The sequence below is a fragment of the Impatiens glandulifera genome, chromosome 2 (assembly GCF_907164915.1).
Source record: "Impatiens glandulifera chromosome 2, dImpGla2.1, whole genome shotgun sequence".
NCBI lineage: Eukaryota > Viridiplantae > Streptophyta > Magnoliopsida > Ericales > Balsaminaceae > Impatiens > Impatiens glandulifera.
Window position 1 is genome coordinate 47,781,347 of NC_061863.1, and position 72,089 is coordinate 47,853,435.

The 72,089-nt window shown below is 30.8% G+C and overlaps 3 protein-coding genes across 5 annotated transcripts; 1 reads left to right on the top strand and 2 right to left on the bottom strand.

Annotated features, from left to right (window-relative positions):
* Nucleotides 1–22,894: 22,894 nt before the first annotated feature.
* Nucleotides 22,895–36,293, top strand: LOC124924021 (myosin-17-like). 3 transcript variants are annotated; one of them, XM_047464054.1, is made up of 39 exons: nt 22,895–23,189; nt 23,702–23,830; nt 24,157–24,300; nt 24,618–24,763; nt 25,232–25,388; nt 25,474–25,532; nt 25,727–25,883; nt 25,973–26,122; nt 26,192–26,328; nt 26,403–26,549; nt 26,638–26,739; nt 26,805–26,862; nt 26,950–27,051; nt 27,226–27,263; nt 27,426–27,552; nt 27,630–27,800; nt 27,942–28,073; nt 28,180–28,289; nt 28,431–28,491; nt 28,819–28,996; nt 29,958–30,163; nt 30,261–30,380; nt 30,485–30,583; nt 30,683–30,904; nt 31,385–31,524; nt 31,788–31,905; nt 31,987–32,037; nt 32,150–32,230; nt 32,562–32,732; nt 32,844–32,996; nt 33,078–33,284; nt 33,671–33,808; nt 33,886–33,956; nt 34,053–34,152; nt 34,224–34,280; nt 35,151–35,207; nt 35,296–35,376; nt 35,467–35,549; nt 35,641–36,293. In XM_047464054.1, the coding sequence occupies exons 1-39, from the start codon at nt 23,187–23,189 to the stop codon at nt 35,771–35,773; spliced, it is 4,596 nt and encodes a 1,531-aa protein (XP_047320010.1). In that variant the 5' UTR covers nt 22,895–23,186; the 3' UTR covers nt 35,774–36,293. The 3 variants fall into 3 exon arrangements, 2 of the variants coding, with proteins under 2 accessions (XP_047320010.1, XP_047320009.1); XM_047464053.1 differs by lacking the exon at nt 22,895–23,189 and having other exon boundaries at nt 23,696–23,830; XR_007098287.1 differs by lacking the exons at nt 22,895–23,189; nt 35,467–35,549; nt 35,641–36,293 and having other exon boundaries at nt 23,696–23,830; nt 34,231–34,280.
* A 602-nt stretch (nt 36,294–36,895) lies between these two features.
* Nucleotides 36,896–39,408, bottom strand: LOC124924767 (glycerophosphocholine acyltransferase 1-like). The gene is made up of 7 exons (XM_047464760.1): nt 39,325–39,408; nt 38,854–38,911; nt 38,645–38,745; nt 38,280–38,375; nt 38,105–38,198; nt 37,453–37,690; nt 36,896–37,283 (listed from the first exon to the last, which is right to left on the bottom strand). The coding sequence occupies exons 1-7, from the start codon at nt 39,406–39,408 to the stop codon at nt 36,896–36,898; spliced, it is 1,059 nt and encodes a 352-aa protein (XP_047320716.1).
* Nucleotides 39,409–55,285: 15,877 nt separating this feature from the next.
* LOC124927240 (PHD finger protein ALFIN-LIKE 5-like) lies at nt 55,286–57,721 on the bottom strand. The gene is made up of 5 exons (XM_047467626.1): nt 57,402–57,721; nt 57,258–57,290; nt 56,809–57,037; nt 56,240–56,375; nt 55,286–55,777 (listed from the first exon to the last, which is right to left on the bottom strand). The coding sequence occupies exons 1-5, from the start codon at nt 57,499–57,501 to the stop codon at nt 55,520–55,522; spliced, it is 756 nt and encodes a 251-aa protein (XP_047323582.1). The 5' UTR covers nt 57,502–57,721; the 3' UTR covers nt 55,286–55,519.
* Between the last annotated feature and the right edge of the window lie 14,368 nt (nt 57,722–72,089).

Consider the following 72,089-nt stretch of genomic DNA (forward strand, 5'->3'; position numbering starts at 1 on the left):
GCTACAAATTCAGTCTTCCGCTGCCTCCATCAATGGTTACCTTAGCCATTAATGGAGGGCTCTAATTATTATTATTATTATAACTATATTTTTTAATAATAATTTTTTCCTTTCAAATAATTATGTTGATGTTCTTCGACAATCATATTCTCTGAGTTTGTTTTCAATTGTTGTTTTATCCCAGTAGTTAATGCCATATTTTTGTTGGTGTTAATTCAATCATATGTGTGCTTATTTACTAGTTATTTAGTCAACACACTATCCTACTCTCATTAGAATGAGTTTTACAAGTGTTGTTTCACCCCAGCATTCTATTCCCATGGGATTCTACCTTCTTCGATGGTTTTCTTAATGCAACACAGTGTCATCCCATCGTTGGATGGATTTCGAGTCTCGCGAGTAACTTTAGAGTTCATTCGGTTGTTGTTTTACCCTAGTATTCAATGCCCATGGGATTCTACCTCTTTGCTGGTTTATCAGTCAACACACTGCCATCTTATTACTGGATGAAGCTCAAGAGTTTATGAAGCTTGAAGAATACACCATCAACATTTTAACATCTCGTCTTCAACCTCAAGTTGTTCAAGCATTTTCCATCTTGAGTTTCAGGAGGGATGTTAGAATATAAAATAATATATGTGTAAGATATTATCACAATATTATATAAATTGTGATAATATCATTAGTATATTATATTATATCATTATTATAGTATATTATATTAGTTTCCTTATAAGGTTAATGTAATGTCTATATAAGACATAATCTATGTAATTTAATATATAACATTCTAATACAATCTTCCTTCTCTTTATTCTAACAGTGAATTTGAAAACCAAACCGAATTCGAATAAATTTTAATAAACCAATATACCTCCACTAGAATTGTAGCCATCCCAGAATACACATCTATGGAGATTGTGACCTAGCCGAACTATCTTTAATTCATCCGTTAAAAGAGCTTGACCGCATTATCTTGAGATTTGACTCGTTTGCTTTGATCGTACGAAGTTTACCTTTCTTTAATTCCGATACAGCTACCACATCGGGATAAGTCACCAACATTTGAAACTCAAACGACTTTGAGTCCACATGAACCACCTTTGTCCAATTGACCCATACCATCCATTTGATAGAGCCCACAATTTCAGCATAAGATAGAACATTGACTACTTACAAGGAATCAAATGATTGAATCCAACAACATATGGCTGCCTTTGATGTGCCCAAACTGACGATCTCTCCTTTTTTGGTTGTGCAAACGACGGTCAACGAGTCGATCTCTATCCCAAGCCCTCCCTCTACCACCTTGATTAACCTTAGTGCAACAGTACACAAACTTCCAAGACACGAACACATGAGGCATCCTTGGGAGATTCTTTGAAAAACAATTGAAAATTGGCAGTCGATGAGACCTATCGTCTCCCCCCAACCCTCTCTTTTTATCATGCTCCGCTCGCTCACTGAAACTCACCTGCAACTTACCCCTCCACAATATGAATTGTCCATATGAATCGTCCATCACCTCTTTCCCACCTTCATCCATGTGCCACTTAGGCTGGAAGACCCCCTCAAAGCTTGAGGGGCCATGGAAAAACATGCTTGAAGACTCTTTAGCTCCTTCCCTATCTCTCATCTCGTTTTATAAGATAAAGAATAGATAATACAGGCCAATCAAGAAAGGTTTATAATATAAAGTTCAACTTTGGTTCCTCATCTCAAACAGATAGGATAACATCATATATATATATAAATAGTGTTTTTATCTACTTTTTGTGAGATTCGAGAGGAAAGTAAGCCACGGGGTTCTATAGCATAGATTTCGTAGAATTTTTCTTTCTAAAAAGTTCATGGGTCATGTTATTCAAGTCCTTTGTTGCGTCCCTCCGTGGGCGGAGCACTCAAAAGTATAGGTAAGACATGAAACCGACCAATTTTAGATCGTACAGACCGCTTTTAAAGATAGAGCATTTGAATGGATAAATCTACTTTTAGGAATAAATTCTTCATGCTCTAAAACAAAAGACGTTAGGAGAAGCCTAAAATTGGAAAACGCTAGGAGTGCCATCCCGCCGGAAAAAAAGAGAGAGGGGGATGAGACGAAATTAAAAAAAATGCGTACAATTACGTACTATTGGGCAAAATATACATAATACCTATTTTTGACTTGTTCTTGCACCTAAACACCACTTTTAATAAAATATCGGAATTCGGGAGACCTAATACGTTCAATTATCCGGTTGAAAAAATTATGAATTTTGAGTATAATATTTATGTTTGTAATTTTGTGTATATGACTTTCAAAAGGGAAAAATAGTCAAAATGAATCAAATGGAGGGGTACGTCATGATCATATGTTAATTTTTTTTTGAATTAAGGAGAACTAGTATGACACCCCGTTTCAACTCAAAGCACTTTTAGATAGAATCAAACCCGTGACCTCCTTGTCTCTTAAACTGAGTCTTACCATTGGGGCTACCTTGGTGGGTTATAGTTATATGTTAATAATAAAACATAAACAATAAATGTTGTTAAAATTTGTCCTTTTTAATAAAGTATGAGTGTTCCTATTAATTTTTTTTATTAAATATTTATTTAGTATATAAAGATATTATTTTATCTAAAACAAAAAAAATATATAATTGAATTTTGATAATAATTTTATTAAACAAAATTATATAACAAAGTTATTTTATTCATATAAAATAAATTCGAATAAAATTTAACTATCATTGTCATTCAATGATCATTATCATCCAACAATTTTCTCTTTAACCGATCTATTACAATTTCATTTTAGCCAATCAATATATAATAGAAAATATTTTTTGATTCGTTTTGCCTTATCCCATCTAGGAGTATTTCAGTGATAAGTTCTATAAAATTCTTAACCGACCTTTTACCATTTCATTTTAGTCAATCAACATCTCATAGAAAATATTTTTCGATCCCTAGCCTTATTCTCTATAGAGGTATTTTAGTGATATGTTCTATATGAACTAGATGATTATATTTAGTCAAATGTCTGGTCTTAACCATCCCATCCTTTATTGACCAACAAATCCCCTTGTTTCACTCGACCACCTCACCACTTTTGAGAGACCCTCAAATTTTTATTATTAATTATATATTATAAAATAGGGGTTGCAATTTAGGTAAGTTTTAGGTTGGCGAGTTCGGGTTGACAGGTTAACGGGTTCAACGATTTTAACCTAAACCTAACCTGTTTAACATCATAAATAAAAATAATATGATATTATATGATACAATATATAATTAATAATAAAAATTTGTAAACCTCTTAAAAGTGGAAGGCCCTGTGCAACTATTGGTTGTATTATCTTTTCTACCGGACTTCACTCCACTGTTAATCTACGGAGTTTGTAGGAATTTCCACAAAAGGAGAGATCAAGCTTCCCACTCTTTTAGCTTTGTGGAGCAAAAACCAAATACAATCAGTTTAATTGAGTTTCTCCTCATCATTAATTATGGTAAGTTTTCTTTATTTTTTATTTTTATTTATTTTTATTTTTGTTAAAATGGTTGTATTGAGACTTGGAGGAGAAAAGTTGTTCTTGTTCTTACCTAACTTCTTATCCTTCTTTATTTAATAAACGTTTAATTTAATCTTAAGGGTTCTCGATTTTGATTGTATTGATACAAAATAATTGTAATTCCCAAAACAAAGTTCATACTTATTTGGTTGTGGCCTAAACCTGTTAGCCTGCCTATGTATGTTTGTGATAATACATTTGATTCTATTGCAAAACAGTGATGGGATATGAATAAGATATTAATTTATTAAGTAAATTATTATTTTGTGTTCAAATTGTACAAAAACATAATTAAAAGAGTTTAGTTTTTAATCAGCGGTAATACAACAACATGTGAGGCCAGGAGGATAATAAGGGGCAGGGACACATAAGACAGCAGTTGGAGAATGACCCTTTGCTTTGCAAGGCTTTGCACAGTCTGCCTTTGTTTTGCATTTTCCCACAAAATCACAGTCACTGTCTAATCCAAACGTTCCTAAATCACAAATTAAGCCAATCATTAATTCATTACCATTAATATATACTTGCTCATAATTAAACCAAACATTAGAGTGTTTTACCAATTGAGTGAGCAAAGATAACCGATAGAATCAGAAAAGAAGCAATGAACAGCCTTATTGAACCCATTGTAGTTGATTTGTATGTATATGATATTCTACTTCTTCTAAAATGCTTACCCTTTTATAGATCACAAAAATTCTCTCTCATCATTTATTATATATATATATATAATATATAATATTTTCTCTCTTATTAATTAATTAATTAATTATTTATATATATAATATTATTAAAATTATTTCTAAAAAGTTGTGACATATCATTTCTTATAAATCTAAAAATTCTCTCAATGATTTTTCATCCTTATCATATTATTTCAGTTATCTTTCTTAGGAGATTTTTCATCAGTGTCATAATATTTAAGTTATTTTTCCACATATATATATATAAAATATATAGGTATATTTATACAATATCTCTTATAATTCATTTTGATATATATATATATATATATATATATACTTTTCTAGTGTTTATATATTAAATTTATAAATATATAATAACTTATTAAAATTAAATGAATAACTTAGTTGTCTATATTAATTTAAATATATATTTATAATTTATTTATCATATATATAAATATTATCTCGTCATAATTATATATATACATCATTTTATATATAATAAAATATATATATATATATTTATCAATTTATTTTTATGATATATATATTTCATATTTTTCCATATTTGATGTAACTAAAAAAAGGTTACAAAATATAATATAAATAATTTTTTTATCATACCTTGTTTGGAAATGGGGTAACTCAACTAGTTTCACATCGGGCATTATATGATTTGGAAACACCAAGTTCAAATGGTAGGTAGCTGTGATTAGCTCTAGTTTCACCTTTTCTCTCTATAAAGAATGTTTCTTATTGTTTGAAAAGGTTTTTTATTAGTTATATATATATATATATATATATATATATATATATATATATATATATATATATTTGTTTGATTTTGAGTTTACTTTTATGTTTAATTAAAACTTAATTATTAGGATAGTTTTTTATTTTTTAATATAAGAATATTATTTTTAGTCATAATCTAAATATTATAACATTATTTAATATTCAATTAAATAAAAAATCATCATGTTTATTATTATTATTATAATATTTTTTAATTATTCACATTGTGTAACATTTTAAAATAATAATATTTTTAATTATAATATTTTTGAGATATATAAATATTAATTTGTTATGATCTTATATTAATAATAAAACATAAATCATATAAATTTATATGTGGTTACAATTTGTCCTTCAAATTTAATTTATAATAAAGTATGACTGTTCTAAATAATTTTTTATATTAAATATTTATTTAGTATATAAAAACCTTATTTGATCTAAAATAAATAATATATATAATTGAATTTTGATAATAACTTTATTAAACAAAATCATATAGCAAAGTTATTTAGATTCATATAAAATATATTCAATAAAATTTAATTGTCATTATCATGCAATAATCTCCTCCTTAACCGATCTCTTACTATTTCATTTTGGCCAATCAACATCTAACAGTATATATTTTCGTTTCGTTTAGCCTTATCCCATTAGGGGTATTTTAGTGATAGGTTCTATGGAAATCTTAGCATACCTGTTACCATTTCATTTTAGTCAACCAACGTCTCATACAAAATTCCTTTCGATCCGCTAGCTTTATCACCTATAGAGGTATTTTAGTGATATGTTCTATAAGAACTGAATTATCATATCTGGTCAAATGTCTAGCCCTAACCATCTCCTCATTTACTGACAAACGAATCCCCTTATTTCACTCAACCATCTCTTCCTTAACCGACCTTTAACCATTTTATTTTGACCAACCAACATCTCATAGAAAGCATTTTTAATTCGCTTAGTCTTATCCCCTTTTAAGGAAATCTTAGTGATAATTTTATAGAATTCTTATCCCATCTCTTATCATTTCATTTCAGTCAACCAACATCTCATATAAAACCCTTTTCGACATGTTTTGCCTTATCTCCCCCTATAGGGTGATAATTCTATAAATCCTTAACCGACATCTTACCATTTCATTTCGGTCAATCAACATCTTATAAAAAAACCCTTTTCGACATGCTTAACCTTATCCTATATACGTGTATTTTAGTGTTAGGTTCAATAGGAATTCGACGATCCTATTTGGTCAAATTCAATCCTCAATCATCTCCTCCTTTACTAACCAACAAATCTCTCTATTGTTTTAACCCAACCATCTGCTCATTACCCAACCTCTTACCATTTCATTTCGGCCAACCAACATTTCATAAAAAATTTTTTTGATCCGCTCAGCTTTACTAGGGGTATTTTAATGATAGGTTATATAAGATCCTTAACCGACCTTTTACCATTTCATTTCGACCAACCAACATCTTATTGAAAATCATTTTCGATCCGCCTAGCCTTATCCCCTATATATAGGTATGTTTGGTCAAATGTATATCCCCAATCATCTCCTTCTTTATTGACCAACAAATCATCTTTTCTCCGAATTGAACTATTACCATTTTTTAGACACTCCATTTACACTCCAAAATTAAAATAAATTTGTCCGGTCTAGTATGATAATCATACTTAATTATTGGACCAGGAGAACAAAAATCAGAAACATTTTTTGGAAATGGCTTAGAATGACCCTTAAAAAGCGGTATAAACACTAATTTTCAAAACTACTTAGATTTCAGATCATCTAACACCTTCAAATTGACCGAATTGAAAAATCATAAATTTTGAGTATAATATTACTATTAGGTAAAATGTACATAATTCCTATTTTTAGGCTTGTTCTTGCACTTAAACTCCACTTTTTTATATAAAAAATCAGAATTCAAGAGACCTGATACGTTCAGATTAAAAAATTATGAATTTTATAATATTTTAATTTGTGTAGATGATTTTCAAAAGGGAAAATATTCAAAACCGAGTCAAATTGGACGGGTCAAGGTTGGGTCAACGAAAGTCAACATAGGAGTTTCCTCACATTAAGACAATTCAAATGACTAGGTGACATCATGCTGACGTCAGACGCGTGCCTTATTTGAAAAATGCTCAATTACCTTGATTTTGGTATTGTTTTGTTGAAGGAAAATCAATAAGGATCTTCAACTTAAAAAATTCACCCATATTGGGACACTTGATTGTTTTGGATGATCTTGGATGTTTTGGAAATCTTGAAGAGTCCTCTACAAGGTGTGATAGAATACTGGTTCGAATCAAAGCTCTTAACCCTAAGAAATCGGCAGTGCGAGATGATGCGACCAAAATAGGACCAAATCAGACATGCTTACAGTTAGAAATTCATAACTTGAGCCAAATAGCCTCAAAATTGTTACATATGATTAGAAAGTTAAGACACAACCCGATCGAATGAAACTAGTCCAAGTCTTAATTCGATGACTATGGTGGTCTACGCAGCCCAACAATATGATACAAGTACATCAACTTCAATTCTAGAGCAAAATGAAGATTGATGTGACTTTGAAATTCATATCTTTTGGATCACTTGACCATTTAGTACAAATAAGCTGCCATTGGAAAGATTTTTGAGTTAAATTTCTATTGATCATAAGTAGAACTCACAATTCAAAATACACCCCACACTAAATCGCTCGTAAGTTAGACTAATCATTTTAAAGCCAATAATGTTCCATCATGAACTGCATTAACATGTGGTATGTCTTGAACTTCATGGGCAAGACGAAACACTTAGTCAACCTCAATACATTTCCAATGTACAATCACTAAGACTCAAAAGTGATCTGAGTTAAAACTTATAGCTATTTGAAATTTTGGTTTGAACAAGACATCTGAAAACCGAGACAAAAAGAAGCTAAACTTTAAAATTAGGTAACTTGGCTTACACTAGACCATTTGTCTTGATTCAATATTCAATGTGTAGCATGACCGGTTACCTACGATAAGAAACTTAGCCCAAGGCTCGATTAAGTGAAGGAATACAGAGGTTCAACTCATTAACTAATCTATCAGTTCTAAAATCCTAAGATTCTAATAATACCCCTCATGGAGGTATTTAAACACATTTCCCTTCAAATTTGAATGAATGATTGGCCATTTTTTAAAAATTTAGTGAACACTAAGAGAGACTTGGCTTGAGAGCTACGTAATAAATTGAAGAACACTCCTAAGAGGATTTCATTGAGAATTCATACTTCTCCGACAAACTCCAATTTAGCAACTTCTTGTTCTCCTTCTTATACTCTTCATGTAGGTTTCTCTTATGGCTTAATCACTTGTATGATTCACATTAATTATTGAATACATACATTGACGTTGAGTTGATTTATAGTTTGTCCAATTAAAATTAATTAAGTTATAAATTGATTGATTATTTGTAATTGTTTGATGAATTGGTGCAACCTAGCTATTAGAGTTCATATGTTAGTTGATTGAGTTTAGATTAGGAAGATGTTAGGTCAAGACATGCCTCAACTTTAACGGAAATTGTTGGTCAGAATCTCGGTCCACAAGGGATTCTCCTTTTAATTGACTCTCAAACTTTCTCCTCGAAAACTAACGGGATCATCAGAGGGGTGTTAGATTTATTGGACTAATATATATAAATAATGTGTTTGGGCTATTGTTTATTCAGAACCCAATTGATAAAGTGATCCACTAAAGTATTTTGGCTAAGTCATGTTTGGTTATTAGTATGGTACAATTTATTATGTGTAGAAACCGAATATTTATTTAATATTTATGATGGATTAAATAATAAATAAATGACAATATAAATAGGGTTGTGATCCCTGATTCATAGATGTCAGTTTCATTTCTCATAACCTCCATCATTATCATTAGAGAGAAGCAAGAGAGACGGTCTATAGAATTGGGAGATCCAACTTGTGGTAACTCAAAAGCTTTGGGCAATGACATCAGGTACGCTTCCGCTTAATTTATCATATCGACTTATTAACATATATAATCATTAATCTTGTTTTGTCTAGTTAAACACTAATATAATGTTAAAGATTATAGATCATGACTAAAGAAAATTATTAGATAATCCGGACTAAAACAAGATAAGAATAAATATATCTAACAAATGGTATTAGAGCCAAATTTCTATGTTGATCTGTTGATGTTAAGATTATGATATGAATACTTTTTTGATCTGTTAATACTAAGATTGTGATATGAAGAAATCGTTGATCCGTTGATCTTAAGATTATGTTAAGAAGAAATTGTTGATTTGTTGATCTTAAGATTCTGTTATGTTATGAAGAAATTATTAATATTTTAATATTAAGATTATGAAGAAATAACGATTTCTTTATACTGACTTTTGAGTTCCTAGTTTACTTCTTTTGCTATTAATAAAAAAAGTAAATAAGATTAAGTATTATTATTATTATTATTATGTTATTTATATATTTATTATTTAAATATATATATATATATATATATATATATATATATATATATATGAAATTTGAAAAGGTTCAAACTTTTATTTATTATTTATTTTATTATAATAAATAAAGTAAACAAATAAAGATTAAAATTATTATATATTTATTGTTTAAATATATATATATATATATATGGAATCTGAAAAGTCATCGGATAAACAATTTTAAATTTATTTTTACAACAGTTATATATAATATTAAATATATATTTTATATTTACATTAAATATGTAAGTGACAGTTTTTTTTCATATATTTTATGTTGATTATTAAAAATATAACATATCATTAAAGAACTTTTAATTATTTTAATGATATAAAGTTAAACCACACCAAAAGGTTATTAGAAATTAAAGAATTAAGATTATATTAAGATTGAAGGAGTTTATTATTATTAAAAAATTAATTGAAACAATATGTTACCAAAGTATCCTCTCTTGTGAAGATTAATTTGTTAAGAATTTTAAATGATAGTATACTTTTAATTCATGCGGATATTGTATCGGCCCAAAGGAAGATCAATATTGTTGGGCCGGATTAAATATATACATGTAATGATAAATATGTGACAATTATTTGATATTTTTGTGAACATTAATATTTCGGTCCAAAGATAGATTTATTGTTTGACATAATTTATTGTCAATATTTAATCATAACACTAAATTATCATTTACATGTTAAGATTTATGTCAAAAGACTAACTTTTAACGTTGTACCAGATAATTTATTTATTTTTTGATGGACAAATCTTAATATAAATGCTAATTATATTTGGATAAAATATGTGTTTATGATTTCAGTTAATGCTTCCTCTTTTTCAATATCTGCCAATGTTAATTCGATTCATATACTGAATGGAAACAACTTTAAGGACTGAAAAGAAAATGTTCTGATTATCCTCGGTTGTATGGATCTAGACCTTGCGCTTCGGATTGATCGTCCCACTATTACAGATGAGGGTACACTTGATGAAAAACGGGACCTTGAAAAGTGGGATAGATCAAATCGCATGTGTTTAATGATCATCAAGCGAGGAATTCCAGAAACATTTAGGGGTGATATCTCTGAAGTTACCGATGCTAAGAAATTCATTGAGGAAATTGAGAAACATTTTGCAAAAAACGATAAGGCTGAAACTAGCACGCTTCTAGCGAGCTTAACCTCAATGAAATATAAAGGAAAAGGAAATATAAGGGAGTACATTATGCAAATGTCTCACATTGCTTCAAAACTAAAAGCACTAAAGTTAGAGTTTTCTGATGAACTGCTCGTGCATTTAGTTTTGATCTCTCTTCCTGCACAATTTAACCAGTTTAAGGTAACTTATAACCGTCAGAATGAGAAATTGACTCTTAATGAGCTCATTTCATATTGTGTGCAAGAGGAAGAGAGATTGAAGCAAGATCGGACTGAAAGTGCTCATCTGGCTTTGAAAAATAACTTAAGGGATCAAAGAAATAAAAGAAAGAACCCTAAAGAAGCTGATGGTGGTCCCGCACAAAAGAAACAACAAACTAAAGAAAATGAGGAATTTAATTGTTTCTTTTGTCGGCAATCCACACACATGAAGAGGGATTGCACCAAATATCACGCGTGGCGTGCAAAGAAAGGTGACATTCTTACTTTAGTTTGCTGAGGTTAATTTAACTTCAGTACCGAGTAACACTTGGTGGGAAGATTTTGGTGCTACTACTCACATTAGTATTTTTATGCAGGGTTGCCTGAGCTGCCGAAAGCCAAATAAGGATGAAAGATTCATATTTGTGGGCGATGGCAAATTAGTTGAAGTTGAGGCTATTGGGAACTTTAGATTATTATTAAGATTTGGTTCTTATTTGGATTTGAAAGACACTTTTATTGTACCGTCATTTAGACGGAATTTGGTTTTTATTTCTGTTTTGGACAAATTTGGTTTTTGTTGTTCATTTGGGAATAGTCGGTTTAATCTTTCTTTAAATTCAAGTATTATTGCAACTGGTTCTTTGTCAGTTTATGATAATCTATATTTACTTGATACGGTTGCCTCATATAATGAAACTTTGCATACAAGTACACGCGATACTAAAAGAAAATTAACAATTGAGAATTTTGCATCAATTTGGCACAAGCGTTTAGGTCATATATCTAAATACATAATTGAAAGACTTGTAAGTGATGGAATTCTTGATTCCCTTATTTTTCCAATTTTGAGGTTTGTGTTTGATGTATTAATGGAAAGCAAACAAATGTAAGAAAATTGGGTGTCAATAGAACTTTAGACGTCTTAGAACTCATACATACTGATATTTGTGGGCCATTCCCTACGGCCTCTTGGAATGGTCAACGATATTTTATTTTGTTCATAGACGATTATTCAAGATATGGCTACCTTTATTTAATTAGTGAGAAGTCCCAAGCACTGGACGTGTTTAAGGCATACAAAGCTGAAGTAGAAAATCAGTTTGGTAAAAGAATAAAATCTGTGAGATCTGACCGTAGTGGTAAATACTATGGTCGATATGATGGATCCGGAGAACAATGTCCAGGACCATTTACTAAATTCCTAGAGGAATGTGGAATTGTACCTCAATACACTATGCCAGGTTCTCCTCACATGAATGGTGTATCTAAGAGACAAAATAGAACTCTTAAAGATATGGTAAGAAGCATGATATCTCATTCTATTTTATCGGAATCTCTTTGGGGAGAAGCAATAAAGACTGCAGCATATATTCTCAATAGAGTTCCAACTAAAACAACAACTAAAACTCCTTATGAGCTTTGGACCGGTAAAAAGCCAGTCCTAAAGCTTTTTCATATTTGGGGATGTCCAGCAGAAGCAAGGCCTTATAAGCCAAATGAAAAGAAATTGGACTCCAAAACAGTTGTTACTTTACTGGATATTCTAAGAAATCAAGGGGTTATAAGTTTTTTGTTCCCATGAACAGAACTATTTTTGAGACGGGAAATGCGGTGTTCTTTGAGAATATTGAGTTTGAGGGGAGAAATACTAAAAAAATTGTATTTGAAGAGGAATTTGTTCAAATTCCTACAATTGCTACTGATGATAATCATGAATTATTTATGATATTAATCAAGAAACAATTCCATAACTTCAAGACATTAATACAAATCTTCCCATTGAAAATGAGGTAAACATTCCTAAAGAACAAACTCAACAACCTCAAGAACAAATGTCATTACAGAGATCCACGAGAGAAAGGAGAAATGCTATTTCAGATGACTATATTGTATTTCTCCAAGAACATGAGGATAGCATTGAAATGATGGAAGATGATCCTATCAACTTACATCAAGCAATGCATAGTTCTAATTCTCATAAATGGATTATTGCCATGAATGAAGAAATTAAGTCCATGAAAGACAATGACGTTTGGGATCTAGTCTCATTACCTGAAGGTGCGAAATCTATTGGTTGTAAATGAATATTTAAAACTAAAAGGGATTCAAAGGGTGATGTAGAAAGATATAAGGCACGACTTGCTACAAAAGGTTTCACTCAGAGGGAAGGTACTGATTTTACAGAAACATTTTCCCCTGTTTCAACAAAAGACTCTTTTAGAACGATCATGACATTAGTGGCGCATTTTAATCTTGAGTTGCACCAAATGGATGTTAAGACTGCGTTTCTAAATGGCAACATTGATGAAACAATTTTTATGAACCAATTAGAAAATTTTATGGTGGGAGAATCAAACAAAATGGTTTGTAAACTAAAGAAATCCATATATGGTCTCAAGCAAGTTTCTCGTCAATGGTATCACAAATTTCATGAAATTATTACCTCATTTGGTTTTGAGAGTAATGTAACTGATGATTGTGTATACCACAAGTTCTATGGGAGCAGACATATTTTTCTGATTTTATATGTTGATGATATATTGCTCGCTAGCAATGATACAGGCTTACTGCATGAAACTAAAAGATTCCTTTCAACTAAGTTTAAAATGAAAGATCTTGGTGATGCCTCTTTTGTATTAGGAATTCAGATACATCAAGACTGTTCTCGAGGTATACTTGGATTGTCACAAAAGAGCTACATTGAGAAGAGATATGACATGCAGGAATGTAAATCAGGAATTACTCCCGTTGTTAAAGGAGACAAATTTTGTCTTCAACAATGCCCTAAGAATGATCTTGAAGTTATAGAAATGCATAAAATCCCTTATGCATCTGCAGTACGGAGTTTGATGTATGCACAAGTTTGTACTCGACCAGATTTGGCATACATTGTCGGAATGTTAAGAAAATATCTGAGTAACCATAGTATGGATCATTGGATAGCAGTCAAGCGGGTTATGCGGTATTTAAAAAGAACTAAAGACTTCATGCTCACATATAATAAATCGGACCAACTGGAGATCGTTGGATATTCAGACTCAAATTTTGCTGGATGCCAAAACAGTTGGAGATCCACTTCAGGTTATATCTTCATGCTTGCCGGAGGAGCAATCTCATGGAAGAGTGTTAAACAAACACTCATAGTTTCCTCTACTATGGCCACTGAATTTATAGCATGTCATGAGGCATCTAATCATGGAATGTGGTTACGGAATTTTGTCATTGGACTGAAAATTGTGGAAGGAATTGAAAGACCATTAAAGTTATTTTGTGACAATAAATCTGCAGTCATGTATCCAAACAACAATAGGAGTTCAGCCAAGTCAAAAAACATTGACATCAAATTCCTAGTTGTTAAAGAAAGAGTTCAGAGTGGTCATTTATATATATAACATATTGGTACAAACTCTATGATTGCGGATCCGTTAACTAAGGGACTACCACCTAAGGTCTTTTTAGAGCATACTGCTCGAATGTGTGTTATGTCATTTAAAGATATTCAGTTTTAGTGGGAGTTTGCTTCTATATATATGTAACACAGACTTATTGATTACTGTAGTTTATGGATAATAAAGAATTTTTTGTTACACTTTGTTTTCTTTAAAACTTTGATCTCATTAGGGACTAGTTAGAAGTTGACATGATTCATGATCACATTAGATGTCATTTATATGCTACACATCCATACTATGATCTATGTCATTTAGTTATACTGATATTCGTGATCATTGATAGGTTGAATTACGAACTAATGTAATTAAAACCTCTTTGGTCCAATGTTTATATAATTAATAGACGAGATTGATTTAGAGTGAATTTAAATTATGATAACTACATTATTTGCGCATAAAGATGAACACATTTAATTACATATATTGTCCAAGTGGGAGATTGTTAGATTTATTGGACTAATATATATAAATAATGTGTTTGGGCTATTGTTTATTCAGAATCCAATTGATAAAGTGATCCACTAAAGTATTTTGGTTATTGGGCTAAGTCATGTTTGGTTATTAGTATGGTACAGTTTATTATGTGTAGAAACTAGATATTTATTTAATATTTATGATGGATTAAATAATAAATAAATGACAATATAAATAGGGTTGTGGTTCCCGATTCATAGATGTTAGTTTCATTTCTCATAACCTCCATCGTTAGAGAGAAGCAAGAGAGGCGGTCTATAGAATTGAAAGATCCAACCCGTGGTAACTCAAAAGCTTTGGGCAATGACATCAGGTACGCTTCCGTTTAATTTATCATATCGACTTATTAACATAGAGAATCATTAATCTTATTTTGTCTAGTTAAACACTAATATAATGTTAAAGATTATAGATCATGACTAAAGAAAACTATTAGATAATCCGGACTAAAACAAGATAAGAATAAATATATCTAACAAGGGGACGATGTCGCACTAACCCCGTCGAAACCCATTGGGGAATTGGAATCACCATACACCCTTTCCTTCCCAATTGGTTGAACCTCTAAAAAGGTTTTAAAGGAAGGAATGCTAACATTCCCATACAAAATAATAGCATCCACATCCGACGAAACAATATCAACAACCGGCATTTCGGCCACACCAAAACTTTATACCCAATATTCTCATTGCCAACACAAATAGATTCTGGAAAACAGTTTGTTTGTTCAAGCATTTACACATAAAGCATAACCCAATCAACCTTATGGAATAACCAAACATTCTCATCAATCTCAAGGAAGCCACCCAACTTGTCACCAACCCTTTTGAGAATAGAAATATCCCACAATTCTACGGGAAGTCCAAACAAACGGATCCATATCCCGTACACAAACGAAGGTGAACCAATTTACAAGTCAGTTGACATAACCTCGAGTTCATGTGGAGCCTCATTAAAAATCAGTTGTCCATAAACATTAAACGGTTAAAAATAAAATTAAAAATGTTATATGTATGTTTCGAACTTACAACCTAACAAAATAAGTACAACCCTTTAACCAAGTGTGATTGTGATGTGGTTAGTTGTTTAAAGTTTAAGTTCAACTTTTTAACTAACTAATATTGTCAAGTGGAGATTGCTCCATTATTTTAAACATTTGTAAATGTTTAAAATAGTTTTTTTCCCAACGGTCAAGTGTGTTAAATGGGTCTTTGGGCCCTAGGGTTTCATAGGTTTTCCTATAAATATCCCTCTTAACACCCTAGCAAAGAAGCAAAGAAGTTCTCTCTCTTCACCTTGACCTTCACCTTCCTCTCTCTTCTCTCTAGGCTGCCTATTTGAAAATCCTAAGCAAACACCACTCTTGTTAAGTTGGTCACAAGATTTGCTTAGGAAATCGTAGATTAAATACCACTCTTAACATCAAAAGAGCAGCTCCATTGTAAGCTCTTTTGTCTTTTTTTTTTCTTCTTGAATTTGAATTTGAATCTTTTTTGCTTTTTTTTTTAATTCCATATATTGTTTCTTTAAGCTTTCTATTCTGATAGGTGTTTAGGATTTTTACTTTTCTTGTTGTAAATATGTAATCTAAAATAAATAAAAAAACTTAATGTATATAAAGGTCATTGACCTAAAATTTCTTTAAAACCAAAACCGGCCCTTAAATTGGCCATTTCAAAAATAAAAATATAAAACTTAAAGCCAAAACAAAGAAGCAATCTACTTAAAGCCAATACAAAAATTTAATCTTAACAATTATAAAAAAATAAAAATAAAATAAAAAATAAAATAAAAGCATATTGCTTATTTGTTTTGGCTTTATGTTTTATATTTTTATTTTTGAAATGGCCAATTTAAATGCCGTTTTTTGTTTTAAAGAAATTTTAGGTCAATGACCTTTATATACATTAAGTTTTTTTATTTAGTTTAAATATTTACAAAAGAAAAGTAAAAATCCTACACACCTATCAAAATAGAAAGATTAAAGAAACAATAAATGGAATTAAAAAAAAAGCAAAAAAGATTCAAATTCAAATTCAAGAAAAAAAAGACAAAATAGCTTACAATGGGGTTGCTCTTTTGATTTGATGTTAAGGGTGGTATTTAATCTAAGATTTCCTAAGCAAATCTTGCTCTTTTGATTTGATGTTAAGGGTGGTATTTAATCTAAGATTTCCTAAGCAAATCTTTTAACCAAGAGAGTGGTGTTTGCTTAGGATTTTCAAATCAGCAGCTTAGATAGAGAAGAGAGAGGAAGGTGAAGGTCAAGGTGAAAGAGAGAGCCCCTTTGCTAGGGTATTAAGCAAAACTATGAAACCCTAGGGCCCAAAGAAACTCTAGGGCCCAAAGGCCCATTTAACATTATTTTAAGCATTTACTTGACATGTCAATAAATGTCAAGTTTTCATCTGATGAGATTTAATCTTTATTTAATAATGTCAAGTTTAGTTTTCATATGACATTTAATCTTTATTTAATAATGATGTAATACTTGGTCATTTTAATTTTATAATTAAAAAAATAACTAAGTTTTCCATCTTTTCTTCTACACACGCTTAAACTTTCTCTCTTACCACTTCTTCCTCTTTTTTCACCTAACTCTTTTAACATTTGATTTCATGGGTCGAATCTTGGGCATGGATCGGTCCATTAGTCGGGTGACCGGTCGGATCCGTCAATTGGATCCTTTCCTTGGCCTTACTTCGGGTTGACTTGCCTTTGATTTGGATCTTCCTATCCCTATTCACAAATCTGATCCGGATCTGTATGTGGATCTTGAATTGACCCATTTCCCTTTATCCTACAAAAGAAATAAAATTAAAGAAAGTAATTATATTATTATTAATTATTCCTATTTCTAAGGAACAATTATAATTATAATAAAATACTAACTAACTTATTCAACAAAATCAAATTTCAAAATCTAATTTAACTAATCTAACTAACCTAATTAAAAATGACAAAATCGTATATAACTAATTTTTTACTTTTAAATTAAAAAATCGTTAATATATATATTTTGTAAAAGTTTTTTTTTATTTATTTATAAATATCCAAGTTATTAATTTAAATGCAATCTTGAATATTCAAATTATAATAATTTCCCCAAGTGTTGTAACTTAGACAAATTACTACTTTAACTTTATCAAGAATCCAAAATCAATTATTTTCAAAAACTCAATTGTTCTAAAAATAATCGTATTTAAAATAAATCGTGCGATGTGCCTGTGAATGAATTCAAGAAACTTGTATAGACTCAGATTTATTAAAAGCAGGGGGTGAAAAGTGAGTGTCTACAAATATATATATATATATAATGCTTAATTTGATTTTTTTTTTAGTTTGTTGGGTCGAGAGTTGTGGTTAATATTAATATATATGTGAGAGTAAATGAATACTTGGGTCGAACCGTAGGTTGACCACCCATAAACTTCAAACAGTTAAAAATAAAATTAAAAATGTTATGTGTATGTTTCTTTGGTTTGTCGAGTCGAGAGTTATGCTTAATTTGAATATATATGTGAGAGTAAATGGATATTTGGGTCGAATCGCAGGTTGACCCGCCCATAAATTTCAAACGGTTAAAAATAAAATTAAAAATGATATATGTATGTTTCAAACTTGCAACATAACAAAACAAGTACAACCTTTAACCAAATGTGATTGTGTTGTGATTAGCCGAGAGATAAGAGGTCAATAACAAATAAGAGTAGTTAAAAAATATGAATCAAATATTTGATTGACCAAAGTGTGAGATCACAAAGTTAAATGTCGATTGAGATTGGTGGTTGGTTTGACTAGGAAGAGACGTGTGAAAGTGTGATTGAGATGTGGTTTACCAAGGGATAAGAGGTCGGTAAACGATCGTGAGTTCATGAGATTAGAGGTCGATTAAGATTGGTGGTTGGTTTGTTGGGAGATACGATATGTGTGAAAGAGTGATTAAGATTGGTGGTTGGTTTGCCAATGGATAAGAGACATGTGTAAATGTGATTGAGATTTGTTGTTGGTTTGACGAGGGATAAGAGGCATGTGAAATTATGATTAGGATTGGTGGTTATTTTACCGATGAATAAAAGGCGTGTAAAATAGTGATTAAGATTGATGGTTGGTTTGTTGAGGGCTAGTAACATCGGTTTGCCAAGAGGTAATAGACTTGTAAAAGTGTGATTGGGATTTGGTTTACCAAGAGATAAGAGACCAGTAATAAAGGATGATGAGGTGACGAGACTAAAGGTCGATTGAGATTTGTCGAGTGATAATAGACATATAAAGTGTGAGGTCACGAGATGAAAATATCAATTGGGATTTTGGTGGTTGGTTTGGCGAGGGATAAGATACGTGTGAAAGTGTTTGAGGTCATAATATTAGTAATGAGAATTTTCTATTGAGAAAATAATATATGTGGATAAATGTGTGACTTGGATAGTTGGTTGACCGAAGTGTGAAAGTGATGTCACAAGATGAGATGTGTGATTGGTGGTTGATTTGTTGAAGTGAGGGTAAAGAGGTCGCGGTAATGATGTGAGATTATTTAGGTACAAAATACTCGAAATTAGATCACAAGATTAGTAATGAGATGTTCATTAGAAAATAATAAATATTGGTGGTTATATGAATGAATTTGTTGGTTTATCGAAGAAGTGAGAGTAAAGAGGTTGGTGATATAATTGGATGATTGGTTTTCCAATAAGTGATGGTATAAGATGGTGATATTGTTGAGATGGTTGAGTGCAGAAGTAAGATAATAAGATTAGTAATATGAGAGGTCTATTTGGTAAGAAATGATATTGTTGGTTAACCGAGAAATGAGAGTAAAAGGTCGAAGAGGAAGAGGTCGGTGATGATGAGAAAAAAGTTAAATGAATGTCTTCTTATTAAATTTGTTATCATTTTTTTTTATGAATAACGAAAACAACGATGAATGAGAGGAGGAAGATGATTATTAGACTATCCTAACCATTGAAATTCTCTCATGTTTAGACCATAGATGTTGACGACGAAGTGGATAATGAAGACGATGCAAACGATGATGATGATGATGACGGTCACAAATAGGTGAGTATTGTTTATTTCAACTTTGTAAATATATAAATTAGAGATGAGTTTTAAAAATAAAATTGTCATATAATCAAATATAATTTGAAAAATAGTAATTATGATTGAAAATGAACAAAGTCAGATATATTATCAAGTTGCAAAGTTTTATATTAATCCCTACTTAAAAAATGGCTATGATTAAAGGGCTAGACCACAGAAAAATAAAATATCAATATTAATTATTATAATTATTTTAAACTAATATCAGAAATCTTTGATTCAATTTTAGATAACATATGTGACTGAAGTTACAAGTTGTTATGGTGAGTTATTATTATAGGTATCTATAAAAAGAAATAATTAAATTAAATTTTGAATGACTAATTAATTAATATAGATATAAATAAATAAAAAATTAAAGGAAATATAAGAATCCAAATTCTGTGCAGTCATATATAGGACCTTTCTAGATGGCTAGTTGAAAATAGAATTTGTTGGTCAACACTACAAAAGCCGGTCAAACCTGCTCATATCTGGTCTTAAGAGAACAACGGCCATCGGCTCTCCTGAAATACAGTTATTTAATAACAATAAAATATGTGTAAAAAAATAATTATATAAATATGTGTTATATTAGATTTATGTGATCAATCTAGTTTAATTTAAACAAAACAACTTAAACACAAACATTTCAATAATATATATATATATATGAGATGGACATGGGTTATTCCTGATAGAAAATAACTTAGAAAGTGAAAAAATAATAATTCAGGTCCATATATATACTGAAAATTTGAGCTATAATCTCCTACATCACTCTTGATTTGTGTGTGGTGAATTTAGTAATATTTTCCTTTTATTTTTATGTGGTTTTACACCTGATCCTGATCAGATATTATTCTCAACAGAATTACCATATTTAAAAAAAAAAAAATAAGAATCATAAAATATGTTATAATCTTGTTTGTACAATCTTATTTAATAATTCATTCATTTATTTTGTAAAATATTAAACTTGTAAGTATGAAGATATATAGTAAAATACGTATAAATCTGATAAAAATACTCATGAACTAATTACTTGTATTACTTTGATATATGTACTCACAAACCTGAAGAGGGTTGATTACGGCTGTGTATATATATTTGGAATAATTGAATTCCACAAATTAGTTTTTGAATTTTTACACGTAAAATTAATTAAAAAATTAAACAGAAAACTTACTTGAAAGACTAAATATTTTATATTCGATTCTTAATAAGAAATAAAAAAAAGTTAAATAGAGTTTTGAGAACATGATAATAGGGTTACTTATATAACGGTGATTTAGAATTTATCCGGATTACAATGATAATAATATTAAAAAAAACAAAATTTACATAGGTTATGTGGCTATCTTAGTAACAATAAAACGAAAAATAACACCTATATTTCCATATTTCCGTAGTAGTTCAGTCATTCTTTATATAAACTTTGGTTTTGTAATAAAATAAATAAAAAATAAATCAAATTAGAAAATGTTAATCAACTTAATATTGTGTCACAATTTCACAATTACTTTTGAATTATAAAAATAAAAAATAAAAGTGATTTTATTTTTATTTAGTATAAAAAAATGTAATTAAATTAGATAAAACATTTTAAGTTTAAAAATGGATAAAAATAATTACTTTTTGATAACAAAAAATTGTTTTGATCAACTTTTTCTAAAAAAACCATTTGTTTTCTCTTTAACAAATAAGTTCAATTAAGATGAACGGCATATTAAGTTGTTTTTTTAATATGGTCAACATTTTAGATTATAGTATATCATATATAGATGAATTATGAGAGACAGATTTTAAGTATTACATGTCTAATTATTGTCATGGACTAATGGGTTAGCTGTATCATTTGTAGATATTGAATTTATTTAATAAACATAATAACAAGTGCTTAATTTCAATTATGAAAAACAAATCAAAAAATATTTTTCATTGAATTTTTTTAAACTTCATGGTCACTACTTTAATTTAAGAGATTTTTAATAAAAACCAAAACTCGAAACATTTGTACTTTTGTGTTGAAAGAAATAAAAATAATTACATTTACCAATCAAATTAAAAGTTCAAGTCAGTTAAAACCCTATATGGAAACTCCAGCTCGGAACTGAAATTGGTAGCGGACAAGTATTTTTTTAGTTTACTTAATAAATAATTTTTTGTAATATCTTATTGAGTATTTTAATTTAAATAAAATAATGCTCTTATTTTTAAAATTTTGTATATATTAACTAATTTAATAATATGTTAAATTTAGTTCAATTCTGATTCTAGTTGACCGAAATAATATTAAATCCTTTTACTATGATCTAAGTAGTATTTCTAGTGCAAATGAGTTAAGCTGTTCGTGAGCCGCTTAGTCAAAGTTTGATTTGAGTTTGACTTTGACCGAGTTCGAGTCGAGCTCGAACCGACTAGTTGAATATTCGAGCTAGCTCATATAATAATTGTTCGATGATTTTTCAAACTTTTTACGAGTCTGATAATAAATAATATATTTTTATTTATTTTAATATTAAAACCTAAAATTCAAAATAAATATTTTTTTTATAAATATTTAAAAATTTAATTTTATTTCAAGTTTTTCGAGTCGAGCCGAACTTGTAGATTAATAGTCGAGCTCGAGTTCGAATTTATAAACTCGTTCAAGCTCAAGTTTGAGTCAAGCTAAAAAATACTTAATCGAGTTCGGTTTCGCCCTCCTCTCTATATAGTAAAGTCAATGTGATAATAAAAGTTGAGCATGTTTACAGCTGTTAATTAAAATAATTACTTACATTAGTTTGTTAAAACTAAATTTAAAAAAGAGATAATTAATTTTTATTTAGATTCAAAATGGCGTTACAAAAGTTGACGGCCGCTTACACAAACCTTCTCCGACCAGCCTCCGCTAACCAAGGCCCCACAGACGAAAGTGTTTTAGAGAGAGAAAGAGAGAACTGCAGCTGACAATGAGAGAGAAAGAATAAGACGCCAATATAGAGAAGAGAATATTACCATCTAAGCATTAAGCTGCTTTTGAACATAAAAAATTACAAATTACAACTCATTTCTCGCACCACCAAAACTCTACAGCAACAAAGGAAAGGAAAGGAAACGCAAGTCTATAAGAAACCTCCACCAATTCTACCGCCGACTCCGTTTCATCTCCGATCTGACTCATCGATTTCGACTTCTTCTCATCTCTTCTGCTCCGATGATTTGAAGTAGATTAGATTAGATTAGATTACAGAAGGAAGATCTTAATCCGACTAGTTTATCAATGGTATGTATCTGATACACCTGTTTGTTGAATGTTTCCTTATTTTGTTGATTTGCTTTCTCGAATTACTTCAGAGTAGACTTCATGCTTTATCGAGTTATGGAATCGATGTGTAATATTCTTGTATACTTGAAGGTCGTTTTCATCGAATTATTCAACTCTGAGATTAGATAGACTGCGCTGGTTCTGTTTTCATGAAAGCCGGAATTAGTAGTATATCCATTACTTGTTATTCATACTACTTGGATCCTATTAAATTAGCGTGAAGTCTGGATGTTAGGATTCAGCAAGTCATATAGAGTTCAGGCAATGTAGATATCTTTGAATTGTCCATGTTTTGTCGATATTCTTAGTTCTAACTACTTCTCTTAGACATTTGACTCTCAAACTGTCTAAGACAATAGGCTGATTTGATATTCTGAAATTCATTTTATGTTATGAGTATACCTGTTTCTTGTTTATATATCTATATGTGGTGATAACATTTGTGTGAATATGCAATCATGTATATGAAGGCAACACCAGATAACTTGACCGTGGGTTCACATGTATGGACTGAGGATCCAAATTTGGCTTGGATTGATGGTGAAGTCATTAAAATCAATGGCGAGGATGTCCATGTTCAGACGACAAATGGTAAAATGGTAAGTATTAGCTTAACCATATTTATAGTCTTTATTGATCCTTTTGCTAGAACATTTGTCCAAATTATCCTACATCGTTGTTGTAAGCTTGTATTGTTAGTTTGTTACTTATCATATAATTCTTGTTGTTTACTATCAAAATAATGTTTTGTGCTGAAAATGTCCTTTTTCTAGTAGTTCTTAGTTCCATGTACCTGTTTTTCTTCACATGTAAAGTCCACATTTCTTGTCACATCAAATTAGAGTATAGGTCTCTTGCATTGACCTCTTAGAATAATTGTGATGTACTAATTCCATTCCCTATCTATCTCCAAAAATGGATGCAGGTGGTTGCAAATATTTCGAAAGTATTTCCGAAGGACACTGAAGCTCCTCCTGGTGGTGTTGACGACATGACAAAACTTTCATATTTGCATGAACCAGGAGTTGTACAGAACTTGTCAGCCAGATATGAACTCAATGAAATCTATGTACATTCTTGACTCTGTTACCATATGCAGCTAACCAATATTAAGTAGTTTGTTTGGGGGAGTAGTGAATTTTGATTTTAATGACAAGTGTTTTTGTCATTGATAAATATGTATAAATTATTAAATAAAATTGAAAAAAAAATGTTTAGATAACTAGTGTTATTGGCTATATTTTTATAATAAAGTAAAATTGAGGTCAAAATAACATCATTTAATAAAAGTGTTCTTGGGACAAGTGGATATTCTCCCCAAACTAGGGCTAAAAGGGATCAAATGGTTAGTTGTTTTCTGACTATTACTATATATCTTTTTGACAGACATATACTGGAAATATATTGATCGCAATTAACCCCTTCCAAAGGTTGCCACACCTATACGACACTCACATGATGGAGCAGTACAAAGGAGCACCATTTGGAGAGCTTAGTCCTCATGTTTTTGCAGTGGCAGATGTTGCCTACAGGTAGCTGCATATCTTGCTAGCTACACATGGCTTAAATTATTACGTGTTAAGTGATGTGACACACTGTCATTCTACTTCATCTGGGCCAAGGAACTTGTTGAATAATACCAATTGCTATTTGGTCTCATCTACCAAAACCCCCAGCCCATTTACTCATAAAACTGATGTTGCTAAAACTTTATACATTTGTTAACAAGAACAATGTCTCAAAACCAGAAACATGAGTCATAGAAGTGTTAAGTCTAGGCCATTCAGCAAGCTCGCTTCCGAATTTGTATCTTAATTAACAATATTTTATTAAGCAATAAAATGTTCACATCTTGGGACTTGTAAAAATTCTCAAGTATATTATCATATACGTGGTATCTAGCCCCTCCGGGATTAGTCGAGGTGCGCAAAAAGCTTGCCTTGACGCCCTGGTTACAAAAAGAAAAGATATCAGTGATGTATCCCTTCTTTTATTTGCAGAGCGATGATTAATGAAGGGAAGAGCAACTCAATATTGGTTAGTGGTGAAAGTGGTGCTGGTAAAACAGAGACAACAAAGATGCTTATGAGATATCTTGCATATCTTGGGGGACGATCTGGAGTTGAGGGCAGGACAGTTGAACAACAAGTTCTGGAGGTGACATTACAAGCCCTTTTCTTATCTCTTGTTATGAGATCTAGCTTTGGGAATGACTGCATTGACCTTTTTGTTATGTTGACAGTCTAATCCAGTTCTTGAAGCCTTTGGCAATGCAAAAACAGTTCGTAATAATAATTCAAGGTTAGTGCTTGCCATGAAATTCAGTGACTAATCTATAAGAGCACCCAAAACAAAAAAATTCACTCTTTCTTTGTTTTGAATCTTTTTCTCTTTGAATAATGTCCATGATGTATTGTATATAAAATTCTTCTAAGAAAGCTGACCTGTTTATCTTATTATTATTGTCGGTATGTTGATTGTGCCAAAAAACCTAGTCGTTTTGGCAAATTTGTTGAGTTACAATTTGACAAGAATGGGAGGATATCTGGAGCAGCCGTACGTACATACCTGCTTGAGAGGTCTCGTGTTTGTCAGATTTCAGATCCAGAAAGAAATTACCACTGTTTTTATCTTATTTGTGCAGCACCTGAGGTATCCTACTCTTAACTTTATAATGAAAAGTGTTTTCCTATTGTCAAGGTTTTAGTGGGAAATTTTTTGTTAATTGGCCTTATTTATAGGTGAGGGAGAAGTACAAGTTAGGAAATCCTCAATCATTTCATTACCTAAATCAGTCCAACTGTTACAAACTTGATGGAGTAGATGATGCTCAAGAGTATCTTGATACCAGAAGGGCCATGGATATAGTTGGTATTTCTGAAGAAGAGCAGGTTAGCCTCTTTAGAAGCTACTTTATGTGCTTGCCTGCTTAGATGCTTAACCTTATATGATTCATGCAGGAATCAATCTTCAGAGTTGTAGCTGCAATCCTTCATCTTGGTAACGTAGACTTTGCAAAAGGGAAGGAGATGGACTCTTCAGTGATTAAGGATGAGAAGTCTCGCTTCCATCTCAATATGACAGCTGAACTGCTAAAGTGAGTTTCTGTTTTGTCATCTGAGGATGTCCTTATGAGTAAAAAAATTATCCATTTTCTCACTGTGCATTTAGATGTGATGTCAAAAAACTGGAAGATGCCCTAATTAAGCGTGTGATGGTAACACCTGAGGAAATCATTACGAGAGCCCTTGATCCGGATTCTGCTCTTGGTAGCAGGGATGCCTTAGCTAAAACCGTTTATTCTCGGTTATTTGACTGGTAAGAAATGTAATGTTTGTTTGTGAAATCTTTTGTATTTTTCCATGTAAGAACATCCTATCATTCTCCCATTTTGGATGTATTAAAGGATTGTAGACAAGATAAATACTTCTATAGGGCAAGATCCAAACTCAAAATCAATAATTGGAGTTCTGGATATATATGGATTTGAGAGCTTTAAATTCAACAGGTAAACATTTTCTTTTGGTTTCATGAACAAGTTTGAACAACACTGATGGAACTCATATAATGTAGCTTTGAGCAGTTCTGTATCAACTTTACAAATGAAAAACTACAACAACATTTCAACCAGGTTTGCTTTTAGTAAAGTATGACTTCTTGTCAACTGTTTAGCTACTGCATCCTTTCGTAATGAAACAAAGTTGATGTGTGTCTGCAGCATGTTTTTAAGATGGAACAGGAAGAGTACACAAAAGAAGAAATAAACTGGAGCTACATTGAGTTTGTTGATAACCAAGATGTGTTGGACATGATTGAGAAGGTTTGTTACTGTTACGGTTGTTTTCATTTTATTTCAGAGTGACCCTTTTTCAACTTCTAACAGTTGTAGAAGATTGTTGATTCTACAACTTCTGATTGATTGAAGCATATCTATTCTATCTAGTATTTGCATAGCTTTGACTAGTAACTGTTCACATGAAAAATTTGCTTGCAGAAACCGGGCGGAATCATAGCACTGTTGGATGAGGCCTGGTACATAATTAATTTGGTCTTAGATGTAATGCAAAGGCTTAGCATACTGCTGTGTGATTATACTACTTATAGAAAAAAAAAGTTGCAGCAGTAAAGAAAGCTCTTCACTACTTAATTATACACCATACATGAGTTAATATTTCTCCCAACTGCTATATGCAGCATGTTTCCCAGGTCTACCCACGAGACTTTTTCTCAGAAGTTGTACCAGACATTTGCAAAATACAAACGGTTCAGTAAACCAAAGCTTTCTCGGACTAGTTTTACCGTAATTCATTATGCAGGAGATGTAAGCATTAGCTTCTTGTGCAAGTTTCCAGTGTTTTATTTTTTTTAAACCTCATTATGTCGTCCCTCAAATAACAGGTCACCTATCAATCTGATTTGTTTCTTGACAAAAACAAAGATTATGTGATAGCAGAACATCAGGACTTGTTAACAGCGTCCAAGTGTCCTTTTGCATCTTCCCTATTTCCACCTCTTCCCGAGGAATCTTCAAAATCCTCCAAATTTTCTTCCATTGGCTCACGCTTTAAGGTACCTTTAAGTAAGATTTTCCTCATTGTTGCTTAGTTTATGAATGCACTTGAATTTGATCTGCAAACTCTTTCAGTGCAATTCAGCCACTCTACATCCCCATTTATTTTATTCTGATAAAGACATGACTTAAAAATGCAGCTGCAACTTCAATCTTTGATGGAGACCTTGAGTTCTACGGAACCTCACTATATCAGATGTGTGAAACCAAACAATGCTCTCAAGCCTGCTATATTTGAGAATCTCAATATAATCCAACAATTACGCTGTGGTGTAAGCTCACTTTTATTTCATCAATTCATATATCACTTTGATCTACAACTAAACCTTTCTGGAAATATCTTTCTATACTAAACCATAATTCTCATCATAACTGTAGGGTGTCCTTGAGGCTATCAGGATTAGCTGTGCTGGATACCCTACTAGGAGGACATTTGATGAGTTTCTCCTACGTTTTGGTCTTCTTGCTCCTGATGTCTTGGATGGGAAGTAGGTGTCACTCTTAAAATTACATTTTCATTATACTTTGGCATCATCGATCTTATACGTCTTGCTAGATGTCCGAATATGTGCCGCTTGCTTCTTGTGCTATACTTACAACTTCTATTTGTTGATTCACTTTGTTTGCAGCTATGATGACAAAATGACTTGCCAAATGATTCTAGACAAAATGGGATTGAAAGGTTATCAGGTAGTCTAATACTTTGATTGTGTAGTTCATGCCTCTTGGATATTTATTTCTTCTAAATGATACATTGACTTTTATACCTTTAAAAAAAAGCAAAACATGATTGGAATCACTCTAGTATGAACTCTTGTTTTTTCTTTGGTGGGTGGGCTGAAAGTATTGGACTAAGTTTGATTTTTTTTAAGAGAGGTGACATTTATTTTATTTTTCCTGAGTATGCACTATTTCATATTTTTTCTCTATCTTTATGTCAAAGAACAAGAATCATGATCCACTTTTTGTGGTTTGGTAACTCTGGTAGCTCAATACTAATTGTGCTTGAGTTAACAGATAGGCAAGACAAAGGTTTTCCTGCGAGCTGGTCAGATGGCTGAGTTGGATGCCAGAAGGGCAGAGATCCTCGGAAATGCAGCTAAGATAATCCAAAGGCAAATCCGTACATATATTGCTTGCAAGGAATTCTTTTCACTACGCAGAGCTGCAATTCAATTGCAATCGTGTTGGCGCGGTAATTCACTTTTTTCTTGGTTCTGTCTAATCTACAACATAAGAACTGGTATAAGCAACAAATCTGTTGAGGTCTGAGTCGAGTGGCCTTCAAAAGTTCTTGTCCACAAATTGTTATAAAAGGAAAAGAACACTGGAAGTATACAAGGATAAATATCCATTGATAGAATTTCTGTCATGGGTATACATCTTAATTGTTAACATTGTGTTATGGTATCAATGAGTTGGTTTTAAAAAACAAGTTGTTTTTGCCCTGTCCTTAAAGTTCTAAGTCCAGTAAAAAGTGCACTTGTCATGTAAAATAGAATTTAACTTGCATTCCCTAGAGGATGTAGTTCAGGTCTCCTAACTTGCTTGCTAGTTTTTTTTTCACTCTTCCTTCTATGGGGGTGAAAAATCTAAAAATTATCCTTTAATTTGTCTTTAGGATGGTCTGTTATCAAAGCTTATTTTTTTGGTCTTCTTTACCAAATCTAATCTATGTATGCGTGTTTTCTGATCTTTGACAAAAAATATTGTTGATAAGAAACTTGTGAACTCCAGAAATTGTAGCTTCTCAATTTAAGTTTGACTTGGTTGGCATGGTGTTCCGTAACATATCTTTTGAGAGTCTTTTCAAAGTAGAAAAATGGTTATGTATAAGTGGGGGATCAGTTGAATATTCTTCTGCTTCTTTGCTCCATTCTAGCCTCCTTAAGTGAACTAGCCTTACCTTCAGTTATTAAACTCTAGAACATTTCAATCCACCAGTTGCAGACAATGCTTCTTCCAAAAGGCAGACCTCCTCATGTTGGGGTTTGTTTGAGATAACTTCTTTACCCAACATCTTCGGCTTCCTGTAGTTGTAAAATCTTACTGTCATGTGGTCTCTTGAACCTATTATTGATCACATGCTTATTTCATCTGCCTTTCCTGGCCTTCTTCTCCTTTTTTACATTTGGGTGGGGCATTTTTGTAACCAGCTATGATGGCATGCAAGTTGTACCAGCAGTTGAGACGAGAAGCTGCAGCCATCACGATCCAGAAGTATTGTCGACGCCATACAGCTTGGAGATCCTACTTTACTGTCTTGTCATCTGCAATAACCTTGCAGACTGGGTTAAGGGCTATGGCTGCTCGTAATGAATTCAGATATAGAAAACAAGCTAAAGCTGCCACCATTATCCAGGTCTTCTTTACCATTCTTTGTTTAAACTGGTAAATAAAGTCAAAATGGTTTTTGACGTCATCAGCTAAGAAAGTGATCCTTTATTATTGGTCTGCAGGCACGTTGGCGTTGCCACAGAGAGTATTCTTATTACAAAAGTCTTCAAAAGGCTATTCTTGTCTCTCAATGTGGCTGGAGATGCAGAGTTGCTCGAAAGGAACTCAGACAGCTCAAAATGGTTTGTTGAATTCCCTTTTCTCATTTTATCTTTTTGAAACTTTTGTGGATCATTCATCCCAAGAGCATAGATTTTCACTGTATTAACTTTTGGAACTCTCTTAGGCTGCAAGAGACACAGGCGCCCTCAAAGAAGCGAAGGACAAGCTTGAAAAACGTGTGGATGAACTCACTTGGCGTTTACAGTTGGAGAAGCAACTTAGGGTAGTCTTCTTATTCTCTATGCTACTTTATTAATGTTGTAGGAGTTGCAACAATAAGTATTCTTGACTTGAGCCTGGTTTCTGTCTTGTCTTTCTACAGCTTAATCTTGAAGAGGAAAAAACACAAGAAAATGCCAAGTTTCAGGAGGCTTTACATGCAATGGAGAAAAAGGTGGAAGAGGCTAATGCCAGAGTTATCAAGGAACAAGAGGCAGCTAGGAAGGCCATCGAAGAAGCACCTCCACTTATCAAGGAGACACCTGTCTTGGTTCAAGATACAGAAAAAATCGATGCACTGACAACTGAATTAGAAAGCATGAAGGTATAAATCCACAATTCTAAATTTCTTGACTTTTCATTATTGAAACAGAGAAAATTGCTAAATCAAATTATGGTGTACTTTTTGGCTACCAGTCAGTGTAACTTGTTTTATTTTTGAAAAAGGTAAATGCATTATTTACAGAATAATATTGAGGGCACAAAAATGCTACTCTTATGCATCAGAAGGATAGCAACAAATAGGTTGCTTTCAAGCCCAAAGATAACATAAAAAAATACATCAAATGTGTCTGTGAAAGCTATAAACAAAAATCATCATGAACCAAAAGGGTAACTGAAAAAAAGACTGAATCCTAAATTAAAGTGATTGGCACACTTGTTGAACACCCACCACAAGTAAAGCTAAGTTGCTCAATTTCTTAGTGTACTTTTTTGCTGGCATCATGCTTTCTAAAAGTATAGAAAATGATGTAAATTTGAAACTTTGGTTTCATTGAGATGCCGGACTACATGAATTTGGCAGGATTTGCTGTCATCAGAAAGACAGGCATTAGAAGAAGCTAGGAAAGCACATAGTGAAGCTGAGGCCAGAGTTGCGGAGCTGGTACAAAAACTTGAAAATACAGAGACTAAGGTCGATCAACTACAAGATTCTGTACAAAGGTAATCAGTTTTCTTTTTTTTTTGCTATTCACAAAGGTAATCAGTTTATTATAGGAGAAAATCATTCTGTTGGTAAAAAATTACCAGTTTTATATTTATTATTATTATTGTTCTGGTTACAAGTATTTCTTCACCATATCGTTGGAACATGCAGGAGTGTATTCTTTTTTGTTTTTTCGCTTTGACATCAATCATTGAGTTTACTCGCATGGAACTTACAAGAGGAAGTCAATTTTGTTTTTTTCTCTTCTCTTCCTTTTTAGGCTCGAGGAGAAAGTTTCTAATACAGAGTCAGAGAATCAAGTGCTCCGTCAACAAGCATTGGCAATATCACCAACTGGGAAAGCATTATCCTCACGGGTTAAAACACCATTCTATCAGGTAATAATGGGACATTGCACCATTGGTATCATTATAGTCATTTAAGGCATGCACTTAACGATTTTCTGCATAAAATTGCAGCGAACTCCGGAGAATACTTATGCTCTAAATGGAGAAGTAAAAGATGTGTTGGTAGGAATTACTTATATTTTCACAAAAAGGATTTGATTAAAATTTGATTGAAGTGAGGATGCTTAGATGAATCTGAAAGAATTACATTTCTCACACTGCTTTTATGTTCCAGGAGACTCCTCTTGCTGTTTCAAATCCAAGGGAGTCCGAATCTGAAGAGAAGCCACAGAAATCTCTTAATGATAAACAACAGGTTAGTTCTGTTGTCATGGATACAAATATTAGGTTGTTCTCTTGATGAATGAACAGATCAGCTAGCCTAGGCCTTGTTTGATGAAGGGTTGGATTTAATCCCAATAATCCCTTATCCCATCATCATTCAAATTATCAACTAAAATACCTTACTTTATCTTTTATAATATTTTAAATATAAAATACAAAACCTCCACACCCCCCTCCCCCAAATAATCCACATTTTCATCCAACAAAGGTTTTTTCCCCAAAGAATCAAATTATTATTATTTAATTGATGGAAAGGATTATATTGTCCAGTTGGCTTCCTCAGTCTAGCTCTCTGTATACAGGAAAACCAGGATCTTCTCATCAAATGCATTACACAAAACCTTGGCTTTTCTGATGGAAAGCCAATTGCAGCTTGTATCATCTATAAATGCCTTCTCCATTGGAGGTCATTTGAAGTTGAAAGAACTACAATCTTCGACAGAATTATTCATACAATTTCTTCATCAATTGAGGTATAGTTTTGGTTTGAATATACTCTTGAATGTTCATAGGAGCATCTGCTACAGTATATTTGGCAGAATCCAGGATACTAACCTCAAGAAAAAAATACTATTCCTTTGAAGGTCCAAGACAACAATGTGTTGTCTTATTGGTTATCTAACACATCAACTCTTCTGTTACTTCTCCAACATACACTCAAAGCAAGTGGAGCAGCTAGTTTGACTCCTCAAAGAAGGAGGTCATCTTCAGCTTCACTTTTTGGAAGAATGTCTCAGGTATATTACCTCTTCCAGATTGCGTTTCATGAATTGAGACATTCATGTTTCTTCATCTTTGTAATTGTTCTTTAATCTCAGGGCTTGAGGGCATCTCCCCAAAGTGCTGGGCTCTCATTTCTTAATAGAGGAGGACATGGAAGACTAGATGACTTGCGGCATGTAGAAGCAAAGTATCCAGCTTTGCTGTTTAAACAACAACTTACTGCCTTCCTTGAGAAAATGTATGGGATGATAAGAGACTGTCTGAAGAAAGAGATATCCCCATTGCTTGGGTTATGCATCCAGGTATATCCTACTTCATTGCTGGGGATTTTGTTTTATTGTAGATTAGGTATTTTTTTTCAGTTGGAATCGAACTTAGGCCTTGTTTTTTATGTGGGTTATTTGAGATTAATTTCAACTAACCCACATTCAAATCATCAATCAAACTACCTTCTATTTAAAAAGTAATAATTTAGTTTTATTTCATTGCATATCTATACCTCAAATGTCGTTTTACCCAAATAACTTGGATCAAACAAGGTCTTAAGTTATTGAAAACAAAGTGATTGCTACCATTTGCACCTCTATTGAATTCTTTGCCATCCAGCATGTTCAAAGGAAAACAAAAAGAATCTTGATGTGCCTCCCTATCATATATTTATGGAACTGAGGAACTTAATCTAATGCAGGCATCTAGGACATCTCGAACAAGAACAGTGAAGGGGCGTTCCCAAGCTCATGCTGTTGCTCAACAGGCTCTTATTGCTCATTGGCAAAGCATTGTGAAGTGCTTAAATGACTACTTGAACATAATGAAAGTTAACCATGTAAGTTAGCTTACCAAACATAATATATACATATAATTCCTTGATAAGTATTTTTTTAACATTTTGTGACTTTGCAGGTTCCTCCTTTCCTGGCATGTAAAGTATTCTCACAGATATTTTCTTTTATCAATGTTCAATTATTTAACAGGTAAAACTACAAGTATTCCATTTCCTCTGTTAATTAAAATCTAGGCCTTAAAATGTATGGTCCTTTTTTATTTGTTTCTGTTGTTTACCTTTTCAGTCTCCTCCTGCGACGTGAATGCTGCTCGTTCAGTAATGGGGAGTACGTTAAATCTGGTTTAGCAGAACTAGAACAATGGTGTAACAGTGCCACTGAGGAGGTGGCGACTATATCAATAATATCTTTTATGTTTGATTCATTTCAATGTTTTCACACGTCGTCTAATTTCAGTATGCAGGCGCAGCTTGGGATGAGTTGAAGCACATCAGGCAGGCAGTGGGATTCCTGGTATGGTGTTTTCCCTTGTTTATTGAACTATTGTCATCCTTTTGTTTTCCAAGAAATTTCGAACTGAAGATGCATGTGACTTTATAGACTATATATACACCATAGTCAAGTAATTGGGCCACAACAAATAAGACCATAAGTTACCAAGAATGTGAAGATGTAGAATTAATTTATTTTAGTTATATCTAGTAAAGCTGCTTTTATTTCATGTATTTATCCCTATATTAAGAGTTATTTTTTAATCAATAATGTTCCAATTTTCTAGGAGTTAAGCTCCCTTAAACTAGACAACTGGTTGTACATATAAGACTGCTCTATGAACTCGATTTAGTTTATTCCATTATAAAGAAATCCTCTTTATTCTCTCCCAATTTCTGCATGGTATGAGAGCTTATATAAATTCAACTTTAACTCACTAGGTAATAACAAATAGTCATTTTCTTATCAAAATATATGAAGAAAGCCTTCTTCTCTACAAAATTCTACAATTGATTCCGCATGCATATAGTATCATTAAATGAAATATTTTTTATGTCCAATTATCTCTTAAAGGATTCCTCGTTACGTTACTGCCCAGAGGAGAAGTAATAGGTAGGGATGAACTATGTGAAGAATTTGCTTTATCTTATATAGAAAAGATATTAGACTTCACTGATAAATATACTACTACAACTATAGACGAGAAAATCCACATTCCTCAGTTATCTTCCAGTTTATCTACATTCAGTGTTACAAGCCACAAACTGAATGGAACCAATTTATCTACAATATTCTCATCTGCATCACAAGCTCAACATAGTTTTTGTCTCTCCCTGTATACTTTTAAATCAAATACTGTTAACATTCTTCTTCCATTAATTTGCACTGCAGATTGTACACCAAAAGCCCAAGAAGACCTTGGATGAAATAACAAATCAACTTTGCCCTGTCAGTACTCCTGTCATAATGCTAACTCTTTTTGATTATTCCTTTCAAGTTTCAACTTCTTTAACCGAGTTTTGGATGTTCATATTAGGAGCTTAGCATACAACAATTATACAGAATAAGTACAATGTACTGGGACGACAAATATGGCACACACAGCGTGTCTCCAGATGTAAGTCAACTCGAATCCAGTTTGCAGCGATCAATTTTCTCATCTGACTTTTTATTTCCTCTCGCATGACAAGAACTTCATTATTACTAGGTTATATCGAGTATGAGAGTTCAGATGACAGAAGAGTCGAACAATGCTATAAGCAGCTCATTCTTGCTAGATGATGACTCAAGGTAATTACGGCATGACAACCTTTTTCTTTCTAGATTATTATAAGTATAAGATGAGTAACTTATTCGCTCTCCAACCAATAATTTTTTTCAGCATTCCATTCTCTGTTGGCGACATTTCCAAGTCCATGCCACAAGTAGAGATGGGGAACATTGAGCCTCCCTCGTTGGTTCGCGAAATGTCAGGTTTTGCATTCTTGCAACAGGTCACAGCAGACGGTCATTAATATTTTTCATTCAATACTCTTTTAGACCCGGGTCAATGCACAATCATCCTTCTCAGGAAAAAAAACCTTCCCAATTTTTATCGGGTCACTTTTGGGGGTGTGTGCAGTTTTGTTTAACCCCTTATGGATAACAAAGGGGAGGCATTCCTTATAGATTTTTTTTTTTACTTTTCATTGCTTTGTGGTGTGCATGTGTAGGATCATGCACACTAGTTCTAGATGCTTGCCGCATTGGCATAGACTTCTTTGATCAGTTTTTTTTTGTGAGTATATTTTGAACTTTGGGTTTTAAGGTTATTTCATTAGTGTGAAAAAAGAAGTGTTATTTTTTGGGTATAGGATCAGGTGTGGAAACTGTAGGACACTACCTTTAAAAGAGTGTGTTATTATTCTTCTCTTGTGAAAGGGGAAGGCATGTTTATTATTTTATTTTTGGCTTATTCTTTGGTGGTGCAAAGATAAAAAGCCCATGTATGTTTGATTGCTTTGAAATTTTATATCTAGCCTTCCTATTGTAACATTTATTTGCAAGGTTTCCATTAAGGTAAAGACTATAAGACATATCACTTAGTTTCTTGTCGGAAATAACATGTAAAAATGAAATTAATTGTATTAAACCAAACTCTTAAGATAAATCAAATATCAAAGTCTTCAGTTAGACTCATTTTTTACTAAAAATTATCTCATTGAAATCATTCTAGCCTATTATTCCTTATACTATTTGACATGTTTTCCAATTATATTATATTTACCTCAATATTAAAGAAAATAAATAAATAAAACCTCATTTCCCTAAATCAGAACTGACACCATCCAAATTTGAAATGGTCTACTTGAAGGGATTATGTATGAGTGGTTTGCACATTAATTTTTTTTACAATAACAAAAAAAAAAAACACGAGACTATATTTACCTGCTCCTAGACACAGGATAATTATTCCTACATAATACTGATACGAAATAAACCACTAACCAGAATGCCACTAAAAAGGGCTTTGAATCCGAACCTCCTAATTCCAGTAAGAGCAAAGCCCTGCTCAAAGAGGAAAAAAGTTGAATCACCCATTAGTTTACTCTCTTATAGAGACATGTTACGATTTATAGGCACGTGATATATACCTTTTATTCGGCATCTTTGCGTTTTTCTTGCGTTTGATCATCTATTATAGTGGTAGTAGTAGTAGTTTCGACGACTACCTGATTCTGTGATGGATCATCTCGAATATCCATTGGCTGCATTTGAGTTTTCTTCTTCTCTTTTAGAATAACCTGTTTGGGCATTACATCAATCAAGAAGCTTCCACCGTTCCATATGGATGCAGATACCTTCAGTATTTGGAATATGACATGCAATCTATATGACATGAATATGGGGACTGTAAGTGCCATTGTTGCCACTGTGAACATTGCTTGAAGCATGATGTACATTAGCATTCGGTTCTGATCCCCGAGCAAACCGCTTAACCTCCACCACATGTTGTTCGCTTTCTTTGCCTTCTTTGATAGTTCCCTGTTAACATTGATTATCAATAATAAAGACTAAAAAGGACGAGCTTAACACATCCCATTAAAAATAATCACGTTTGGAAACTGAAGTAAGTTAGAAGAGAGTGTTTTGAAATGGGCTTATATATTTGAAATTGAGGGTTAAGGTAAAAACATAAAAGGTAAGAATAGACCTGTAGGAAGTCATGACTTCGGGATCTCTTAAGAAACGTTGTCTGCGTAGGACATTTACTATGAGAAAGTAGAGAAGCTGCCACAAGCTGTAAGCAGCAAGTGGTACCAGAAATAGCCATGTCCACAAGTATGCTTGACCCTCTACATAAGGCCATGAAGCTCTTTGGGAAGTTTCCACTGACTGCATTGCTTCCAAGAATGATGGATTCCACCATCGATTTATAAAGAAAACCAACCCTGAAAACAATCGACAGATCAGATTCCTTTTAGCAAAAACCAGTTTTCAAGTTGATATGAACTTGGTTTCTTAGGGTTCCTTGTTCCTTTTTGTCATTTTTCTTTTCATTAATTCATGTCACACGATATCATGATTTGTACTATCTTGGTTTGCCCACTGTGGATAATGAAAAGGTTCTTGATTGGATTGTGAGATCTCTTTATTTTCTCGAAATTCTAACTAATTCTTTGAATTCTTTGATATGGATCACAGAATAAAATGTATGTAATGTTTCATATAGTGAAAGTAATACTAAAAGGGACATTAATTAATGAAGTGAAGCTTTGTAAATATCAACTGTGTTCAAATTAAATGAATTTTCTTCCTTCTCAGCATACTTTTAGTAAGACAAGATAAATAGATTTGTGACTCACCAGGTAAGAGATGTATAAGCACGCTTATGAGCTTATCAACAGAACTGAAGACTAAGCTACAACGCCAGACAATTAACGCCCATGCTAATGGCCCCTGCAGCCATGTTTAGTGCTATTAATGAAGTTTACAAGCATAGATACATACGGTTACAAAATGAATCAATAATCGGCTTACTTCAGCAAATGAGAAGCAAACCATAAAGAGCCTTTCATGCGTTGGGTAGAATAGAAGCATGACCAAGGATATAGTATTCGCATAGTAGCAAAAGTCCTGCATATTACAGTTCACAATACTCATTAACACAACCAAAGAATTGTATAGATCGATGTAATCTGGGAAAGGTAAAGGTGGATGATAATGTTTTTAAAAAAATGTTCATGCCAATTATACAAAACAAATTGAGGAAAACTCTCATGTGCTCTGTCTCAAATGGGAAAAACATCATAATCTTGCAAACAGTATGAATAAAAATAACTGCTAAAATAGGCATAAATGAACTAACTACATGTTAACTCATGAACCGAAACCTAACCACTTACCAAAAGATAGTAATGCCATTTCTTATAACGATAGTATATCCAACGAAGGGGAACAAACGTGATATATGTCACGCAATACACATAGAGAACATCTTGAGGCCCTGAGAGATGAAAATCAACAAAACAGATCAGCAAATAACTTGACAAAAAAGGTTAGATTCTATCAAATAGTTGCTGCATGCGGATCATTCAATTGAAATATAGCTTACTTGCACCCAAAATAAAGCAAAATGCTCCAAATCCAAGAACTCCACATAGATGAGTCACCTGAATACAATCATCATATAATTGCAGTGAGAATTCAAACTCAATACAATCTGCTTGATTGATTAGGAAACAACTTAAACTACAAATTTAAGCTACATCGTCTCGCAAACGACTAAACTACAAAATATAGTAAATCAATATTTCGCCGCTACAAAGAACACTTAGAAGTTAAAGCATTCATATATATACATACCTTGTCAATGATTGTTCATTCTCTTCGGCGCGTTTTAGCAATTTTAACAGCTTGTTTTGACAAGATCTCTTTCGATTTAACGGCTCGCTTGGATAACATCTCCTTGATTTTGACATCAAGAATCAAGTAAACTGCTCAATATATACAACGAAGAAAACCTATTCCGAAAGAGAAAAGCAAACATGCACAGTGCAGATAGAAGCCATTCATACATACATACCTTGGACCGATCTCTGAACCTCATCTTTACCTTGTCGAAGGACTCACCGTATACAACATCGCCGTCCTCATTTTCACTCGCCATTATTTTTACAGAACGAGAGAGAGAGAGGGGGAGGGAGGAAGGAAGGTAGAGAGAGATAGAGAGAAGGTGGCGGTGATCACGTTTTACGAGAGAGCCTATGACCGGCCATTTATGAAATTAACAACTGAATCTGTTAAGCCGATTAATATTTTTAATTTTTATTAGTGGAGGAGACTCTTAAATTAATTATTGCAAGGTGGCAGTTATTTTTCTTCTAGACTAAGACCACGTCATCCATCACTGTTTTAATCATTCTTTTTCTTTTTCTTTTAAAAATCAAAACCAATCGAGCACTCGAGCGACTTGTTTAATATTCGAGTAATTCAGATAATGCTGGTTCCATGACTTATTGAAAATTTTTTAGCCTCATAATATATATAATATATTTTTTTTATTTATTTAATATTAAAACTCAAAATTAAAATAATATTTTTTTTTCTCTCTTTCTCTTCAAAATTCATATGAAGGGAAATTTGATGAAATAACCCTGATAATAGGGATATTTTCAAATTTAGCATGTCTATGATAAATTTTGCAAAGGTAACCTTTTACCATGGTCAAAAGACACTTTTACCCTTAATTAAAAAAATGGGTTTAGTTATTTTCCTCGACCCTTTTTCCCTCTCTCTCCTCATTCCAGTTTCTCCCCCGACTATTTCTCTCATTACAGTTTCTCCCCCGACGATAAAAGCGAATCAACGAAACAAAGGAAGCCGATCGATCAACTCCCCGAGGTAACGCCGGAATGCCTTCAACATTTTAGGTGAGTTATGCCCGTTTTTCCGTCGTTTTCCTTGCATGCATGCTGAAACGGAAGAATGATTTAGGATTTAGGGTTTGATTTAAGATTTTAGATGGTGGTCGAATGATTTTAGGGGGTGAATGATTGGTTTAGGATTTAATATTCATCTGTCGAAGGTTTAAGTTTAGTGTTTATTGTTTAATCGTTTTGGGTTTAAAATGCATCTGTCGAAGGCTGTTGCAGGTTGTCGAAGGCTGTCGCAGGCGACTGTGCATCTGTCGCAGACGAATGTGCATCTGTCGTCTGCGACAGATGTACAGTCGCCTACGACAGATGCACATTCGTCTGCGACAGATGCACATTCGCCTGCGACATATGCACATTCGTCTGCGACAGATGCATATTCGTCTACGACAGATGCATATTCGCCTGCGACGATTGCGATATGTATCTCTCAATCTCCATTTTGTGTTTTGCTTACTGGTTTATGCATGTGCTATTTTGATGTCTATAATCCATGAATGAGCATCACATCACTAGCTTGTACGTATGAATGTTTTTGGGGCACACAGAATGGGCGTTGAGGATGGAGTGAGCCCGAATAAAATGGGTAATAATAACAATGTGTGTGGAGAGGTGAATGCACAAAGGGATGATCAGAAAGAAACTTCAGAAGATTTTCTGAACGTTGAGGAGACTGATAATGGGCAAAACGATTGACGTGATGAGGGGTGAGTTTGATTTAAATGCTAGGTAAAAGAGGAACAATTCTAAATTTGAATCCAAAGAATGAGATTTTGATTGATTGATATGTTTGTGAATTAGAAGAGTTTTATTTTCATCACTGAGTGGTGGTGGTTGTTGTTGCAGTTTTTTTTTGTCATAACCATTTCTATTGATATCAGATTACTAGAAATGATGTTTAATTGTTGATATATGTGTTGAGAAATTAAGTTTCATTTAAACCAATCAGACATGTCATGATATTGATAATTAATAATTTACTGTCCAATCTAATAATCATTAATCAAAATATTTATATTATTGATGTTTTGTACATTTTCAAATGAGTGTTATTTGAAAACAATCAATTAGAGTTGGGTACTAAGATTTAATCATTCTCATCATTATTTAAATTATCACCATGTATCATTTATTGTAAGACACTTAATTTGAATGTTCTAAACAATTGTAAAAATGTCTTTGTTTTTCTCACAAAGTCTTCGCCATCAAATGAACATCGCTCTTTTCATCGTTATACTGCATTGCATTGTCGAACACTAGCCTCATATCAGCAAAAATGTCACGGACATTCTTATAACCAGTTCCATCCTTGGCCTCCATTTGATTCTTTATAGTACTGAAGTACATAGGTCTGTCAATAACCTATACACACTTTTCAACATTAAAATCAATAGAAATGTAAACCAAGAAAGAAAAAAGTACCTTAACTCATAGTAGTCATCTAACCCAAGACCTTCAATATCAACATACTGCATAAAGGGACATGCTCACTTGTGCTGAGTTATCTGATAAGTAAATCACAATGTCAGAAAGCAAACTAACATTGTTTGTACAAACAACCAAGTAACCAAAAGATCGCAGGCGAAAAATGCATTTGTCGTAGACGAATGTGCATCTGTCGCAGACGAATGTGCATATGTCGCAGGCGACAGATGCATATTCGCCTGCGACAGATGCACAGTCGTCTACGATAGATGCACATTCGTCTACGACAGATGCACAGTCGCCTGCGACAGCCTACGACAGATGCAGTTTAAACCCAAAACTATTTAGTCAGCCATTAAACCTAAACCTAAACAATAAACCCTAAACTCATTCTTCCATTTCAGCATGCGTGGAAGGTAAACGAAAGAAAACGGGAAAAACTAACCTTCAATGTTGGATAGTCGTTCGTTCTGCTTGGATTGTCGTCGTCGGGGAGGGGGAAGAGGCGGATAGTCGTCGGGGCTCAGACAGTCGTCAGGGGTCGGGGGAGAGGTGGGGTTTTGTGGCTTGAATCGTCGTCGGGGAGAGGTGGGTCGTGGGCTTGGATCGGTCGTCGTCGGAGAGGGGAGGAGGCGGTTTGGAAATATGAAAAAAGGAGAGAGAGGGAAAACTGAAGGGTAGAGAGGGAAAACCGAAGGGGAGAAAGGGGAGAGAAAGGAACCAAGAAAACTGTTTTTTTTTTTATTTTGAGGGCAAAAAGGTCGGTCTTTTTATAGGCAAAATGTTAAATTTGAAAAAATTATTTGACATTTGCTAAATTTGGAAATAACCCTCTCGTCAAATTTCCCCATATAAAGGCCCACCATCTCTCAAATAAAACCCTAATTTTTAACGGATGTGACTCTTCATCTAACCTAGGTAGAAATATCTAAGCTCAATCTCTCTAATTTGGAAAACACTTTTAATCATTTTATTTTATTTAGTACATAATAATATTATTATATTATTCTTATATATTTTACTTTTATTAAATGTTTTAAAAATATGATTTCGCACTTTTATTTTGTCAATGAGAATATTTCATTTTAGTGTTAAATAGTAAACAATCTAATTTCATAGATTAAAATTGTGTTTTTCTAACTAATGAATAAATTATAAGATGATTTGATTTAGTTGTTCATGTTAAACAAACCCGACTATAAAAAAAATACCTACCAGTTTTATGTTTATTATAAGTTTGAGATTAATGTTAATCCATTAATAAATAATTGAAATAATTGTAAATTCCAAATTTAATTAAGGACTTAAATGTACTTTATACATGTTTTTTTCAGGATAAAACTGGACCGGGGCCAAATGAAACCTAAGTTGATTTTAACCTACAACATTTTCTAGCCGCCGCCTTCTTTTCTTCTCACCTCTCGTTTCTCAAACTCTATCGGGTGAGTTGTGATTATCAATGATAGATAGAGTTCTGATTAGACGATGAAGATAAAGGGTGAAAATCTATTCCTTGAAAAGAGTTTTGGATACGGAAGAGAAATTCATTTTTTCTCGAGGAGAGTGATACGAAAACACAAATACAATGTAAGTGTATCAGTAAACGTCCATGATGGTTTATATAGGTTGGTGGATTCGATTCCTGGCGTGGAGATAAGGGATTTGATCCTTTACGGGATGGATCTGTTGGCGGTGGAATATCAGGGGAATCATTCCGGTGCAGGAACCAAATCAAGAACAGAGGGACCTCTTGGAGGGCGTGAAGAGGACGAAGATGCTTTTTGTATCTCGACGATTTCGATCTGTTCTCTGAAGAAGATGAGCCGGTTCAGATGAATTGATGTAACAAGGATTCCTTGCATGCTTCCAGCATGAAATGAGGGTTTTCAGCGAGTGTGATTGAGGATGTTGCTCAATTTCCCATATAGAAATAGGGTTTGTTTCCCTTTCTAGGATGGATTTGTTGATAGTGGGATTGGTAATTTTTTTATTTGGTAATGTTAATGAACGGAAATGTTATGATCGTGTAACTTAATTACTTTGAAATTATTGAGACTTAAAACTTGTTGATGAAATGAAATTTATGTTTTTTATGTTGAGTTGAAATGTGTTTAATTAATAAGTTGTTAATGATTTGAATGGAGGTTAAATGTATGATTTAATTAACATTAATCTATTCTTTCAAGTTCAATGATGTTTTAATTCATAGTTTAACCGGACGGTTCGACCACGAACTAGTTAGATGAATGATTTGGTTTCTAACTTCAATACAGTTACCTACAATTCGGGTCTAACCGGACGGTTCGATTGAAAATTAATCTGATTTTTCGGTTCGAAAATTTATCCGAATGTTCCCAAACAGTCGACCATTCTCCCCGATGAGTTTGACCTTTTGTAGCGCCGGTCCGAATGATTCGGAATAGGCGGTCATCCTCCCTGAAGGGTGTGACCGTTTGCAGTTCCAGACTGTCTTGTTGGAATGAATTAGGGAGCGGTCATCCTCCCTGAAAGGGTGTGACCGTTTGCAGTTCCAGACTGTCTTGTTGGAATGAATTAGGGCTTGTTCGGTCCAGGTTATTTAAATAACCTGGAAAGAGAGAAAAATGATTATTGGTAATGATTGGTGATAATTTTGAGGAAATGATAATGTTTTTTTGGTAAAAAGACTTAAAGGATATTGATGTATATAAATAAAATAAATAATTATAATTTAAAATAAAGGGTATTTTAGTATTTTGGTTAATGAAAGGACGAGGGAGGAAGTGAATTGACAATTGATTTGGTTAGGTTATTTTGAAAACCCAAATACGAACAAGGCCTTAGTGTAGTAACGAGAGAAAATAAGTGAAATATATAAATAAGAAAAATATTAAAGATAAAAAAGTAAAAAATTATTAATAAAAAATAATAATAATAATAATAATAGTTGTAAATCTGTAAATATGCCGTAGGGAAGAAAATGTTGGACCATTCTCTCGATGAGTTTGACCTTTTTGCAGCGCCGATCTGAAGATTCGGAATAGGCGGTCATCCTCCTTGAAGAGTGTGACTGTTTGCCATTCCAAACTATTTTGTTGGATTGAATTAGTGTAAATAATAAGAGAAAATAAGTGAAATATATAAATAAGAAAAATATTAAAGATAAAAAGTATTAATAAATAATAATAATAATAATAATTGTTGTAAATCTGTAAATATGCCATACGGAGAAAATGTATTAATTCTATTGTAAATTGTCATCAAAGTTGTAATGTTGATATATTTTTTTTTATTCATGGTTTTTTTCATACAATTAATTACTTAATACATTTTTTAAAAAATCCGACTTTTCAAACAGGAAATTTACCCAAAATTTGGGGTTGATAACCAGAACGTTTTCAAAACATTAAGTAATTGTCATTTAATTATAACAAGTTTTTCATAATTTGTGAATCAATTTCTGAAAATAATTTGTTGATTTCAATTGGTGAATCACTTTCAAATAGCATTGTTAGTTATTTTATAAATTTAATTGCATTAAATCAAACAATTTGGGCTAGAACAAGTGTTACATATTCTGGAATATTTGTCATTTCACTTTTATTTCATCATAACTTAATTTTTTTTATTTTTTAAATGTGAGTTAAAATGATTTAGTAAATCAACTTCTTTTGAAGAATTTTTAGTTTTATATTTATTCTTTGGAGGGATAAGAATCACAAATCCTCCAAATTTTAAAATGGTACAAATTAAGATTTTTTTTAATTAAATTTTTGTCCAATTTTTATTTAAAATGTTTGTGTTGAAATGTTTTCTAATTATTTATTCTATTGAAATCAAACTTCCTAAAACAAATAAGGTTGAAAGACCAAAATTTATTTGATGTATATCTTGTGTTTGATATTTTGATGAGGTAATAATTGATGGGTCTAATGTGCTTAATTTGTTGAAGATTAGTGGAATATATAAACTAATGTGATTTGTTAAATATTTCAGTAAATTTGTTGTCACATGGTTTGATATTTATGGGCAGCCTATGTAACTTTTTATTTTTATTTTTAATGTTTGTAGAGATGTGTAATAAATTAATATAAAATTTAATAAAGATAAATTTAGCTTACTTGGTTAGTTATTACTTATCAGTTTTTGTAAGTGCGGTCACACCTCCTCTCTTCTAGCTAGCTGAAATATTTCTAACCTTCTTGAAATTTTGGGTTCGAACTCGTCAGACAACAAGTTCTGCGTCTAATTAAATTATTAAATATGTTTGCGAGTTATATGTTTAACAAACTACACAAATATAATCATAATATTATTTGGAGCAGTAATCTACAATATCTGGAAAGAAAGAAATTCAAGAACTCACAGTGGAAGAAGTAGAACCGCTGAAGATATTTGGAGAGATATAACTTCAGATGGAAATGCACTCATTCAATCCTAGAGAGGAATCGAAAGGAATGAAGAGAATAGAAAGCTCTGCCAGATATGAGATATTTCGTTTGAGAATGTCACAAGTAGAATAAAAGTAAAAACGTAGTAGGCTCTAATTGATTATTGTTATTGTCTGTAATTCAATTATTGTTTCATTGTCAAATTTAGAAATTGTCTAGATCTGATCTTAAACTTTTGTATTTTTTTTTTCCTCTTTTGAGTTTTTTTAATGAAATGACACTAAGCTGTTTTTCCCCCCAAAAAATATTATTTAAAAATAAGAAATATAAATCCCATCATATAATTTAAAGATAATCATTCAATCACAAACACCTCATTTAAAAATTACAAATGAAATGTTTATCATAAATATTAAAAATTTGGCAATATGATGCATTAGTCAAATAGGGATTTCCCTATTCTACAAGATTCAAAATATGAAATAGGGAAGAGTTGAAGATAATGAAAAAATTGTTCCGTTAATATTATAATCCAAAAAATAGATACTCCAAAGTTTTTTGATAAAGAAATAATATGAAGAATGAAGAAAAGAGAAGAGATAGAGAAATTTGACTGTTTGAAAATGAAAAGAGAAGAGATAGATAGATTTGATGGTTTGAGAATGGAAAGAGAAGAGAAAGATGAGTTTAGTTATTCGGAATGGAAGGATGAGAAAACGAGAATGGAATGAGAAAAAAAAGAGATGAGTTTGATTGTATAAGAATGGAAGGAAGAAAGAAAGAGGATTTAAAAATAAAAATCATAGAAGGTATAAGAAAATTAATTTTTTTTATATATAGATATAATATTATATATATATATATATATTTATATATATATATGAAAATAGATATAATAGATATAGATGTAGAAATAGATATAATATATAATATATAACGAACAACAAATGTAAAGCTCGAGCTCGATTTTATAATCGAACTACTCGAACTCGACTCGAGCTCGGTCAAACCGAGTTCGAGTCGAGCTTTGACCGAGCTACTCACGAGCTACTCACAAGCAGTTTGATTCGTTTACACCCTAATCTAACATAATCTTCTTCGTCTTTTCTATCGTGTCTTCTACTCCTACATGCCTCTTCTTCAATTCTTTCATTCTTCCTTCATTTTCTCTTCATTATTCACCATTTCTTTCACCCACTCTTCACCATTTCTTTCACTCTTCATCTTTTCTTCATTCATTCTACATTATTTTTTTAGCCTCTTCAACCATTCTTCTTTAGTCTTTACAATTTCTTCCACTCTTCATCTATTCATTTTCTTCTTTTTTTCGTCTTCACACATCGATCTCATTCATTGAAAAGAGACTTACATGTAATTAAAATTTATTTTCACTTTTACAATAATTATTGTTTTTGCTTTTAGATAACTTTGATTTCTTTTTATTTTAAAGAAATCCAGCAACAAATAAAGGAAAAAAACTATTTTATTTGTTAACTATTGATAAGGTAAGTCTTGTTCATTCTTTTTTCATGTATTAAAATAAATTTATGCTTATATATCCGTTTTTTATGTATTAGCAGAAACTTATGTTTACATTATTCTAGGGTTGGATGAATATATAGAATATTCTAATTAATGATAAAAAAACTATGGATAAATTTTTTAAAATAAATTATATATAATAAAAGTATATTATATATAATATTTAAAGAGATAAAAAAAGGTTAATATATTATATATAATAAAAATAAATATTAACTATATAATAATTAGTTTATTATAGAAAGAAATAAAAATGATTAATATATTATTTATAATAAAAATATATTATATATAATATTGAAAGAGATAAAAAAAAGGACTAATAATATATTATATATAATAAAAATAAATATTATGAATATAATAATTAGTATATTGTAATATATAATATATTATAGATAAAATTAATTAATATATATAAGTTTCTCCTAATACATAAAAAATAATATATATATATATATATATATATATATATATATATATATATATATATATATATATATAAGCATAAGTTTATCTTAATACATGAAAAAAGAATGAATAAGACTTACCTTACTAATGAGTTAACTAATAAAATAGTTTTTTCCTTTCTTTATTTCTGTATTTCTTTAAAATAAAAAGAAATCAAAGTTATTTAAAAAAAAAACAATAGTTATTATAAAAGTGAAAATAAATTTTAATTACTTGTAAGTGTCTTTTGAATTAATGAGATCGATGTGAAGACTGAAAAAGAAGAAAATGAATAAATGAAGAGTGGAAGAAATTGTAAAGACAAAAGAAGAAGAGATGAAGAGCTAAAGAAATGGTGTAAAATGAATGAAGAAAAGATGAAGAGTGAAAGAAATAGTGAAGAGTGGGTGAAAGAAATGGTGAAGAATGAAGACAAAATGAATGAAGAATGAAAGAATTGAAGAAGAGGCACGTAGGAGGCACGTAGAATAGACGAAGAAGATTAGGTTAGATGAAGAGTCATGTAGATATGTAAGGGTGGAAAAAATTACCGTTATTATAAGTATATCAAAAATACTGTACCTTAATATTTCTAAAATATTAATTTTTTAAGGTATACCGAAAAAAGGTAAGGTTTGGTACCAATACCAAAATTATTGTTACGATAAAGGTATGAGATTTTTAAAATTTTGGTATATCGAGATATACCGAAATAGTATATATAAATTTAAATATATATAATACTTATAAGGAAATAATTAAATAGATTTGATATTAATTTAATTATAGAAATATAATTTTTGAATAATTTTTAAATATAATTATACTGAAATATTATTTAATATATGCAATCTCTACCTTACCGGTAAGGAGATTATTTTTTTTTAAGTTAATATGTTTTTTAGGTATCAAAAGTATAATACTGATATCGTATCAAAATTAATGTATACCGAAATCAATGTAAGGTAAATTTATGAATTTTTTGTATACCGAAATTAAGGTATACCGAAATCAAGTTAAGGTAAATGTATGAATTTTTTGTATACCAAAATTTTCGGTAAGGTATAAGGTATATCGTACCGATCCACCCTTTGAAATGTTAGGAATTAGAGTTTTATTTTAGGAATCGTGGGGCTTCATATAGACTTTGAAGAGAAAGAGAGGAAGAAAAAATATTATTTGAATTTTGAGTTTTAATATTAAATAAAAATATATATTATATATTATGAGGCTCGAAAATGCTTGAAAAGCCATCGAACAACCATTATTTGAGCTCGAGCTCGACTCGAATATTAAACAAGACGGCTCGAGCTCGGCTCGAACTCGGTCAAAGTCAAGCTCAAGTCGAGCTTTGACCGAGCGGCTCACGAGTGGCTTACGAGCAGCTTAACTCATTTGCAGCCCTAATCTAGATCAATTAATTCTTTTTATATTTTTTTTAACATTTATTTTTTATATTAATTATTTTTAAGATTAAATATTTCATATTATTGAATAGAACATGTCTGTTATACGTGTGCTATGATTGAAGAACATGAGTTAAAAAAGATTAATATATTGAATTTTTAAACTATTTATATAGTTTTGTACTTTGATTTTTAAATTTTATGTTTTAAAATTTTGATTAGTAATATTGATTTAACATTTGGAATTATCATGTTTTGGAATTTTGAATAGTTATGATTGTTTCATATTTAAATTTTGAAATATCATGTTTTAAATGTTTAATATGTATGAAAGTTTGATATTTTAATTTTGCAAATCATTTTAGTTCGAGCTCGAGTTCGAACTCGAGCTTAAGTTTGAAAATTTAATTTTTGTTCAAACTTTTCGAGTCGAGTCGAGCTTGTAGGTAAATAGTCGAGTTCGAGCTCAAATTTATAAACTTGTTCGATCTCGAGTTCAAGTCGAACTAATAAATACTAAATCGAGTCGAGCTCAAACTCAAGCTAGTTTGAGTTTGGCTCGACTCATTTAAAGCCTTATTTATGTATATAATATATATACTCTTATAATTGTTTGGTGCCGTAAAAAAAAATATAATCATTCCACTGATTTAAATTAATGACTTAACTTAGAATAATTTAATTTTTACTAAAAATGTCTTAAAGTCTTACACAATAAGATAGATGAATTTATTTATTTTTTAATGTAAGAAATGTTGTAATGAATGTTATTATAATGAGATAAGAAAATATTTTATTCTAATACTTACAAATTGTCAAATTATTTTTTATATTATTTTTTTTTGTCTCCACTTATTTATATATATATATATATATATATAATATATATATATATATATATATATATATAAATCAAGAATTAAAATTAAGGAATGGTATAAACTGTGTAGATTATTTAAATTTAAGCTAACTTTACTAGTGAAAAAGGGGTCAAAACCGAGAGTAAAAACTCTCGGTTTTGACCCTATAACTTTCGGTATAGACACTTTACCGAAGGTTTTAGTAACTCTCGCCATCCCTCGGTATTGACTCTCTCGTTAAAAACAATTGGGCATTTACCGAGAGATATCGTAGAGTTTTCGGTTTAGATACCCTAAAGTAAAACCGAGAGTTATATGAAAACTTTCGTTTTTTCTCTTTGTAGAAAAACCGAGGGTTTTACAAATAAGTTTCGGTTTTTCTCTTTGTGGAAAAACCGAGGGTTTTACAAATAACTTTCGGTTTTTCTCTTTGTGGAAAACCGAGAGTTTTGATTTAACTTTCGGTTTTCCTCTTCGGGTAAAAACCGAGAGTTTTCTAATAACTCTCGGTTTTCTCCATTTGAAGAAAACCGAAAGTTATTACAACACTCTCGGTTTTCTTCAAATTGAAAAAATGAGAGTTATATTAAAACTCTCGGTTTTTACACGAAGTGGAAAACCGAAAGTTTTCATATAACTCTCGGTTTTTCTCTTTTAGGTAAAAACCGAGAGTTTTCATATAACTCTCGGTTTTCTCTTTGCGTAAAAACCGAGAATTTTCTAATATCTCTCGGTTTTTCCATTTGAAGAAAAGCCGAGAGATTTCAATATTACTTTCGGTTTTTTCCCGTAAATTTTTAAAAACGTGCGGATTATTTTGCTCGCAACCAAAACCTGTTCAGCCAAACCAATATATCAATGATAAAAGAAATGCAACATACATTAAATGATCACATTAATTGATCATTATCATTACAAAATTCGAAACCAAACTAATAATCTGAACAATCTGTTATAAATTCAAACAACTAATGAAAACATGTTTTGAATCGAAACAACCTTAGCTTGTGGGGGGAGGAGGTGGTTGTTGCCTCATATACAATTCGATTCTCTCCATTCTTGCGTTCATCTCTAACTTCTCCCTCTCCATTCTTGTCACAATTTCTTCCTTCTCCGCTTCCATTTCTTCCATTCTGCGCCTTCTTTCTTCATCCCTCTTCTCCAGTTCCTCCAGCTTGAGCTTCATTATTTGATTCTCTTCTAACAATCGCTCATTGTTTCGCTGTGAACTATTTCCACTTCGACGATCCTCACGAAAGTGTGTGGGCCGGACGCCTGATCCCATTCCGAACACTACCCCGTGTTTTTGTTGTCCGAACACCCTCTCCATCAATTCAAAATCCGATATTCCCGGTTCATTACTAACAACCTCCTCCATCTCAACCTGCACAATTCAAATAAAATATCATTTCTATAATAAAAAACTAGGCATATTCAATTCACTTACAATTTTCTCTTGCACGTGTTCGTCCGGGACGGGTGTTGGGTTTTCTTTTGTCGGTTTTGGGGTAAGGGTCCTCTTGATTACTTCAATTACAGACGGTGCCCGTCCCATTTCAATCGCCTGTTGAAATAAATGATTTATATAATTAATAACAATCTTTAGATTAAGTTATTACAAATAATGTACTTACCAACTCGTCTTCAATTTGTGCAAACGGTCTACTTCCCGTTCGATGCGGGAATTTCAGATTTTTCCTGTTCTTCATATTTGTAGAACTGTGTCTCTGTATTTGAAATAAAAAATGAAGTTAGATTAATTAATATCAACTTTTATTTGAATTATGAAACCGTATGTTTCTGTGAAGAAATGGTTGCGACACACAAACTCCCAATCATCTCGATCGTGCCGCAAATGTTTCTGTGAAGAAATGGTTGCTTTAATTTCACTGAGCAATTGGCCTCTTTCCGCATCCCTCAATCGGATTTGTTCCATTTCCAGCGTCATCTGTCTCACCTCTTCCTCACGTGCCGCAATTTCTGATTGTGCTATCAGATTCTGGTAACACGGATGCAGTTTCTCCGGTGTACGCCGAAGTCTCTTCCATGAATCACCCATATCCTAAATGCATTTCAGATATATGTATATATATATATTAATCAAACAAAATAACGTAAACTAGCATAAATCTAGATAATATATATATATATATATATATATATATATATATATATAAACTTAAGAAATCTAAATCTCATAATAAACAAAACAAAAAAAACAAATGAAACAAACCTGAACGAGAGAAGAGAAGAGCCGGCGTGGAGGAGGCGGCTGCGGCGCGGGAGAGAGAGAAAGGAGATATGAGTGGAATGAAAAAGAGAAGGGTTAGAGTTTGTATTTATAGAGGTAGATGCCAAAGGTTTTCATATAACTTTCGGTTTTGATATTAGTCAAAACTGAAGGTTTATTAAAAACCCTTCGGAAATAACCATTACCAAATTTAGAATTTTTTTTAATAGAGCAAAACCGAAGGTTCTTTGTAAAACTTTCGGAAAAGAGAATTTCAAAAAAGGTAAAACCGAAGGTTCTTTGAATAACCTTCGCAATTAAAAATCCTTGGGATTTCAAAACCGAAGGTTTTTGTAAAAACCTTCGCAATTAACCCACATCCAACACTTAGAATTTTTTTTGGGAAGGTAAAAACCGAAAGTTCTACAAAGAACTTTCGGTAATAATTAGTAAACCCGAAGGTTTTACACCCCCCTCGGAATCTATTTTTACTACCGAAGGATTTGTTCCTCTCGGGAGTATTTAGGAGAGTTTTATAAAACCTTCGGAAAAAATCGTCGATAAAGGTCCTTTTTCTACTCTTGCTTGTAATAATGTTAATTTGAAGCATTTTATAGATACACTACAATTAAAACAAAAAAAAATATATATCATGCAAAATTACATCAACCTGAAAACTTGTCGCACTTAAATAAAATATATTAATGAGATAGTGGGTCATGACATATGGTAAATCCTTCTTTTATAAAATAAACTATTTGTATTTTACACCATTTATGATACCTCTACTGAATTATGTTGTTATTATTTGCCTAAAATTTTATCACATTTTATAATCTAGATATATGAATACATTTATATTTGTTATGCTGGTTAAAATTTCCACAAAAGAAAATTAAAAATAATATAAAGACTTTTGTGTATAAAATAATTTTTATATCAAATAAAGTAAAAAAAAATCTTTATACAAAATAAATTCAATAATCCCTTTAAAATCTAATTCAAGATCCAATACACTTGTATCAATTTTAAAAAATCAATATTAATTTTAACTTTCACTGTTGTTTTTATTTGAGAACATGATATTGTGAAACAAAATCTCAAAACAATTTGAAGAAAATTAGTTTAAATATTGAATAGGTAAAATTGTACATCTACAAATAAAATAAAAGTATTAAGATAAATTAAAAGAACGAAATAAATAAATAATCATAGTGCTTATGAGAAAACGATTCTATGGGTATCGGCAAAAGTAGCTCATTGACAACTACAATAAATACCTGCGAGGCGACCATTAAATAGGGGTCAAGTCCTCCAAGAAGATCCCGGGCTCAATCTGGTTTAGTATCAAGGTTCTTCTCTTTCTCTTTCTATATATATGGGTCCGTGCAGCATTTCCACGATATCGTTATGATCAATTAATGCACCCCACTTAATAGATAAGGTGCTTATCGGTCGCTACCACACAGGCAGTCATCTCACTTGTGCGAGCAAGGTTCACCTACTCGATTGACAAGCATAACTTTTATAGCTGATTTATCCGCCTGAAGTGCAAACCAGAAATGAATTAACAAATATGAAGCAAGACCTACTCCCTCCCATTTACCATTAAAAAATAACTGATATATTATATTAAATAATGATAGAGGGTAGAAATTTGGTGTTATTAATAGTGTCGAGAATGATGTTTCAGCATTTGAGTGGACTTGAAAAATAAAATGTATATTTCCTATTAGATTTCAAGTCCACTCAAATGCTGACACAGGACATTTCCAACCCCATCATTACACACAATTTCGCTCTCTATCATTATTCATTAGATTAATAATTATATTAGTAGAATAAATTGTTGATAAAAGCTAATGAATCCTTCAAAAGAATTTGAATGCACAATTTGAATCCCATTAATTGTAGTTAGGTGAGTGAAATGATAAGGGTAACTCTAATTTGGAAATTTATATATTTTTGTAATTTGAAGATGCATGCAAGTTGAATAGTAGCCATCTCAATTAAAAGCTCATATATAATCTCCTTTCCCATGGTTTGACAGAGCCTTACATAGTTTCTAATGAGCTATTAAATTCCTCATAAATAAATATTGAGAAATGACAGAATTTAATAATCTAACAAGTTTTTGTCTGTGGATTCCATTATGATTTATTTCTTTGGGTTTATCTGAAACCAATCAGAAACTGTAATGTTTATTACAAATACAAATGCAATTTCATCCAATGTAAACAAGCTAAAGCGATTCATATGATTTACCCTAATAGATTGATCTTAAACAAATAATGGCTCAACGAGATTTGAAGTTGACTCATTTTGATTAAATGAGGCTAAAAATTAGAATTAGACACGTAAACTTAAACTATCACAATTTTACTCTTTTGAAAAAATTATCCGAGACGAAATATTTTTAATCATATTTGTAAAAAAAATTCAATTATTTTAAAACATCACATTTTATAAGAGCAATCAAACTGTATTTGTTAATTTAAAATGCATATATATCAGGAAAAAAACTTAATTTAAAACATACGTGAAAAACAAATTAAACCACTATAACACATAAATATCATTTTATTTAAAAATGACAAATTAATTAAAAAAAAATGAAAGAAGCATTTTTTTTTTATATATTTACAAAACCTGGAATAATTATAATTGTAAAAGATACACAATTCAAAATTTGAGTCAAATCATAAGAACAATTCAAATTTGAGCCTGAAATAACAAATGGGCTAAAAAAATAACTTCACATAAAAGTTTATATGCAAATACAAGATTAAAAGAAAAATTGATTCAAAACAGTCAATTTCTTTAAAATATAGATAAAGTACTAATGCAATTTCATTCTAGTTAAAGGTGAGAGCCCAAATAACACATGGACTAGATAAAATTACTACTTTCTACAAACCAAGTATACTCTCAAACCAGAATCTATTTAATAATTTAAAAATAAAAATAAAAAAAGTACTAGATTTGCCAGACCAACAATTTAAAACCAGACAGAATTAACAGTTTAACTACTCCTCCTCTCCCAATATCTAAGTCTCAGATTTTCAGGGCCTAGTTCTCTTGTTGGTGCTGCATGAGGGGCATTTGTATTGCTTGATGTGCTCCGCCCTGGCTGGAGTAATCTTCACACACTTTCCATGAAACCACTTCTCGCAGACATCACAACAGATCCAGAATTCATCAGATGCATAGTTCTCACCACATGCCCCACATAAGGTATCCCCATGTTCTTCCTCATCCATACCCTCATCATCGTCTTCCACTTCATCCTCTTCTTCCTCCTTTGGTTTTGAAGGTTTGGTCTGCATTTGCAAGGTAACTTCAATTAAGGCCATGCAGTTCAAAGTTAAGGAAACCATGTTTGTCTTTGCTTTAAACATATTAAGAGAATGAAGACATGTTTTACAAAGGGTTGGATTTTGATTTGGTGTTTTATTTGCAGTTTCAGAAAATGTCAGTTCGGGTGCATTTGGCAATGTAAGAACTTAATCTCGACTGAGAATACTATTTTCATCTGGTTTGATGTGGGTTATTTGAGATTAACTTCAAATAATTCATTATCCAATGAACAATCTATCCATCAATCACATCATCTATTGTCTTTTTACCCAAATAACCTACATCAAACTAGATTATTTGGAAATAATCACTTGAATATTCAGATAACCCTAGATCAAACAAGGCCCTTAATCAATTGTGTATGAACAATGGCCAACCAACATGTAAACCAGCTTCTCAAAACTTGAAGATAAAATGTTTCTTACCACTCTCGAGTTGGATTTTGATTTGGTGCTGCTATGGTTGGACATTGCTGACTTGTCCTTCACTTGTTTCTTTGCAGTTCCAGTTACAACTTCAAAGATTGTTGGCAGCTCACTCATCATATTGAAGAGACGTTTCCTACAGCACCATTATATTTGACAAAAAAAAAGACTTGTTAAAATAGATGCATGAGTCATACATGCAATTCAATAAGTAATGATTCATGGCACACACAGCAAAAAGAGTTTGGCAAAATCACTGACAGGCTAATTCTCTTCATTGTAGTATATGAAGAGAAGCAACAGACTTGTATGAATTTAAGCAGTAAAAGTTTTTCTAATGCTTGAAAAACTATATACACTAGATAAATGAAACCAGATCCCATATGGCCATCTGGATTTATGGACAAAATGTCATCAAAGACCAATAATAGCATAAACCAACATAAACCTGTCTCAATAAGATAATTCGAGCATGGATCATCAGACCAACAGCTATCCCAAAAACTAGATGAACTATGAAATGGGAATCCAAAATACATAAATAAAAGAAGGGTGGATGGTAGAGAGACCTGTCATTGCTGTCAAAGCCAAATCTAGCACCAAAATAGAAGGCTACTGCCAATAACCAAGCATCACTATGGACTGAAACAAGAGACAACCAGTCTTTTTCTTGCATCCCATCTCTTGCAAAATTAATACCTAGAGCAGGCTCAGGAAGCTCAGGTGGCACCTCTTCAGCAGGTAAATTCACTTCCCATTGCTCAGTAGGAAATCCATATAGACAAAGGTTCTCTTTCTCTGTTATCAGTGTCAATCATCAAAAGAGACAGAAGTTAGAAATCAGACGCAATTAATCAAATACCATCAAACAAACTAATGCATTCAAAATTCCATCAAACAGACAGAGTTTAAACCCTACAATTTGAGATGTTCATTTAGATCACAAATACATGTACATAAATGCCAAGAAGATGAAGTAAAACTGCATAAAAAATAGATTAAAACCCTAACTACTGACCAGGATCGCACTGCTGAAAAAAATCTTCAACATCTGTCAAAAAACCAAAAACATCGAAATCAGGAGGTGGTGAATTAAAATGTATGAAAAAACTAATCTTTCAAAAAACCCTAAATCAGTAGAAGCAAAAAACAAAGATAATACCTGTAGTAAGGGCTTTAATCAAACCAGAACGTCGACCTTTAAAATCCTTGAAAACCTCTTCAACCGTACGAGGGTTATAGTGTTTAGCTCCTCCTTCCATGGCTGTAGTAGCATACAGGGAGCTCGAAAAACCCTTTTGCAGAAAGAGATAACGAAATCGAGAAAAGCTGATAAGAACTAAAGCAGAACCGCCGCCGCCGCTGCTATAGAGAGCAGAAAGAAGGAGAAGATGGAGATGTAACTTAGGTTTAGAAGAAGAAAATGAAGAGTGATTGAGGTTGCTGCTGCTGCGTGAATTTAAACATTAGAGAATCTGCAAAGAGAGAAGAAGAAAGAAATGATGAAGAATTGAACTAGTTATAGAATAGAATGGCGGACCTGAAATGACTTTCAGAATTCTATTTGCGGGAAAGCAAAGAGTCCGTGGTGGCAAAGCAGAGTTTCGTATGTTGTAATTTGTTGGTCAGAAAATCTAATCGGACGGATCATATTTATTCTTTTAACAATAGTGGGCCCTGAATCTGCGGGTCCACTTTAATTTTATAATGCTTCTCTTTAAAAAAAAATTCAGGAATTTTATTTAATTTTTATATATGAAAAAATAATATTAATTGTCTTAACTGTACTTTTTTTTTAATTTAATTATTATTTTTTTTATCTAAATAATAACTAAATATATATATATGCATAAATTATAAATAAGAAATAGGTGTAAAACATCAATCAAAAATATATATAATATTAAAATGATTAATATTTTGATTAGGATGTTTTTAATATTTGCTAGAGAGTTATTGTGTTGGTTTAGTTATTAAAATTTGATCATAAAATTATGTATAATTAATTATATTTTTTTTAATGATTTATATTATTATTATTATAGTTATTGGAATTTAATTACCAAATTAAGTAAAAATTAATTATATTATTATTATTATTTTAAAATAATATGAAATAAAAATTTTTAAAAATCAAATAAATTAAAATATTTTTAAGTAAAAATCAAAATTACAAAAATCTGAAAATTATAAAAAAAGAGATTAAAAAAACATTAAAAAAAAATAGTTACATCATCTCGTATATGTCATTTATCTTGTTTAAAATCAAGTAATGACTTTTTTTTTATTTTGAAAAAGTAAAAACATATTTTAAAAAAACTTATTTTTTCTCTTTTTATCTCTAAAGCTTCTTTATTTTCTTCTTTTATTTATTTATTTTTATTTTGTTTATTTAAAAATTAGATGTCAATTATTTTTAGTCCAACTTATTTGATTAAAAGAGAAAAAAGTTTATTTTTTATTTAATTTTTTTTAATTTGAAAAAGAAAAAAATAATAATGATTAATGATGATTTTGATAAAAATATATTTAAAATAAAAACTTAAAAAATATTAATATATAATAATAAAAAATAATTTAAAATAGAAATATTTTAGTATTTTATTAATTAATTGATTGATATAATAGATAAGAGAGAAAATGAAAAGATTTTTATCTTCTTTGTCTGAAAATAGGTTTGTTGAAATAATTTGAATTATTTAAATAACTTAAAAAAAATTTACATTCATTACATTTAGTTTTGTAGATACATCTTTTTCCAATTATAAAAAAAAAAAACTTACGTAATATATATATATATATATATATATATATATATATATATATATATATATATATATATATATATATATATATATAAAAGTAAATTGTGAAGTTGAGTGGTCTATTTTTATTGTTTTGTGAACAAAGTATATTTTCAATTGCTTTTACACACTTCTTTGTTCATAAGATTGAAAGTCTCAAACATAGGACAATTAAATATAGTTGTAATTAGGGCTGCAAATGAGTCAAGTCGCTCGTGAGTTACTCGCGAGTCGCTCGATCAAAGCTCGATTTGAACTTGACTTTAATCGAGTTCGAGCCGAGCTCGAGCCGAGCTCGAGCCGGCTCGTTTAATATTTGAGCCGAACTCGGCTCGTTTAATATTCGAGCCGAACTCGAATTCGTTTACCCAAACCCAACCCTAATCCAAACCCAAAATATTAATTTGGGTTGGTTAATATGGGTTGGGTTGAGTATGGGCTGGGTTGAGTATAGGTTGAGTTTAATTTGAGTTGGGTTAGGGTTACCCAAATTACCCAAATTATATAAATTTAGTTTAATTCTATATTATTAATCCAATATAAACTAATAATCTTCCAACTTTAAGTCAAACACGTTTTTGACATGTTTAACATATTTTTCATTCGTTTAACACGTTTTCCACACATCTAACACATTTTTAATATTTTTAACACGTTTCACTTATAACATGTTTTTCACACGTTTAACACGTTTTCACACGTTTTTTCATACGTTTAACACGTTTTTCACACGTTTTCACATTTTTGACACGTTTTCACGTTTTTGATACGTTTAACACGTTTTTGACGTTTTTGTCACGTTGAACACGTTTTTGACATGTTTAATACGTTTAACGCGTTTTTGACAAATATAACACATTTTTTATGTTTTTGGCACGTTTAACACGTTTTTAACATATCTAACACGTTAACACGTTTTTGGCACGTTTAACACGTTTTAAACATATTTAACACGTTTTTGATAAGTTTAACACGATTTTCACGTTTTTGGCACGTTTAACACGTTTTTGACACGTTTAACACGTTTTTGACATTTTAACACGTTTTTTATATGTTTAACACGTTTTTTACACGTTTAACACGTTTTTAATATTTTTATCACGTTTTTACACTTAAAACATGTTTTTCACATGTTTAACACGTTTTTACGTTTTTGGCACGTTTAACAAGTTTTGACATGTTTAACACGTTTTCATACTAATAACACGTTTTTGTCACGTTTAACACGTTTTTGACATGTTTAATACGTTTTTAGCACGTTTAACACGTTTTTAATATAACTAACACGTTAACACGTTTTTGATAAGTTTAATACAATTTCACATTTTTGGCACGTTTAACACGTTTTTAACATTTTAACACGTTTTTGATATGTTTAACACGTTTAACACATGTTTCACACATTTAATATTTTTTTCATGTTTTTGGCATGTTTAACACGTTTTTGACATATTTGACACGTTTTTCACACATTAACACGTTTTTCACATTTTGGTACGTTTACTACGTTTTTGACATGTTTAACATATTTTTCACGTTTTTCACATTCTTAACGCGTTTAACATGTTTGTAACATGTTTAATACGTTTGTAAGATGTTTAACACGCTTTTCACGTTTTTGGCACGTTTAAAACGTTTTTGACATTTTAACACGTTTTACACATTTAACATATTTTTGACATGTTTAACATATTTTTTTGCACGTTAACACGTTTTGATAAGTTTTAACACGTTTTTGTCACGTTTAACACGTTTTTGACATTTTTGACACGTTTAATATATTTTTGACACGTTTGACATTAAACGTGTGAAAACGTATTAAATGTGTCAAAAATGTGAAAAACATGTTAAACGTGTCAAAAACGTGTTAAACGTATCAAAATGTGCCAAAAACGTGGAAAACGTGTTAAACGTGCCAAAAACGTGCAATATGTGTCAAAACGTGTTAAACGTGCAAAAAACGTGAAAAACGTGTGAAAACATGTTAAACATGTTACAAACGTGTTAAACGTGTTAATAATGTGAAAAACGTGAAAAACATGTTAAACATGTCAAAACGTGTTAAACGTGCCAAAAACGTGAAAATGTGTCCAAATGTGTCGTAATCGTGAAAAATGTGTCAAACGTGTTAAACATGTCAAAACATGAAAATTGTGTCAAACGTGTCAAATGTGTTAAACGTGTTGAATGTGTGAAAAACATATTAAACGTGTCGAAAACGTATTAAACGTGTCGAAAACGTGAAAAACGTATTAAAAATGTGTTGAACGTCTCAAAACGTGGAAAACATGTTAAACGTGTTAAATGTGCCAAAAATGTGAAAAACATGTGAAACGTGTCAATAATGTGAAAAACGTATTAAACGTGTCTAAAACGTGTCAAAAGCGTGGAAAACGTGTTAAACGTGTCAAAACGTGCCAAAAACGTGAAAAATGTGTGAAACGTGTCAAAAATGTGAATAACATGTTAAACGTGCCAAAAATGTGTCAAAATGTGTTAAACGTGTCAAAAACGTGAAAAAACGTGTCAAAAACGTGTCAAACGTGTCAAAAACGTGTTAAACATGCCAAAAACATGAAAAACGTGTTCAACGTGTCAAAAATGTGTTAAATGTGCCAAAAACGTGTTAAATGTGTCAAAAACGTGTTAAACGTGTGAAAAACGTATTAAAAATGTTAAAAACGTGAAAAACGTGTTAAACGAATAATAATGTGTTAAATGAGTCAAATAAATGTTAAATAAAAAAATAAAAATAAAATAACTTGGGTTACCCAACCCATACTCAACCCAACTCATACCCAACCCATATTAGTAAATAATATGGGTTGAATTATGGGTTGGGTAAATTTAATTTGGGTTGAATACGGGTTGGGTTTACCCGTTTGCTCACCCCTACATATAATGTTTGCTCGATGGTTTTGTCGAGCTTTTTCGATCCTGATAATATAATATATTTTTTATTTATTTTTAATATTAAAATTTAAAACAATATTTTTTCTCTTTGCTCCTCTGCCCAATTCATATTATTATATTATATTATTTAAAACAAAACCCTAATTTCAATCTATATAACTCTTCATCTTTTTTTCTTCTCTCTCTTCCGTATTCACAATTTCTTCTTCTTCATCTTCCGTCTTCACAATTTCTTCTTCTTCATCACCATTTCATCTTCTTCTTCAAGCATTTCATCTTCTTCTTCAAGTATTTCATTTTCTTCTTATCTTCTTATTCTTTTTCACCATTTCATTTTCTTTTTTCGTCTTTACTATTTCTTTCACTCATTGATAATATGTTTATTTCATTTTTCATATTATCTTTAATCTACAATATTTCTCTCATTCATTCACAAGGTAATTACAATCTATCTATTTTTACTTCTACTCTAGATAATTTTGATTTCTTTATGTATGATGAGAAATTAATGCTTATAGGATGAATATAGAAAAACACTAATATTATATATATATATATATATATATATATATATATATATATATATATATATATAAAATTATATTAGAGGTTGGATAAATATAGAAACATTATTATATATAATGATTTTCAATTTATATTATGGTTGGATTAATGATAGAAAAAATGCGTAAATAAAGATATAATAATTAGAATATAATATTATATAATATGGAAGGAGATAAAAATTGTTAATATATTATATACAATATTGAAATAAATAATTTTTTTTAATATATTATATATAATAAAAATTAAAAAAATGTTTGTATATATTTTATATATTATATGAAGGGATAAAAAAATTATAGTATATATATTATATATAATATGTTGAGAGGAAAAATGAATTTATAAGATTAATAGTATATTATAATATATATATATAAAATAAAAATTAATAGATTCTAGCTATAAATAAGTTTATAAATAATTTTTTGGCAGTATACTCCTTAATATATAAGTTAAATTTTAGATATTTTTTAACATGTATTTTTATATTAATTTTTTTTTAAACTTAAACATTTCATATTATTAACAACAGGTAAGTACGTGTTATGCTTGAAGAACCGACTTAAAAAGATTAATACATTGATTGCTCAAACAATTTATATTATTTTGTACTTTAATTTTGAAATTTTATGTTTTAGAATTTTGATTAGTAATGGTGGTTTAATGTTTTTAAAGTTTGGACTTTGGACTATCATTTTTTAAATTTTGAATATTTATGATTGTTTAATATTTTTTTTTTTTTGAAATATAATGTTTTAAATGTTGAATAGGTATGAAAGTTTGATATTTTATTTTGAAAATAAATTTTGGTTTTGATTTGGATTTGGATTTGGGTTTGGGTTTGGGTTTGGATTTGGGTTTGAGTTTGAGTTTGAGTTTGAGTTTGAGTTTGAGTTTGAGTTTGAGTTTGAGTTCGAGCCCTAGTTGTAATACTCTTTTGCATCCACATATTACAACAAATAAAAATTTTACATGCCTAATTTTGTGTTGACTTAACAATACAATATGTATATCACCTTTAACAGCCAATACCATTTTGGTACTCTAAGCGTTTTTTTAATATATTTAGATAATTTTTTTAATATAATTATAAATATTTATTATTGTAGCAACTAAAATTATTAAAAATTAATTTAGTATAGTTTACTTCATTAACTAAGTAGTAGGCCTCCCCAGTGTTTGATTAATTTTATAGATTTCATTAGTGTTTGTAACTTCATAATTTCTGTAATTAGAACTTGTTTGATCTTTTGATTTTTTGATATTTTATAAAAATCTTTGTTGGATAAAAAAAATAAGTTTTATGAGTTTGCAAATGGTTTAATTATTAAAATGTATTTTGTATTTAAATTTTAAATTTAATAAAAATAAATATTAGTATTTTAGTTAATAAACTGAGTTATTTGATAGTTAGAATAATAGTGATGCAATATAAATATAAAATAAAAACTAAATAAATTCTTACTTTTTTTTTTTTAATTAAGCGGCTGAAAAACTTACATCAAACTAGCTCTAGGTGTAATTTGCGTGGTTGGAAAATGACCTCGATGGAAAGGGGCATATTGAATAACCTTTTTTTTTAGTAAGGTATAAGTTGAGAAAAACTCCAAATACATTGGTTCAAAAAATGGTCTTGCAATATCTATTACTTTTGAAGATAGAGAAGATAGAGAGTTAATTCCAAATACCAATATATATAAGATTCAATATTAGTGCTGATGTGAATTTAAGCTTAAAAAAAAATTAAGGTGGAAGGTGACACTGACATAGTCCCTAATTTTTATCAATTTTATTCATTATTTACCTTTCTAATTTTTAAAAAGTGGCCAAAACTCACATTCATTATATCATATTGTGTCCTCCTTGATGGAGAGGCATAACATGGTGTGAGCATTATTAGGTCCACAATAATGTGAAGGGTCATTATTTTTTATTTAGGTTTTCGGTGAGTTTTACAGAATAATAAGAGAGAGTAGAGCAAAAACATATTTAGGGTTTGAGATAGCAGTTGAAGAAGATTACTATTTGCCGGAGTTTACACAATTTGATCGACTTCCAACGTTAACAACTTGTTGGTTATTTATGAGGCTAAATTTTGAACGGTAAATATTTGTATTATGAGGCTTCTAAGTCAGTTAAGATTTGTAGGATTAGGGCAATCAACATTTATTCCTAAACGTTCTATTTCCCATAACATCCTACTCATGCAGAGCTTATTGAATGGATATGGCAAGAAAAACATATCGCCGCGTGTGCCTTTCAAAATTGACATTAAAAAAGCTTTTGACTCGATCAGATGGGGATCAATCCACGAATTCCTCCTTGCTGCAGGTTTTCCAATTATTTTCATTGATTGGATTATGCAATGTGTTTTCATTCCTCACTTTGTTGTGAGCGTGAATGGTATTCATGGAGGCTTTTTCAAGGGTGAAAGGGAGTAAGACAAGGAGACTCTATATCTCCTTACCTATTCGTCTTAATAATAGAAAATTTTGACTGCATTTAAAAAATGCTTTTGAGAAGTCATCATTTCAAATTTCACCCGTACTGCAAAGAAGAAGAAATAACCCATATATGTTTTACAGATGATATATTTTTTGTGGCTTATGCGAATGTTGAATATGTTAGTATAATCAAAGAAGCTCTAACAATCTTTTCGAGTATTACAGGTCTATACATCAATGAGGACAAAAGTCAGACTTTCTATGGAGGGGTTAGTGAAGAAAGGAAAGAAAACATATTCAATATTATGGGAATCAAGGAAGGTGAACTACTAGTGAAATACCTTGGAGTACCCCTGTCATCAAAACAACTCCGATACAATCACTTCAGACAACTAGTAGAAAAGGTTAGAAATTCTGTCTTGGGTTGGGCTACGAAAAAATTGTCTTATGCAGGTAGAATCGAGCTCGTTAAAAGAGTCATCTTTGGAATTATTGGCTACTGGGCACAACAGATAGTCATCCCAAAGAAAGTAATGGCTGAACTCGATAGAATCATGAAAGACTACATCTAGGGAACACAAGGCAGAAGAGGAAAAAAAGTCAAATGGGAGGATGTTTGCACTCCCATAGAAGAAGGCGGACTAGGAATAAAAAGTTGTGTTGAATGGAATAAAGCCCTCACCATCAAAAGCTTATGGGAGTTGGAGCAAAAAGCGGACTCCCTATGGGTCAAATGGGTGCATACAAGATTTATGAAAGAAGAGAAGAGTATCTGGACACGAAGCATCAATGAAAGAATGGCATGGTCATTGAAGAAAATCCTAAAAACAAGAAAAGATGCCTTTCAAATAGTGAAAACCACAATTGGAAATGGAAGAGGGGTACTATTCTGGCATGATCCTTGGCTGAATAATATTCCCATTATATTCAAAGAAGAAATGCAAGGAAAACATCAAGTACTCATTTAGAGACGTCTATGAAGGTAAATGTGATTCACTTTTGAGGCGTATTCCAGAAGGTGATAGAATCCTAAACCTAATGAGGCAGAATCAACTCAATGAAAGTAATGATGAAATATGCTGGAAAACAGAAAGCAATGAGAAGTTTATTACATGAAAGGCATGGGAAATGGTTAGAACAACAGAACAGGAGGTAGATTGACATAATGTGGTATGGTCTCCAAAGATTATTCATCGTCATCAATTTATTCTCTGACTGGTATACAAGAAAAGGTTGACAACAAAAGACAGAATTCAAAAATACATAAACATTCCTGATATCAACTATGTTCTATGTTCGGGAGTTGAGGAAAGCATAAATCATTTATTTGGGGAATGCTCATTTGTATTACAAATCTGGAGGATGTATGCTGCAAACATGAACATCATCAACTTTCCAGGAATATGGGAAGAAATCCAAGAGTGGATGAAGAATAAAGCAAAAGAAAGATCCTTCTATGTAAGTATGTTGAAATGCTACTTTGGAACAGTAATCTACAATATCTGAAAATAAATAATTCAAGAACTCACAGTGGAAGAAGTAGAACCGCTGAAGATATTTGGAGAGATATAACTTCAGATGTAAATGCACTCATTCAATCTTGGAGAGGAATCGAAAGGAATGAAGAGAATAGAAAGCTTTGTTAGATATGTGATATTTTGTTTGAAAAGGTCACAAGTAGAATAAAAATAAAAACGCTGTAGGCTCTAATTGATTATTGTTATTGTTTGTAATTCAATTATTGTTTCATTGTCAAATCTAGAAATTGTCTAGATCTGATCTTAAACTTTTGTATTTTTTTCCCTCTTTTGGGTTTTTTTAATGAAATGGCACTAAGCTGTTTTCCAAAAAAAAAATAGTCAGTTCAACAGAAACGAGAATTGCAGAAATGGTATAATTGGTTGATCTTGCTCTTTTTTGTTTTTAGTTGTTATTGTCAAAATTATTGTGTGATCTTGATTAAATTGATTAGACTCTAGTTTAGTTATATATAGAGTGAACTTTTACTTGTAAAATTGTTGATGATAGTAGATTATTAAATGTCTTATATTGTGTTGGAATTAAACTAATTTCATTAATTTAATGAAAATGATATTTAATCCAAATGAAATTCACACTAAATTCAAATGTGAATTAATGGTGAAATTTAATCCAAATGAAATTTACACCAAATTCAAATGTGAATTAATGGTGAAATTTAATTCAAATGAAATTCTCACCAAACTCAAATATGAATTAATGGTGAAATTTCATCCAAATGAAATTCACACCAAACTCAAATGTGAATTAATGGTGAAATTTCATCCAAATGAAATTCTCACCAAATTCAAATGTGAATTAAGGTGAAATTTAATCCAAATGAAATTCACATAAATTTCAATGTGAATTAAGGTGAAATTTAATCCAAATAAAAATGAATTTATTAATTGTTACTATTAATATTAATGTCTTGAATGAGTCAATTAATAAATGTTGTTATTTGCTATTGTAATTACAAAATACTTATTATTGGATATAACTTGTAAAATTGATGAAAATGCGAGCAAGAATAACCATTAAATGAATGGATTAGTGGTCATTGGATTAAAGCATGCATTGATGAATGGTTTTAAGGTTTAATTTACAATTATATATATCCCTTCGCTTTGAGCTCGTCTTTTGTTGTCTTTTCATTTTCGGATCTGGCTCTCCCTTTTATAGGCGTTGGGGAGTCGAGGCCTTAGATCTCGTAGTTAGTCAATTCTTTAGAGATAAGTCCACTAATTAGCCCGCCTTCTTCGTTGTTACCTCGTCATCGTGTTGGCCAGCTGAGGTAGAGGAAGGCAAAGTCATCGAGAAAGTCTAGAGATTGTTAGAGAGAGGTGAGAGGCTCACTCTCCCTTTGAAAGGAATCTTAGTAGGTGATGGGGCGGAAATGAGAGAATATAGGGAAAAAAATCCATTTTCTTTAATTCTCTTCACGCTAAGGTTAGTTCATCTAATTACACCTTAGGCTAAAAATGGTCTAGGTCGGGCTTGCTTGGGCTTATTTCTTTTCCTTTTTTTAATACCTATAAAAATTAATCTTATTAATAAATATATTTTATTATTCCTTATTTATTCTTTAAATTTATATAATTTCAAAATATCTCAAAAAAAGTAATAATAATATTAATAATTATAGATATATTAAATTACCATAATTATCAACTTACCATTTATTATTTTAGAATTTATTTTTCTAATATTCAATATATTTTTAAAATAAATAATATTGATAATAATATATCAATTTTGTCCTAACTTAATTATTATTTTATTTATTCTCTTGATATATTTTGACCAATTAATTTTTATCTTTTTTAAAATACCTAATAAATAATAATAATAATTCCTTTATTTTATTATTCACCTTAATTATTTCTTTCTAACACTTGAATTTTTTTATTTATTTTTAAATAGTCCATAATAAATTATTTTATGATTCGATTGATATGACATTGTTCCTTAAAATAATTTCTAATTCTCGTGCACAGTGCTGGCCTTGATATTTGGGCTGCCCCAGCCTCGGGTAAAAAAAAGATCGAAAATATTGTTGTCGGTCAACAAAATATTTTAAATACTCATCTTTCACAACTAAGCTACAACACTTTTTGTTTAAAATTATAACAAATTTAATAAAAATATCTTAGTAATTTTAATAATTGGGTTGGGAGTGGGCTGCCCTAGCCCAAAGGCTTGCTGGGCTTACCTCAGGGACGGCCGTGCAATTAGTCCGTACATGATTTTAGATAAATATTCGTATAGGCTCGGAATTATTGAAAATGTTCAATTTGGGGGAACAAAAATGAGTGTCTACAACTAGTTCTCTTGAAACCCAGTTATTGTGATTTAGGTAATTTGTGTAGTTCATTGTTGTAGTGTTAAACCATTATAGGTTTCGTTGTACTCTGGAAAACAATCACTGACGAAACTCTCTAGCACAAATGGGAGATGGTGAGCATGTAGTAAGGGAAGTGTGATTTCACAGACCTCGGAACAAACGAGAAAATTTTCTTCATTTTATTAAATAATCTAGTGTATTTTTTCTATTAACATTAAGTTGTATTGATATAATATTTACGTATAATTGTTACGAGATAAGACAATATACAAGATAAGATAATCAACATATTGGTCTAGTGGTTTTACTCTCAATTTATATAGATTTTTCACGTTAAATTTGTTTTACATTATCGCTTCAATTTCATTATGTTTTTGCTCATCTTTTATACTGAATTAATTGAGAAAGTGTTTTGTTTTGAATAATACATTTTCTCATCACATTCACTCGTTTCATCCATAATTTTTTCTCTAACTTCTTCAAGTTCACTCTAATTTTTTCTCAAACTCACCCAAACTCAAATTTCCTCTTCATCTGCCTCCTCCTCTTAATAGTATATATATATATATATATATTTTAAAAAATATGTTAGGACATTAAAACAAATCCAATAGAGACTACCTAATTGACTGCAGCCAATTTTATTTATATGTAAATAGGATTATGAGCAACATTTCAGACAAAGTTATTAATTTGGTCTCAAGCTTCACATTATAAAAGGATATTATAAAATTATAATGAGAAATTCTAAAATAATTGAGCAAATATTATATATAATGCAATGCCAGTTGGGAGTATCCATACAACTTTAAGCTTAATATTAGAGAGCCTCTACCAACTCTCAAGCCATCGTGGGAATTACATATATAAGTTGCAAGTTCACCAACAAAAGTCATAGAATGAGAATCATTAATGGAAATCAAATTGGGAATTAAAGTATCCACCCAAAGTAAACAAAAATGATTTGAAGAGTTTCAAATGAAACAATTGCAATTAAGTGTAACATGACTAGGTGAGATACAACAAGTAATATGCATGCTTTGTAATAATTGTTGATTGCACATTAATCATGTAGGCATGCTTTAATCTATTGTCCTTTTGTGAAATAAATTTGAGAAATTATGTATACCATATCACAAAAGATTATGTTTTGCATGCAAGAATGGTGAATAATCAAATATCAAGGAAGCATGGGAAAGAATAGATACTAAGAGCTTGTTTCATCTTAGTTTTTTTTTTAAAGTTTTATCTGTGTTTTAGATAAAATTTTGTTTGACTTAATTTTTAAAATTTTAGTTTTTAAAAGCTTAATGGTTATTTTATCTTTTAAATAGATGAGATTGAAAATTGAGAAAAAAAATATAAAATAAAAAGTATTTTGATATTTTAATTGGGATAAAAACAGTAATGGATACTCATTGATTCAGTACTGTACAGATTAATTTTACTTACATAAATAAAATTATTTGTTGTTATAATTGTTTTTTTAATTTTAAGCAATAACTATACTATAATAACCTATTTGATGTATATGTTTATTTTTACACATAAACATTGATGCTTAATGAACTGTTTTCTTTTGTCGGTTACTTTAAGAATGAGTTTTTTTCCTCTCAATTTTGAAATTGATGTTTAGGACCTTTTTTATTTAAAATATTTAATTTTTGTTTGATTAGTTATTTTATCAAATATGACTTGTTTTGAATTTTGAAATATTGTTCATTCTTAAAAGGAATTAAATCTTTAAAAATGGAAATATATTGCTTTAGGTGGTCTTTTTTATCCTTAGTCATTACTAGAAGTGTGAATATTGACCATATCATATATATATTTACAAGTATATATTCTACTTATTCTATTGCAAATTATGACAAGACAAAATCCATCAATTTGATTAAATACATTATTTGCTTAGATAATTCTCAGGTCCTGTAATATTAAGCTCATTTGATGTTGGTTATTTGTGGATAAAACCAGATTTTTTTTTATAAAAAAATATTGTTTGGTATAAAGATTAAAAAACTAATTTTTAAAAGAAAATATTTACTTAACCCACCAAGGTATCTCAGTAATAAAAGTCACAGATTCAATTTCATCTGAAAATGTCTTGAGTTGAAGTTAGGGCCATAGTTATAAAGTATCATGCTAGTTTTTCTTAATTAAAAAAATAATAATACTTATTTACTCTTAAATAATATTACAATAAATTCATAAAAAAATATTTAAATAATATTATATTTTGGTATTTTATATATGATGATTGGATTAATGAGAAGGAGACAAATTAAATGTTTGATTTTTTTTTTTTGGTAAAATCTAAATATATATATATTATTTGAAAACGTCTCGAGTTAAAACGGAAGGGATAGTTCTTCTTAATTAAAAAAAATATTTACTTAATTACTCTTAAATAATAGTACAATAAATTAATAATAAAATTATAAAAAATATTTAAATAATATGATATTTTGGTATTTTATATATTTAAAAGGATGATTTGATTATAAACAAGAAGATAAATAAAATGTTTGTTTTTTAAAAAAAAAAAATTAAATATATATATATATATTTAGATTCCAGATTCATCCATATTAGATGGAGAAAATTTCAATAAGTTGCCATTAATAGATTATAAAAAATATTTATTTAATTACTCTTATAATATATAGTACAATAAATTAATAATAAAATTATAAAAAATATTTAAATAATATGATATTTTGGTATTTTATATATTGAAAAAGATGATTTGATTATAAAAATGAAGATAAATGAAATGTTTGAGTTATTTTTGTAAAATTTAAATATATATATATATATTTAGATTCCAGATTCATCCCTATTAGATGGAGAAAATTTCAATAAGTTGCCATTAAAATTTCAATATATTATTTAATTATGTACGTGATTTTATCAATTTATTAGTGCAATTGATGAATAATTCATAATAAATTATCATTTTCTCTTAAGAATAATTAGTATAACACCCTGTAATACCATATTTTAATTTCCTAAAAAAAAAAAAAAAAAATTTAATTACCACCAAGCTTATTCGATGTGTTCTGGTTTTTAAGTATATAAAAATTAGATTCTTTTGACTCAATTTGGAAATATTTTTCAACCCGTATTCTACCTACCAATACGAGATTTATAGTTGTTCTATCAAAGAGAACTTGTCAATTTATTTTGAATAATAAATATATATATATATATATATATATATATATATATATATATATATATATATATATATATAT

Excerpts from the sequence above, each read along its gene's own strand:
- LOC124924767 (XM_047464760.1), bottom strand. The coding sequence starts at position 39,408 with ATGGCGAGTGAAAATGAGGACGGCGATGTTGTATACGGTGAGTCCTTC. Across the intron at positions 38,376-38,644 it reads AATGGCATTACTATCTTTTG|GACTTTTGCTACTATGCGAA; the intron begins GTAAGTGGTTAG and ends TGTAATATGCAG. Across the intron at positions 37,284-37,452 it reads GAAGTCATGACTTCCTACAG|GGAACTATCAAAGAAGGCAA; the intron begins GTCTATTCTTAC and ends CAATGTTAACAG.
- LOC124924021 (XM_047464053.1), top strand. The coding sequence starts at position 23,696 with ATGAAGGCAACACCAGATAACTTGACCGTGGGTTCACATGTATGGACT. Across the intron at positions 28,492-28,818 it reads TGGGATTGAAAGGTTATCAG|ATAGGCAAGACAAAGGTTTT; the intron begins GTAGTCTAATAC and ends TTGAGTTAACAG. Across the intron at positions 30,164-30,260 it reads AAGCTGCCACCATTATCCAG|GCACGTTGGCGTTGCCACAG; the intron begins GTCTTCTTTACC and ends ATTGGTCTGCAG.
- LOC124927240 (XM_047467626.1), bottom strand. The coding sequence starts at position 57,501 with ATGGAAGGAGGAGCTAAACACTATAACCCTCGTACGGTTGAAGAGGTT. Across the intron at positions 56,376-56,808 it reads GGCTTTGACAGCAATGACAG|GAAACGTCTCTTCAATATGA; the intron begins GTCTCTCTACCA and ends ATGGTGCTGTAG. Across the intron at positions 55,778-56,239 it reads CAAAATCCAACTCGAGAGTG|ACCAAACCTTCAAAACCAAA; the intron begins GTAAGAAACATT and ends TTGCAAATGCAG.